This window comes from Triturus cristatus, chromosome 12 (genome assembly GCF_964204655.1).
Source record: "Triturus cristatus chromosome 12, aTriCri1.1, whole genome shotgun sequence".
Lineage (NCBI taxonomy): Eukaryota > Metazoa > Chordata > Amphibia > Caudata > Salamandridae > Triturus > Triturus cristatus.
Window position 1 is genome coordinate 481,474,906 of NC_140595.1, and position 72,089 is coordinate 481,546,994.

Below are 72,089 nucleotides of genomic sequence, written 5' to 3' on the forward strand. Positions count from 1 at the left end.
CCAAAAGGAACCTCTGCTCCGCCAACCTCGCCCTGGCAGAGACCCTCACATCTGCAGAAACAGAGCATGCGGAAGAGCTTTCACCTACATAGCAGCCAAAACCTGGAACGAGCTCCCAGCTAACATCAGACGCCCCACTACCCTGCGCACTACATTCCATGACAAGGTACTAACGCCCACCACACTGGTTGGGTATAGCCATAACAAACAAAAATCTCCAGTGCCTTTGTGCAGTAACAGAACTCATTTGTCTTGTAACTGATGCATAGCTGGAACATGAAGGTAGTTCAAATGTCACAATTGATGTTGATACACTCTGCTGCACTATCCTTCTACCGAGACATTGTGAAAGAGAAGAACGTGTTGCAACAGGGCACTCCTGCACATGGTGGTAATTAAGGTGAGTGATTCAGTTGTCATAGACTCTTGAGCTGAATTACACCATCACTGCGCATTACATTGAATACGCTCCCTCTTGATGACCATTGTCAGATGTAGTTTTGGCCCAGCTCACAAAGCTCTGAGTGCGATCACTTGTGGTGAGTGTGCTAATAGTTCTTTTTTATATAACATAATGTACAGTACAGTACAATTACATAACATAATGTGCAGCCCAGTCCTCGACAAATTATATGGCAACAATGTTAACAAAGCAATCAATACAACACCACCCAAAAACAAGTACATTTATTTCATGAAAACATGGGGGTATATGTACAAGCCCTTTTTGTGACGTTCCCATGGCGATAGGGGCCTTGCCTTATGTACAAGGCAGGGTTAAGCCACTTAACGTGGCTTAGCGTTGCCTTGTACAAAAGGCCCCCTTTCACGCTAACTTAGCGTGAAAGGGGCCTGCAGCGGGTGTTGTGCTGGGCGTTCCCCGCAACAGCCATTGTATTTGATGCTGTCCCCTATGTAGAAGGATGGCGTACAAAAGGAGGCAGCGCCAAAATTAAGACCAGGAAAATCCTGGTCTTAAGTTGGCCAAACGAGGAGAAATTAATTATTCCTCCTAGTTTTTGCTTTTTCCAAGTGTGCGGCCTTGTGAAGCACACATGGAAAAAGCAAAATGCCACGGTCTGTTTATGTACAGGAAGGCGTCCCTTCCTGTACAAGAACAAAGCTTTTAAAAAATGCCATTTTGTAACTTACATGTGTGCTGCACGAAGCAGCACACATGAAAGTTACAAAATGGCATTGTAGGATTGTTTATGTGCAGGAAGGGACACCTTCCTACACATAAACAATCCTCCCCTGCACACAGACACCCTTGCACTCTGGTGCAAGGGTGCCCGCGTTGGCGCTAAGTTGTTAAACTTAACGCCATCGCAAGGGAAAATGCAAGGCTGCACCTCATTCTTGTAAATATGTTGGGGCCTTGCGTTTCTGAAGTGGCAGAGCGTGTCGTTAAGCCAAGGAGGTTAACGACACGCTTCACCACTTCATTGAACATATCCCCCATGGTTTAACAGGCAATGTATCTCTGAATTTGAGACTGATTAACCCCATAATGTCAGCCCACGTACCGGTCCTACCAACTATGATTGTCCAGAAACAGTGTCTCTGTAACAGACTGGGGTAAAACTGCATAACATTGTTTAATTATAGATGTGATCATTGAATCGACACTTAATAGTATGGATATTAAAAATGTCTTTGTGAAAATAATCCTGATATGGTCAGACAGTTGCCATACTGTTATGCTCTGGCTTTGTTTGAAATTAGTTTATATTGATAACATTTAGCTATCCCTCTGATATGAGAAGCCAAAAGAAAGTGCTTTAGCTCTAAACCTCGCGCTGACATCTTTAGCCATGATTGGCTTACTGATGATTACTTTTATTCATTATTTAAACATGCAGTAATGAACGCCAACTCCTTAATCTGTCAAACAAAGCATTCTCTCAATACACTCATATTTCTTAATGGAAGTATTTAAAACTAGCATTTTTACAATGTATTCTGCCCAACAAATAGCATCTCGTTTCCTCATTCCTAAAACTCAGTACATCAAAATAAAGCTTTAACCCTGTCAGTCCCAGAGGGAGGTTTTGCAGAAAAAAGCATCCAGCAATAGGATTCGGCATGGAACAGTTTCATTAGGTGAGTGAACTGCCCGTCACAAGAACAAAGACTCGTATGTTTAAATTTTTACATCTCGGGTGAGCATTGTCATTTCTATTTTAGGTACTCATATACACTGGGTCCCAGAGCACCTATTTGGGTCAGTTTGCATTTCATTCTTTGCGGGTCGTTAGTGATAGATTAATCTTATTATATTTCTGGCTAAATTAGTCAGCATCAGATCCACAATACATTTAGGTAATAATCCGATATAATTTGAAGTATATACAAATCGAATTAATAATTACATATTTTTTATTCATTATAGGTATATTTTAAAGACCATATTCAGATCATCCATCTATAGACCCTCCCAGAGGCGAAGCTAGAGCTTGTGGCGCCCGGGGCTATCCCTCAGATTGCCGCCCCTGGAGAGGGGGATGAGGGGTGCTGGGGAAAAAGGACCGAGAGACACATAGTATAGCCGCTAAATAGTTACCTCGATCATGCAAGTCACATGCACATACATGACACCGTCCAAGGCTACACAGTTAAATACACTGGTGACCGGCAGTACAAAGGAGAACACACAGACTGCCACCCTGCAGGATTTCAGGAAGGGCCTAAAAACATGGTTATTCGATTAACGTCCCTAATCAACAGCACCGCCCCCACCCTCCAGCGCCTAGATACCCTCACAGGTGATAAGTAGCGCTATGCAAATCCTGTTTGTTTGGTTGATTGACACCCGATTTCCACACATCGTTTGTGCGCTACATTAGTTTTATCTGTAAAATTGTATGTCTTTGCAAGTTAAGTGATCACTTCAATGGAGAATGTGCTGTCTATAAATGACACTGCGCGAACACACCATGCTTTAATGATATATGTTCAACATTGTGAGTTCAGTGATGAAGCACTGATGGCAGCGACGCCACTCTGAAAATTGTTTGGGCACCACTGGGTGTTCCAAATCCTGTTTCTCTTGGTTATTACCTTCTCTGACTCAACGAAATTCTAGTCCCCCTCCCATATGAATGTGTCACAAGCCCTCTGGACATTATTAAGGCAGGTATTGGCCTGATAATGTGGTAACCAGATATTTTACTCATTTGCATTTTTAAAGAAGGGCGCATGTTGTGTGTGTTTTTAGTGTCTCACCAGAGTGACCAAAAAAAGAAGCCTGCTGTGGTAGGCCCTTTATAGTTTTCAGAGCCTGATACAGTCTCTGACAATTCTATGTTTATTTGTAAATTGCTGGCCTCTGTGCTAAGGCTGGGTGTTAAGCAGTCTGGATTTCTCCTTGCACAATTGTTGGCTCAATTACTTTAACTGTAACTCTAAACCTAGAACACAAACCCTAACCACAAACCTGCGGTAAGACCCAATCGAAACACTTGTGTTCATACAAACATTAAAACTAACCCGCAATCTAAGCATAATCATACATGTATCTCTAAACCTATAGTTAATCCAAGCGATACTAATAATTCCAGTCCTCGTTCCACCCCTATCCCATTCATCTAACCATCACCCTCATCCTAGTTGTAACCTAATTCTTTCTAACACTAATATTGACTGTCACTCCAACTCAAACACTAATACCAGCTTTAAGGCAACCCCTATCTCGTGCCCTAACTCGAGAATAGCAGATCTTGTTTCAGTGCAAGATTTGTGCATGCTGTGGTGCCTTATGTTAAAAACAAGATCTGCAAACTTTAGTCCATTCTCTAGATGTCACCAGGTAGGTATGTGAAACTGCCCTACTCACTGGCCTGTCGAGCCTGGCTTCCCCAACATTATTATTAATCTCAGCAGCAAGGCTTACTGCAAACATGGAAAAGGGCAGACCACAGCTCATCAGTTAGAGAATGTCTGAGCTCGCTCCCAGTAGAGAAACACTGCATGCTCAGGACAGTGTGCATAACCTTCAAAGCCCTTCACCAACCTACCTAGCATCAGCAATTACACGTCACTGGGCAAAACAGAAACCCCAGAAACAAAGAAGCACTGATGCTTGTAGCTCTGAAATTCAACATAAAAAAATCGTATGGCCTTATTTAGAGATTGGTGAATGGAATATTCTGCCACACAGTGGCACATATCCTGTGCTCTGTATACAAAGGCTATAGGCTACAATGCACCTGTAATACATTTGTGTCTGAGCATCCCATCGGCCAAACTCCAAAGTAGGCCCTTACTCCATCTCAATAACAGCACCCAGGATATGGATTTTTTATTTATCCAATAAAACTCCATATTCATGCCTCATAACACCTAACACTTACGTTTGTGACATTTAATTGCAGCTCTCTCCAGCACCTGCACCGCCACATATGCAGTGTCATTCTTAAATCAAATATTGTAGCGTGAAGAACAAACTGACTACTTAACGTTCACTATAAGACAACACGTCTTTGCTAACATGGATTTATATGACTTGGATGCATTTCTCAAAATATGTATCTACAAATTGCAAAATGCTCTGACATCATCCTGAACATTTCTTTGTAAATATGTATGTTTATTATTTGGAATCATTTCTCACATTTTTTTGTAAAAATAAAAAACTGTAGAGTACTTTAACATCGTCTGCGTGTGGTATAAAATTTCAAATAAAGAAATAAAAACTTAGAAATTACCAGCATTCGCAGGGTTCTATACTTTATGGAATGCTCTCCGACACCCCACTGTACAACCGGCGGCCATGTCTACGTTTCTACAGGGCAATGCCTGCAATGTTTAGCTCATGGTTTGTGCACGTGGAGGGGCGCAGCTGGCACCGGAAGTACAGCTAACAGCAGCAGGCCGGACATTAAGGAAGCATAGCTGCCAAGGTTTCAGATTGCTAAGTGTGACATTTTTATAATGTCAGCGTAATTATGAGTGACATTTCAACAACTATGAGTGACACTTTTTTCGCAAGGAAAGTCAAGCAATAAAAACAAAGGCAACATAAATATCAAAAATTACACCCATTTGAGCAACGAGAAACTGTAAGAAGATTTTAAAACGGCTGCACAGCACTGGAAATGGAAGGGTACACACGTAGCTTAGAGGTCACAACCTCTCTGCAGACTGTAATTTATCTCAGATGGACACACTGAACAATTTGATAAAAATCAATTCGTTGATAACAGCAGGGTGTGCATCATCGCCCGTTATTTATTAACAATCTGAAGCTACGTTGCATTGCTAGTCTAAGCAATTAACATTGAGACACAATTAAGCATGGGGGTGCATGCAAGCCTCAGGAAAAAAGTTTGATTAAAGTACACATAGCCTAGGGGTCACAATTCGGCTGTAGGCAGCTTTATTTCAAATATATACCTTTTGAGAGAGTGAGCATTAAAAAGCCTGCACTATCTAACAGTACTTGCACCAGTGCGTGTTATGCAGCAGGCTGTAAAAGTAGTCTAAAAAATACATATGGCACTGCACAGAAGTGTTTGCTTTAAAACATACCTGCACTCATACTGACTCCTGAAGATGAATGTCTTCTTGTGGCAGCTGTGCATCGGATCCCACGCGCAGGTGCCGACATGAGAAGCTTAGACAGCTCCTATACTTCTGCACAGGTTCGCCGGCGACTCAGAAGGCCTGCCTCACTCGAGTAAGCCATAGGTAGGCCTGAGGTCATGGGTCGAGTCGCCAGGCGGCATCTCATCATGCTGCTTTGAGCCGCTCTCAGCGGCCTTGCCCAGCACTTAGCAGGCTGTTGACCAACTTAATTTAGCCGCGGCCGGCGTTGCCTGGGCCCGCCTGTCCTGGATGGCGTGCGTCGGTGGTGGGAATCAATCCATTTAGGGGAGGGGATGTGGTCCGTCAGCTGCGCTGCTGAATTTGGTGCAGGAAACCAGGGTTCGAGCCTCGAGGTCGCGTCCACATCCTGTGATTCTGGGCAATCACTTAATCTGCCCGTGCCTGAATACAGAAGACATGCCAACCCTCCCGATTCAGGCGGGAGACTACCGATTTCAAGGCTAGTCCCCCGCCTCCTGATTCCTGCAAGCAAAAAACCCGATTCCTCGGGGTTTCACCTGACAGGGCTTGGTATTGTGTAAAGGTGCTAATTCTTCCAGCAATAGTCAGAGTGGCAGGGGCTCTAGGAGGGGTGAAAAACCAACAAAGCCTCATCCACATGCAAATGGTCTTTTAAACACATGTGAAGTACTCGGGGCGGCTGTGTGCGTGCCCGGGAAGCTGTTTCAGCCCGGCTGCCGGGGGGGGTGGGGGGTGTATGCACTGCCAGGGCACAAGGTTTGCATCACCCTCTCTTGTCCTGCCATTGCGCTCCATGCTTCTGCAAGGTAAGAAAAAAAAGTGCATTTGCGTTTCAAATGTTCGATCCTGCAGCAGCACACTTCCAAAGCCCATACATGACAGTAACCCGATTCAAGGCCCCATTCTCCCAATTCTTTTTATAAAATCTCCCATTTTGCGCTTCTGAAATGTTGGCATGTATGTGAATATGTAATGTAAATACAGTGCTCATGTACAGCGCTCCAATACCTTCGAGTCGAGTTCGCACTATATAAAAGATGCAACAAAAATAAAAATAAAAATCCCTACCAGGACAGGCTCGAGTAGGTCGAAGCTGGCTCCCGCGCTATCGCGTTGTGCAGAATTATGGCACCGCCTAAACTTGCAGCACAAATAAATGCCGCCTGCTCGATGTGCACCACGGGCGGCAGCTGAGCTCAGCATGACTGCGGGACCTGTTACTCGTCCCCGCCTTAGCCCGTGTCTGTGCGCTGGAGTTTGGCATTGCCCAGGAGAGACTGGTGACCCGGTCGCGACTCGGGCGCTCGCACGAACGCGCCACACCACCACCACTATGTGGTGCGTGCCGCGTGCGTGCGCTTGTGCAGGCAGTAGTTGCAAGCAGCTCACGTGAGCTTGCTTGCACTTCAAACAGGGCCGCGAGGCACTGGCGGCCCGTTGCGGCGGCCATTATTATTTATTTGGGGACTGGGGACACTGACTGACAAAGTGTTAGACAGTGAGTGTCCCCAAATAAATTATAAAGGCCGCCGCAACGGGCCGCCGTTGCAATGCGGCCGCCGCCTCCAAAACAGTGCCGCCTGGGGCGGTCCGCCCCCCTCACCCCCCCCCCCCCCAGCTACGCCACTGGACCCTCCTCTGGGAAGCAGCGGCGGCTCGAAGAGGGAGTGCTGTGGGGCGGTGGGGTGGGGCAGGGGAGGGGCAGGATGTGGGGGTAGTGGAGTTGGACGTACGACGCCAAGGAGTAAAGTAAGTAAATAAATCAATGAAACTATTTACCTTGCGCTCGCTGCATCGCCAACTCGGCGATGCAGCAAGCGCAAGTTAAAATCGTACATCCAACTCCACTACCGCCCCCCCCCCCCCCACCCTCGCAGAACTCCAGCTGCGAGCCGCCACTCTCTGGGAGCCAACATTTGGGTATAAATAGAAACTTTTTTTCATGTCACTTCTTTAGATCTTGTTATATGAAGTGCATATTAGTTTTTGCTATGCCACTTTTTGAGGGCTATGGTGCAATGTATGCATCATACAGCGAATCGGCGTAATACCTATTCATCTCTATATTCCTCTATCATAGATTTTCTGCACCAATTCTTGGGTACATTTGAGTCTCATCTATCTCTCTTTTCCTATTGTCTGTATGTTTTGGGGGGTATTTTCACCACCAGCAAGTCCATAGTCACAGAGCAATATAATCCTTGTTTTTACCCATTTAATCATTGTTCGTACTACAAATACAATTTCTATATTCACAGATACTATGCAAGTGTCCTTTGTAGCTTTTTCCTGCTGAAGGTACTTCCTGTGCCGAAACGCGCGTAGAATAGATGTTTCAGCCACCCATCGTTATTTCATCATCTCCTTTGTTTTCAATTTCTTATGATTTTAATGAAATGTCTCATATGTTAGAAAATAACGAAATACTACCAGTTTATCACAATTTATATATATTTTGTTGCCTTGTTTGTGTATCTTGTTTTAGTTTAGTATGTTTATAGAATAAATGAAGATATGTTTGAGGTGTGTATGGTTTTTACATAATTCAATATTTATAATATACTACTTGAATAAAATTTGTACTTGTTTGTAATACGGCATTGTGATCCCAATATGTGTTTGTATAGTTATACTATGTCAATTTTTGAATATATTTGAGTTGCCCTAGATGTTTGCAGTCAGTGTTGCAAGGTTATACCAGTCCACCATCCCCTCTAAATACTGTGGATGGTCGGATGGCTTACCTGCAATGTCTCTAAGGGGCATATCAACAAGGGCTTTATCTCTGCTTTTTTGGCTTTAAAAGCCAAAAAAGGAGAGATAAAACATGCGCCCTATCAACAACAGGGTGCTAACATGCAAATTTGCATGTTAGCACCCTTTTACTCTATGCTTCCCCTTGCATCTCTAATGAGATGCAAAGGGGGCGTTCCAGAGTAAAATAATAGGAGAAATGTCGCTAAGCGACATTTCTCCTATTATCAAGAATGTCGCTAACCCTGTTAGAGACAAAAAAAGCAGCGCTAACCGCGGTTAACGCTGCTTTTTTACGTCTGGTATTTTTCTGACTTAGCCATGATATCCTATGAAAGGAGGATATCATGGCTAAGTTTGCCTGTCCCTATCAACAAGGTAACGTGAGATTATCGCTGGCTTTCAAGTGATAATCTCACGTTAGCCTGTTAGTGTGAGGATTTTTATCGCTAATGAGATAAGCGTTGCTAATAGCACGCTATCTCAGCGATAAAAATTCACGCTAGCCGGCGATAATTATCCTGGCGCTAAGTGCGCTTAGAGATAATTATCGCCGGTTGTTGTTGATATGCCCCTTATTGCGGTAGGCAGACAAAGTTTTACACCGACAGAGAAAATGTTGCTCTGTCGGCATGAAACGTGCAGTCCATCCAACTCAAAATTGGGTGGATGGACCTGGAGATTGGCAGGTGGGGGCACTCTGTCTACATTGCAAATGAGTGTGCTCCTGCCAAACTCTAAATCAGCCCCATTACTGACCCTGCTCCTCATGGGAACTGTCCATCACAAACTTTGGCCATCTCACTCGTTCACCCTATGGACCACTGATTTTTTATTTGGGAAATGTGGGATTCACACCTTCCGAATCTCACTAACTATGCTACGCCCCTGGCAGTGAGAAATCAGTCAGCAGGCAGAGAGTCGACATCAGTGCTTACTACTACTACACTACTAACCATCACACTCCTAAACGTGTGACAATTCAAACTATTCCAAGCCCCCACAGCTATAGTAATTGCTAGGGTATCAGTAATTCTTAATATATATTTAATTAATAAACAAGCATAATAAATAAACCAAGTATTGCGAGCTCAACTCTGAATTACGCAAACAGCGCCACCATGTGGCAGGCTGTCATAAATGCTGTGTTGACAATTAATGAAGGTTGCGCAGGCACTAGGCCTGGGCAAAAATTTCGTTCCGTTCGCGGAAATTGCGATAATTTGACATTTTTGCGTTCCGCGGAGAGCGCGAAAATGTCAAAAATTCCGGTTTCCGCAGCTTGGCGATAATTTGTTTCTTGCTCGCGCTGTAAAATGATACATTCTCGCGCGCGCGCGATCGCCTTACCTGAATCCCTGCGTTCGCCGACAAGTTTTCTTGATCCGGTCGCGTTCTCCATGAGATGTTGTATTGTTTTTAGCCATTTGCGCTGTCTCGCGACAGTTCGCGCCCGCAGTGACGTCATGCGTCGCGCGATCACGTCTTTCTTCTCGCGATCATGCACCGCGAGAACAACTCAAAACAAGATGGCCGCGCCCGCAAGCAACCACATGGGTAAGTTGGCGACCCGCAACCATGCAGAAAATCTCGCGAACATGCCGGAAAAAAACTTCCGCATCTTTGCGATATTTCTGCTTGTTTGCGATAATTTTAAACATTCTCGCGATAATTTGCGAAGGTTAATTCCGCAAATTCCGCCCACCCCTAGCAGGCACTCAGCAGACAGTGAGGAGGGAGTGCGAGAACAGGGTGCAGTCAATGGTTGTTAACCAAGCAGTGACAGTGATGGTGGGTTCCACAGTGAGCAGACAGACTTTCACAAGACAGTGACCGAATGTCCATAGCCTTGTTAGATCAACGTGACAAAAGCTCTGTGTTAAAAGGTGTGGCTCGTGAAACAAGCAATTAAAAGCATTCCGTAGGATTCTAGGTAAGACCTAAGTGCTATAAGGTTGTAGCATTTCAAACACAATATTTCTGATGCACTATTCTACAGTTCACTTGTTTTCCTTTTCCCATTCTTCTAAAACGCATTTTCATATAGCTCGGGCCTTGCTGCCATGTTACTTCATTCCTCAATGCATAACATGGAAAATGGAGAGCAAAAGTATTTCTAGACAACGGCTTTGGTGCTGTGGAAATGTACATATAGATGCTCCTTTACAGAATCCATGCTACAGACATATTGATCTATGTAGTACCTATGTGAGAGTGCGCGTGTTTTTGTTTTAAAGAAAGCACTATTGGCTTCTTTTCAGTCTCTCAGCATTCATAATTTTCTGATTAGGGAAATAGAGCAGAGGAGATAAAGTGGTGTGCACACAGAAGCTGGAGTTAAAGCTGGAGTCCTGTAATCCAACAGACATCAATATAGCTCCCAGCTCGTATTTCAGCGCGAGGTAACTCCAAACTTGTGCGCCACATGCATTAATCCATGCTGCTTATCACGCATCCCATTACATAAGGCTGCTTGCCAGGGTCCCTCGCAAGACATCCCGGGCTGCTGTCTTGAAGACCATGCGCAGGAAGCGCCAACCGCCGCTGCCAATGTAGATGCCTAGGGTGGCAGCGAGGCTCCATGACCAGGGCAGTCCCATGCGGTGCATGAGACTAAGGGAGCCGAGGAAGGCTGTGCTGGCACCCATGCCCAGCATCCTGGAACCGAAGGGAGAGGTGGCAAAGTTTAGTGCCGTGTTTGTCGTGCCCTCGGAGCACCCTGATAGAGAGAGAGACTGCCACAGCCAATCACCAATGGGGGAGGGGTGATACTTCTGCCAAAAGTGCCCATCTCACAGAGCTCCAGTGATCACCGTCCTCCCTGGTTAGGCAGGAACTCTTACAACTAGTCACTCTCTGGGCTGTCTGAGGAGAACTGCTACCAGCACCAACAAGAAAGCGGAGCAGCACCCCAAGGTCTGAAAACAAGTAAAGGAAAGCTTGGGAGGAGCATTGGGCGGGAGAAGTCCAGAGAAGCGATAGGAGTAGGCATGAGGGTCTGTTGGCAAAGTAAGAAAGATAAAGGCACGCAAGCAGCGTCCGCGTCCCTGCTCGCTCCCACGGCAATACTCCATGGGATTGAAATTGCAAGGAAAGGTGGAACATGCAACAACCATTAGCCATTTACAGGCTACAATTTTTAAAGGACACCCATACCAGCCAATGCAAAGTGTGGGAGGAGTCAATCCCCACAAATTGCAGACAGCAGATCGCCTAACAGTGCAAGTACTGTTTAGGCTCAACCTAAAAAAGAAAGAACAAACAAGGAGCGACAGGCAGGTGGGGGGGGGGGGGGTGACACAGACAGGCTCCGAGCATAGACACAAGCGTGCAGCAATGCAATAAAAAAAAGTGTTCCCCCAAATAACAAATAAGCTGTCCAAGCGTAATGAAACTGGACTTGGCCGGTGATACACTGGAAGAAAACAAAGTGACGTATCACTGCCTAAACCAGATATTAGGCAGCAAAGAAGACCAACACTACTCTGAACAAATGGTAAGCAGCAGGGGGCCGCTACGTCCTTTACTGAATGCTACAGTTCTCGCAGACAGCGCATGCACACTGATGCTCCACCTAAAAAACAAGCAGCTTAAATGCAGTGTATACGGCCAATAGGAAAGTAGGCAATCATCCTCATAAGGGTCTCAAAATCGATGGACTTTTGCCAGCAAAAAGAACTTTTTAGGAAAGATCCCCTGGGGCAATAAACATCATGGACTGTGAAAAATGCTGTGAAATTAAATTTCAGGCTTATATTGGTATAAACCCCAGTTTTTAAGGATTGGAATTTAGGGGCACATCGATGAAAAAAGCATACAATGCAGCAAGTCACCTTGCTGCGCTGCGTGATAGGTAAAGGGCAGGAATGCACTGTTTTCCATGATACGGTGAATTCCTGTCTTTTCCCTGCGCTGGTGCTCAATATCGTGCCTAGCACCAATACAGATACCCTTGCTTCATGCACAAAAACAATCCTCTGAAGCAACTTCTTCCTTCTATGTGTGCTTTAGAATGCAGCACTCATAAAAAGAAGAAGTAACAAGGAGAAATAAAGATATTCTCCTTGTTGTGCCTTATTTAGGGGGGGGGTGCAGCATTTTGACGCATTCCCAGGTCTACCAGTATTGGTACATTTGGGAATGCACCAAAATCTATTGGTGGATGTGTAGGAACACCACACTACACCCATGGAACGCCTCCCTGGGGCAATGTAATGGAAGGCAGCGATTAGCGCTGCGTTGCTCTAGATGTATTAATTTTGTTGCACTTGCGCCCCATTGCGTGGTACAAGAGCAATGCAACTATGTGATAAATATGGCCCTAAGAATTTACGTCTGAAGGTTTGATAACAATTGCAAAAGAATAGAAAACGATCCAAGGGTTGAGGGGTAGATTAATCGCAGGGACAAAGTAAAAGAGACTTAGAGTCAAATTGGTCAGTAAGGAAGCAGATATAGCATCCTATGGTCCCCAGACGAAATTTCGTCAAAAGTGCCCTTTCCCATGCATTATGTACAAACTATAGATATGACAGTTTGGATACACACCAGCTGTCTGGTTTGGTTTCATAATCTCCCCACTCTCTCTCTGAACCGCTACTCTGTTCACATAGAGTTCCTTGATCTTCCCTCATTACCCTTTTAAGATGGCGTGGGTGTGGTAAACAGCTCTGGCGTACCCAAGGCTTCTGATGTTTTCTATATGCCGTTGAGGCATGGAATCCTAAGCCCATGCTCACATGTTTGGCAGTCATCAATAACTTCTTGGTTAAAAGTAGCTTCCTGGTTACTTTATATTGAGACCCAAAGAAGAAGTGGAACGAGCCAGACCAAATCAGCCATATAGGCCAAACCCAATTCCTCATGCAAAAAATGCTGAGAGCTGCCTAAGCATAACAAATATCTGCAAAAGCAGCTCTCTTCCCTCTGAAGGAAGGTACGTCTTGGAATGCACTTGTTCTAGCTCCATATGGAAGCACTGGTAGGCACTTACATTTGTGAATTTCCAGCAAGGACAGTATCGGTTTGCTACAGACTTTTCTGGATACACAAAACAGGGCCCTACTGGCATGGCTGAAGTGGAGACAGCGATTGGGAAGACAGGGCAAGAAACTGTTGTGGGCATCAAATGTTACTCCTAAGTAAGATCATTTTTTAACCTGGGTAATGTGTGGCCCTTGATGGAAGTAGGCCTACCTTTATTGTTCTGTGAGCCACACACAATGTAAAGAGTGTTGACGATATTGATGCCTAAGATTATCCATGAACGATACAAAATTCTCGACTGGAGCCCCTTAGGCCATTAGGTAAACACAAGAGCCGTCAGCATAAAGTAATGCAGGCACAGGGTTGAAATTGACGGTGGGTATATCTTTACATTCGGTGATAGGAAATAAATGTAAGTCCTTTATGTACAAGAGAAACAGGATCAAGGCCAGGAGACAACCTTGGTGAACGCCTCAGAGGAGGGGAAAAGATATACATTCCAATCATTTCCTAATAATTTCTGAGTCCAAATGATGCAGTGATCATAAGACATCCACCAAATTTTGGGACATGTCCATCTGATGAAGGATGAGCTATAATTTGGATCGGTTCATGCAATCGAATGCAGTGCTCAGGTCCATAAAGGCAAGATAAAGAGAACATTTCTTAGCAATGGTATATTTCCCCACCAACAGGCCAAGATTAAGGCACTGTTCCTGGGTCCCCAAGCTCTCCCTGAACTTATAGTGTACGCTACTTAAGGCCCTGGTCTGTTTGACCCAGGTCTCGATCTTTTGCAGGATGACCTGACACACCACTTTATATTAACCCGGGCGGAGACCTACGCTACACCCGTGGACTGTGCGGAGATTTGCCTTCTCTGCGTTCCACGGTGAATGCGGAGAAGGCAAATCTCCGCACACTCTGCAGCAGAGTTGGCCAGCCCCCGCCTCCACCCCCAATTATAAAAAGTAATTAAACATTATAAGAAAATAAATTAAAAACCACTTACCTGACATGCGGCGTCCCCTATCGGTATTCCTTGTGAAAACTGGGCATGCGCCCGCACGTGTGCATTTCTCACAAGAAACGCACAGGCACGCGCGCATGCGCAGTTCTCACAAGGTTTAGCGAGACGGCGGAGAAGAGGAGGAGGGCGGCCCGGGGATGCCGCATGCCAGGTAAGTGGTGTTTAATTTATTTTTCAATAATGTTTAATTGCTTTTTATAATTGGGGGGTGGAGGCGGGTGGTGTACCGAAACGGAGTGGAGTTCCACGGAGTTTGTTTTCAACTCCTTGGACCTCCTTGTAGCCCCACTATGCACACTACGCCCAGGGTTACTTTATATCAATCAAGAACACCCCACTTCCTTAATGAGATTTATAGTTACGCTATACGTCAAGGATAAGGCAGGAGAACTGTATAAACACGTCCCCCAAAGGCAAAAATACAGTGTGAAAACTGAAAAAAGCGGCAAACGATAAACAGCTAATGCCAAGAGACCATAGTTCTTGTGGCATATATATCAAATGTATTGCGCCAATTCTCAAGGTATAAAAATAGACAATTAATAAACATTCAATTAATATGCCGCAATATCAAATCAGAACATAATAATATATATCAATGAAACCCAGGCGCAACACACGTACACATAACCAACTCATACTCTCAGCAGAATCATACTCACTCACTCGTACACTCACAGTATTCAGAGAGGGTCCACTGCACCAAAACGATAGTCTCCACAAATAATTCATTAAGTATGTTACACATAGACTGAAACACAAAGTGCGTCATAATTCTTCCATCATGTCAAGCGATCACCATTTAGACATGTGTTTTCCATTAGGTAAAGTTCTATATTCTTGAAAGCTTCATGTGAACCTCAAAGGAGGCAAATGCATATTGGTATTGGAGGAGACGTATTGATCAGGAGACACCAGCGCCAACGCGCGTTTCGGTGCACGACCCCGAATGTCAGTCACACCTTCTTCAGGGCGCAATGAACATTAATGAAGGGGAAACTGAGGGTTCCTGGGAAACCTAAACTGGTACCAGTTGTACATAAACTGACTGGATAACCTGGGAGTCAGGGTCGGGTTTCGGATAAAGTAGGCCCCAAGGGGTAAAGGTTAATAACAGGGGGCCTGCAGGGCAACAATAAAAAGCAGGGATCTTATAATCCATGAACCAAATGCAAGGGATGTCCTGTCATTTGGGGTGGTGAAGTGACCAAGGGGAGAAGATTGATTGTCCCCAGTGTCTGGAAGAAGGTCGATCTGGCGGTGCAGTAAAATACTGGATAGTTAAGGATCCTGGGGGACTCCCTCACCGCGGATGGATCGACCCACCACTTTAACCAAGAGTCCAAAAGTGAAATTGACTTGTAGCAGCGGGGATCCTACCTGTTTTCTTTTTTAAAATTTGGGACAAGGATAGTCTGCTACCAAGAGGCAGGAATCCTGCAAGGTACCGCAGAGTTCAACGTGATGGTAATTTTGATTGGCCCCAGTGTCTGGAAGAAGGTCGATCTTGCGGTGCAGTAAAATACTGGATAGTTAGGTGTCCTGGGGGACTCCCTCACCACGGATGGATCGACCCACCACTTTAACCACAGAGTCCAAAAGTGAAATTGACTTGTAGCAGCGGGGATCCTACCTGTTTTCTTTTTTTAAACTTGGGACAATGATAGTCTGCTACCAAGAGGCAGGAATCCTGCATGGTACTGCAGAGTTCAACGTGATGGTAATTATTGGGACCCACAGGGCATTGTTCTCTTTATAGAGGTCCATGGGGACTCCATCCGGCGTGGGATCTTTTCTAGGGGGGCTGGAAGAAATAGCCATAATTACCTCTTTGAGGTTAAATCTAATAGCTATGGGGAAAAGAGGGGAGGCCTCGTCCAAGTACATGGGAGGGGAACTATCAAATGAACAGATACCTTTGAAATGACTGCCCCAACTATTAGCATTGATGTTAGTACCCACTCCAGCGCTCCTATTTTCAATTTGCCGTTTGCCATTTACTATGGCCCAAACGCTTTTAGTATCCTTTTTCTTGCACTATCTGGTAAGACAGATACAAGCATTTAATTTTTAATGACTGAAGCTTATACTGTAAGAACAACTGCATCATCATATTGTCAACATCATTTTTGTCTTAGACATACAAAATAAAGTCAACTTTTCCCAGACACAATTACAAAACAAAAAGCTAAATGAAGTGAATGTTAATCTTGCTAGATATGCCGCATTACTGTAAAGTAACAAGGGCTCAACACATTAAAAGTAATTATCGAAGTTGTTTGATAGAATGTCCATACTGGTAATTAATCTTTTGAAAACCAGTAAAATGAGATGGGGTTTTCGTTGCATAGCGAGATATTTAATTACATACTGGGGGTTCCAACTGCACACCACGCAAGCAGATGCTCAACAAAGAATAACAGTGGAGCACTTTGACGTATAGTAGTTGTTGGACCGTCTAATTTAATTACATGCCCTGTGATCCATATTTGTTCAGTTTCAGTGAAGGTTAATCACTCAAGTGATTTACTGTGATATCTTTGCAAACACAGGCAGGCACATTCACAGCAGGGTCTCGTTAACAAGCTTCAGAAATGATTAAAAAGGTATCTACATTTTAAAAACAAAGTCATTTTAGCATTTTGTTTGAAAGATTGCAGATGCGTTTAGGGCCTTATTACAAGTGGGTCGTTAAAGCGCATTACTTGCACAAGCTCTGTGTGCATGGAATGTAAATTCAAGATTTTCTGTAATTGCTAAGTGCAACAAAGATCACACCCTTTGTTAAATTTCAATATCTCAAACCTCCTCAAATTTAACAAGAAGAAAAGTGCAGATATTTACTGGGACATGCAGATTTTGGTGCGATGAGCAGCAAAAAAATGCGGGATAATTATAACATCTGATAAATTCAGGACACCTTTATAGCTTTTATTTATCTAATGCAAATTTGACCTGGCCTACTTATGATCAGAGCCTTAGAGCTAAATTTTCAAATTCCCAACCACAAAAATGCATTTTTGTATTTAACCCCAAAGTGCCATTCGGTTTCCAAATCTCAATTTGAAATTGTGTGTACATACGGATTTGGTATTTGCAAGAAGCTTGTTTAGGGGGTCCCTTCCAAATACCGAATCAGAATGGGATGTATGAATGTTTTGTGACCAAATGCGGTCACAAAACATTTGCACTTTACTTTGAGAATGTTTTAATAAAAACATTTTTAAGAGCAGGCAGTGGTCCCAAAGAATCACTGCCTACTATTGAAAAGTTAAATGAAACTTTTCATTTATTATTTTTAAACGCATCCCAATTTCCTTTAGGGAAAACAGGCTGCATTTATAAAAATAATTATTACTTTATATAAAAAGCAATCACAGACATTCATAGTCTGCTGTTTCCAGCACGCCAGCATCACTGTGATGGCAGTGAATCCTAGTGGGTCCCAAATTGCAACCTACCTGATTAATATTCATGAGGTAAGTCTATTTGAGTCCCACTTCGAAAACTAATGGGCCAGATTTTACTTTTGCACATTATAATGGCGATTACCAAATATGAATTTGCAAAAACTCACTAGCCATTAGTGCTTTAGTGCAAAAATGGGTGGTTCAACGACTGAAAAAACAGACGTGACATACTTTTATATAGTGCTTTTGACATGATCACATCCTTGCATGTTAGCAATTTACAAAAATAGACATGCACTGATACCCCTACAGTAGATACGGGTAATGAACGGTAGCTTGCGGTAACTATTGGGGTGGGACTGAGATGAGCAGGCCTATAAGAGCATATGTCTGCTGCCTATAAGGCCCATGCAGTATGATGAAAATTATGTATAAAAAATAACTAAATTCATTTTGGAATAAATGCACAAAAATGCACATGCAATAAACCTTTTGAAACCCAATTCACAACAAAATCTATAATTATTGACCCATAGGTTCACTTCCTTGCATGTGTGTAAATTTAGGACTGTATGGAAATTACATAGCATTCTAAATGTATGCCTGGAAAGTTGCAGCAGTTCCAGGTTTTCTGTCAAACTCTTGACCAACATCTGTGAATTCCCCTTTTCTCATGTTAGACTATACAACTGTATAGTCTTACCTGCAGTAAGAAGCATGGGTAAAGTCTAGAGCTTTGGCTTTTTTGTGAGGGGAGTGTTTCAGAAGAACTCAGAATCTTTGAGTGTGTTACACCCAGATGCCCTAGAAAGACCCACCCCCTTTATAAACCAACATCCTTGACTATAAAATTATGGAATCTGGGAGTAGTGCCCACTTACTGAGCAAACTATATAAGCAGAGTTATGCTGCATCTTCAAAGTAGAGTGTTATCAAAGGAATCAGAGGATGATATTTGTGTTGTAAATGGTGCACTTAAAAGGAATGCACAGCAAAATATTGCATAGTGGATACTTTTGATAAACATTTATTATTTTTGCTGTACTTTTACAAAAAGCCCATGTGTGCATATCTTTACTATGTGAACCCAAAAAGCTGTAAACCCTCAAGATTTAAACATGCATAAAGTGAACATAATGAGTGTACAGGGCAATCAAAGAAAATGCTGTTTCTCCATATGACAAGTAAAAGCATACAAACAGCAAGCAGTTTCTAAACAAAAACAAAACATAAATCAGCAAATTAAAATGTTGTTGTGTCAACAGTTCAACACATCGAGGAACACACACTTGGTCTCAATAAGAAGCTAAACATCACACACGTATTTTGACAAGGGAATCTTTGATGACCGATCGCCAGACCATAATGGGAACACCAATGAAACAAAGCTAGGGTCCTTGACATACCACAGCCTTAATCAAAAGCCAACCCAGGCAATGGCAAACTATGAAAACCATATGAAAGCTAATGGCTGAATAATGTTGATGCAAAGCCGACTTCCTCTCTGTACTTATTCTTAATATCTATTTTCAAAGAATTGGTGACCACAGGTAACCCTGAAATCTACATCTGTTTGTAAACAGACTTAAAATAAAGAGCCAATGCCCTGGCTCACTTTTTCATACATAACCCTCTAGGGATTTTGGCTGTGAAATAGACACTTTCCTTCCACAAGAGTATAGTTACTGAGGTGAAAAGGAATGTATGAGTAAATATAAAAGAAATGCAAAACCTACTCTTCTGAATTTAAAAAGTGATCTTGTTGCATGCATAAATTAGGTCCATGATATTGAGTTTTAAGTTTTAATTATTTTCTCCTACTTTAGGTGGTCCTTTTTGACATATTGGTGATATGAAAATCTTGAGAGGTATAGGTGAGTACTATAAAGACTTTCCTGATTCATTCTTAACATGTTGTTAAGTACATTTGTATCATGCAGATCCAGACTCATGCAGCCTTCCTCTATATGGATTTGAGCATAGAATTGTTCTGTCTTCATTTGTTTTTTTCTATTAAGTATCTCCGCCTCGGAGTGTTTATGTAGGACAATAGTGCCCAACTTGTTATCATTGAAAATTAAATTTCCACTTTCAAGTAAGAAAGTCAATATATCACAAAAAACTAAAATGCAAAACCACCCAAAACTATTCAGTGATAAAAAAGAACATACAGTAAATAAAAATTTGGAATTACGTGTAATGCAATTATAGGCGGCATACACAAAGAAATAAATTAGACATCACATAGTGATATGGTTGTATACCACAAAAGGTGAACGAACATTGCAGGTGATAAAGAATTGTAGCCTATTAAAGACATTTAACAGTGACTGTCCATAGCATTCAGGTTTTTTGATTAGATCAAATGGATTTCCTAAAATTTCTTTGTGGCGAGATGAGTTGAATATGTATCAACCCTCATACAATTGTATGAGTCACTATCAGAAAAAGGGATGAATCTAAGCACAATAAATGTCTTTTTTTAATATAAAGTAATTGTGTTAAGGTCAGTATAGAGAATAAAACAGTATTGGTCCAAATGTTACATGGTCAAAAATCTTATGACATTACTGATGACATTACCTTAGCTTTCAAAAGGGGTAATCAAAACCTAAGTAAGAAAGCCAAGAATATGAATAGAGATGTATGAGAGGAAAGCAGTGCTACTGAAAACACACATGTTCAAGGTTACACTTTTAAAGATACTTATGAAAACCTACTGAGTTGATGGAGAGGGCGAGCTCAGCAATCCCCATCCGTTCTACCTAAAGTGTGAGCGAAGATCTATAAGAAACATTTAAAAATAAAAAAAACCTAAAAACCACAAGCTGAGGTAAAAACTACTTACTGTTAAGAAAGTGGAGACGACTGCAAATGGAGATGTATATAATGGCCTTGAAAATACCAGCAACACTTGGGATATAATTATGAGCTACCTGGAGGAATAGTGGTGAATAAAGAAACTTCAGAGTGTATGGCATTGTATGATTGCGTTATACTGCTGAATTCTCCTAATATCCTCAGTGGGTTAAAATATCTTATTTTGTGAGATATGAAACTGCTTTCCATTGAGCCTTCTTGTGGCACTGAGTATATGTGTGGGTCTCTGAGATAATAAACTATTTCCAGACTCATTCGCTTCAAAATGATTTGTATACACTTAACTGGGTAGTTATAGTTAGGTCAGCGATTCCGTAGGAAAGGTGTGTTTTGTGTTAGCCAGGATTGGGAGACCTAGTCCCCTGTCCTGAAATAAAAAATAAAAAAGTAACATGGGGCATAAAAAAACACAAAATGGTGGCCCAGGGCTGCATTGTTTAATTTAGGAGAGGGGGCACGTGCCCCTGAGCCATATTTAGCACTGTAACTGTATTCTCTGGGGTCTGATGCAGGCCCCACTCCCTGGGTATTTAAAAGGGCCTAGGGACTCCACCCCCAGGGCCGTCATTGTACTTTAAAGGGAGAAGGCATTCGGCCCCCCTCCCTGAGCCTTTCTTAGACCAAGGGACCCCATCCCCATGGACAGTCCATTTGCTGTGTCCCGAGGAGTCTAACCCCGGACACAGCAGTTTCCCTGCCTGTACTGGCTTGGGGAGGAAAACTTGTGGTTGTTTTCACCTGATGGGAGCATTTTTTTTAAATTCCACATACTGGAAGCACACACAAAGTCTGCTCCTGGCTGGCAGAAGCTTTAAAAATGCTCCTGCTGGCTGGGAGCATACTTTTGATCTATTTCCCTGCCCTCACTAATGTGGACAGGGAAGCAGATCACGATATTGCTTCCGCCCAGAGGGAGCAGCATTAATAGCTGCTCCCTGTGGGTGGGTGCAATGCCGGCTCCTACAGCATGCAGGATGCCAGGTGGGATTTTAGGAGCCCTGGGGCTTCCCCTCGGCCCCCAACATCTGCATGGTGGGTGCCTAGGCTGTGCACTGGGACTCCCACCTTTTAGGTGTCCCTGAGGCCAAAATAGGATTGGGGATATATCAGTGAGAAGATGGACATTTCTCACAAATTGGGGGACTTTTCGATCATAAAGCTCCAACTTGCTAATCCAGCACCGACGCGCCTTTCGGTGTTAGACCCCTATGTAGGTCTCACCTTCTTCAGGGCGCATAGACCAACTGAATTAGTGGTGGGATGTGCCTGAAAGGACAGACTGATACGAGAATAGGTAATCCAGGAGAGCAAGTGAAAAATCCCCCAATTTTTGAGAAATGTCCATATTCTCACTGATATAAACTGTATCTGTCTTTTGATTGATTAGTCATTCCTCATGTTCTTAATACTTATTGCCTAATGTGTTTCATTATTCTCCATGTAAGGTGGATAATACCTCCTGTGCAATTCTTGAATCCTTGGGGGACCCGCTTATCTGTATATAAATACTTTATCGTTGGATGTCTGATATTGCTTGACGTGTGAGTATGTGTGTTTATGAACCGGGATGTATGATGTAGATGAGTGAATGTGTTGTGGGTTGTGCTTTGTGAATACTTTATTTATATATGGGTCTTAGTAAATCTTATTTTATATACTGATTATTAATATTAATAAACTTTTTGACAGTTTCTATCTATGTGTGTTTTGATCACTATTTTGGCCTGTGTTGTAAGTGTTCTAGTTATCAGTGACTACTTGCACCAATAGATATGTACAGGTAGAGAACTTGCTCTTTGATTGTATTTCTGATTTCCCCTGCTGTTCTCTACCTATATTTGATTCAGGGGCTCACTCTGTTTGAGTGGAAGCAAATGCAGGTGGGCCATGACCATGAGTGGATACATTGTGGGCCAGTGGGAAGTGTGTCCAGATGTCCGGCAGGAGGGAGATGTGATCACTGTGTATACCGTGCGTGTTGTGTCCTGATTGACTGTGTGTTCCCAACTCCATGTGGCAACTGACTTTATGTTGTTTTGGGAATGTGCGCACCCCTCTGGCCATATGCACTTTATAGGGGCCAATTTCCTTGGACCATTGTGGTGTTGCTGCGCTTAGCTTGGGAACGGACCCGAGTTTCCTGTCAGACTGCTACATGCCAACCCACCTGTGACCTGTTGATCAGTTACCACGGGCCTGGGTTGTAGAGCCAGCCTGATCACATATTTTCGAATTGGGGTTGATGGAGAGTTCATAACATGCAAATTTAACAACAGCAATGAGATTTCGTTTGTGTAGGCAAGTGTACTATTATAAGCATTAGCATAATTTTTATCAATATCAAAACAATTTTCAGTGAATATCCAGGGTTAAAGTAATATTTTATTACCATACGTAAAGCCAGTCCCACTGCACACAGCCTTTGGAAGTTGCAGAAGGTTGTCAGCAGGGACTGGCAAACCCAAAAGGAGGCGGCCGAGGCCCTTTCAGACAGCCAACCTCACACTGTGCCTGGTTTTTCCTCTCGTGTGGCATGTATTTGGTCGCAGGGCAGCCCTGTGTCTAACTCCCCGCAGGCAGTCACCCATAGGCAGCCAACCCTATGCCACGCATGGCCTTTGCTCGTGCATGGTTAGCTGCAGAGCCTGTGTTCCAGGCCCTGCTTTGAACTCCACGGAGGCAGCCAACCCCACGATGTGCACGTCTTTTGGCCGTGCACAGCTCGGGGTTGATCAAAGGGCTTGGCCAGCCTCCAGGCCTGTAGCCAAAATGCCAGCAGGCTGTCAGTCCCACATCATGCAGAGCTTTTCCTGTAGGTGACTGGCTGTTCCGCCCCTCTCAATCCGTATTAGGCTCTGGGCACCCTATCCCCAGTCACCAAATTTAATTACAAATAGGCGGGGGCCTCTCAGCTGCCTTTCCTGAGCCTTATCATGCCATGGGTATACCATACCCTGGGGCAAAATAATAATGTGGCCCCCCTATCCGAGACCCACTAGGCCCTGGGAACCCCCATCCCCCAGGGCCTTATGCAACTTAAAGGGGAGATGGAGCTCCCAGCCCCGCTACTTAACCTAAAAGGTCTTGAGGACCCCATCCCCAAGGGAAGGCTATCCTTTTAAAGGGGAGGGAGGCCAATCGGCCCCCCTCCCCAATCTGTTTCAGCCAAGGGACCTCTTCAACTAGACCAAAGTATATTTTGAGGGGAGACACGCTGCCCCCATCACCAATACTTCAAAAGGTCCTGGGGACCCATCCCTCAGGACCACAACTTAAGTTAAAGAAGAAGGGACCATGTGGTCTCCCTCCTTGGGATGTTTTTGGACATAGGGCTATCTTTTCCTGGGGCCTGCATTCATTAAAGGTAGTGGCCCTTCCAGGGCACCCACCATGCACAATGTTGGGGGGCATGGGGCCACAGAGGGAGCCTCAGGGTCCCGTGTCCCCAAGCTGATCCCTGCATCCTGCGTGAGCCGACATTGCTCCCGTATGCAACTGTGGGAGCCGTCATTGCTCCCACTTGCAGGAAGCATCTTTTTATGCTGACCTATTCAGGCTGGAACAATATGTTGATCTGTTTCCCTGTCCCCACCAGATCTCAAATCTGCTCCCAGCCGGTGGAAGTATTTTTAAAGCTCGCGCATGCTGGGAGCAGACTTTGGACCTCATTACGATGTCAGTCAAAGTTGCCTCCGACCGACATCATCTCGTTGTGCGGACCACCCGACCATAGGACGGCGGTTACGCAAACCAAATTAGGATGCGATCGCACATGGTGCGCGCCACATGGTGCAGGGATTTTCAGGGGGCAGGATAGGAGCCCCACAGGGCCACAACTATAGGCTGCGGAGGGATGGGGGCCCTGCTAGGGGACCCCAAAGACACTTTCTGACAGCATTTCCATATGGGAAAGGGTGACATGGAAAGGCTGTCGTAAACCGACATCACAATCCTGACGGTGGAAATGCCATCCTTAAGAGATTATGATTGGTTTCCGACTGGCGGACGGGCTCCTTGATCCTGCCAGAACCGATTTCCCAGACGATTTGGAGTCCGACCGCCATTACTGAAATACGGCGGTCTGAGTTCAAACCACTGATGTCAGTCGGAAAGCCTCCCACCAGTGGTCTAAGGCTTTCTGACCAACATCAAAATATAGCCCTAAGTGTTTGCTCCCATTTGGCAGGAGTTTTCAAAAATGCTCCCACCAGGCTGGATTAAACACAGGTTTTTCTGCATACACCGGTGTGGACAGGAAAACCACTGTGTCCTGGGGTGGGCTTCCTGGGAGACAGTATGTGAGCCTGCCGTGGGGGATGGGGTCCCTGGGGCCAGTGAAGGCTCAGGGAGGTGGGCCGGGTGGCCCCCTCCACTAAATAACCAGCCCCAGGGGATGGCATCACAAGGGCCTTTGAAGACTTGGGGCAGGGGCCACACACTCCTCCTAATCTTATGGAATGCAGCCCTGGGGCCTATAATTGGAGAATGCAACCCCAAATGACATTTGGATCACTGAATGGAACCTGTTTCAGCCTTTTCCTATGTGCGGTCCTGGGCTTTCGTCAGGGTGGGTAGCGGAGAAGTTACTTCTCCCGAAGAATAATGTGTGCATGCAAGTCGCATGTGAAAGGATTAAAAAAAGGTATATACTTGCCGCAGCATTGTGAGGGAATTACCCAGTTTTAAAGCAGGCATATGCTCCCACGGGGGCATGAGAAGGAGGCCTTGCAGTCACACATTCGTCAAAGATCCCGTCCCAGCATAAAACCTACTTCAGCTCAGCTCCCCTGCTTCGGGGGACGTGACTTCTTCACTACCCACCCTGATGAAAGCCCAGGACCTCACATAGGCCATTAGGAAAGAGCTGAAACATGTTGGTGTTTCAGGGTCATAGGACCATTACATCCTTTAGCCCTATATACTATTTTACTCTTCCCTCCCACTCCACTCATAAAGGATACTTTTGGAGTGGGTGAGGAATTTTATCTTTAAAGTTATGCCCCCATACGTGCTGCCTGGAATATGGTTGATCCCACCCCGACCTTTAGGAGATGGGGTGAACCGGATGATGAAGCAGGTCACTACTAGCGTGAGTGAGATGTATTAAAAGAAAAGGGTCTTTTTCCCTTCTCACCCACAATAGTGGCCGTGCTGTTACATGGCGTACTGATCACCCCCCTTTTCTTCACCTCTTCCTAAGGAACCATTCTGGTTCCAGAGGGGATACTTTTGTTTTCTGAAAATGTATTGTTACCAATTGCATATCTCTATGTTTGTGTCTTTCAAAATAAGCAAATGTGTAACACAGAAGACATTTTACAAAATGCCCTCTGAACACACATGGCAATATGAGTACACATAAATTCAAATATGTACAAACAACCACTTCTCCTAAACTCAGTATCATGTGTACATTTCATAAATACAGAGTTTTCCTTTTTCCATTCTTTACAATTTATCATATGAATTGCTATATAGTCAGTACACAATCGAAAACCATTGTAAGGTGCAATTTGGTTGTTGGCTCTGGGTACCTTGGGTTCTTAGAGAACCTATAAGCCCTATATATCCCCACAACCAGAAGGGCCCAGGGGACGTAATGGTATACTGCTTTTGAAAACCTGCCATAGTAAGAACTAGTTACAGATAAAAACATAGACACAAATGGCTTTTTTTTAACTCATTTGTAATCTTTTTTTTATTTCAACTGTTACTTTCTGTAGGAAAACATTGAAGGATCTACAACAAATAGCCCCTTGCTGAATTCAAAATTGTGTATAGTTTTCAGAAATGTATATCTGCCCTAGATTCACCATGGATTTCACACCCGTTTCCATCACAAACTGTAAAGAGGTTAAAACTCACAAATAGGAAAAATGGGCTATCTCCCAGGAAAATACCAAAACTGTGGTAAAAAATGTAGTTTTCTGAATCAAGTCTGCCTGTTCCTGAAAGATGGTGATTTTAGCACAGCAAACATTTCATTAATGCCATTCGCATGAAAAAATAGACCCTTTCTTCTGCAGCACTTGTTTCCCATTTGCCCCCAAAAAACAGAATGTAGGCATATTTTGACTCATTTCTCAGTCCCCTCCAGGGGAATCCACAAACCCTGGGTACCTTTAGAATCACCAGATCCACACACAGTTCCGGTGGCGCTAGTGAGCGTGAGCAGCAGTGTGAGCGGCAGCGGCGGCGAGAGGCGAGAGGCGAGTCTGAGCCTGAGCTTGAGTCTGAGCCCGCAGCCCCGCCTGCACCATCTTGTTAGTGCCTCGTTAGTGTGGCGGCGGCACTCAGCAGCTCTCATTGGCACCCGGTGGCAGCTTTCAACTGCTTCATTCATTGCCTGCCAGCCCGACCACTGTTCCAAGTTCAAAGGTCAAGGGAAACCAGTGCTGTAAGCACCCTTAAGTCTGCGGCGACGAGAGAGAGGTCCCGCTTCCTCCTTCCCCCGTAATCAGGCCCACGTGTTTACCAGTGAGCAGAGGTGCTTGCTCAAGTCCATCGGTGAGACCTCGCCCGCCTGCTGTTTTGAGCAGTACGGAGGGTTGCAGAGGACGCTCTGGACTAGGGACAAGACGCAGAGGTCGGGCGAGAACTGCGCTCGTCGTACAGCCCTGCCCCTCCCTTTACAGAGGCAGCAGCAGCAGGACTGCAGGACTCGAGTCACAAGCCTGAGTCACGGCGCAGGAACTTGGATCATCGACGCCACCTGCACACGGAGGTGAGGCGGAAAGAGGGCGAAAGGGGGGAGCAGAAGTGAGAGCTGGGCTATCTATTCGGCTTGGTCGTGGCCCCCTGTTCAGCTCCCACTTGTCTCCCCGCTTGTCTCCCTTCTGGCCCTTCAGAGAACGGATTGCAAGGACCTGGCCATCCACTGGCCAATCACCGTAATTGCCCCACAGTCTGAACTCTGTTATACGCCGCCAAAAAACTGTTGAGTTGAATTTTGGGTCAAGAGCGGGCCTGGAGTGGTGAAACAGCGAGGCAGCGAGGGAAAAGGCTGGTGGGTGGTGAGCCTAGAACACTGAACACTAGAACCGGAGGCGCTACATAAACAGAGGCTCCCTCGGTGGAGCGGGGGGCACTTCTTCCGGCCAAAAGGCAGCAGACTTACCAGCAGACCACCAGGCACTACACGGGACGCTGACGCTGTGTGTTCCCCTCGCCGCCACTTTCCATCGTTGGCTGCAGTAGGGGGGAACTACAGCTCCCGACATCCTCTGCTTCCAACCGGACTTCCTTACGGACAGCTGCGCGCCCGGAGGCGCTACATAAACAGAGGCTCCCTCCGCGTTGCGGGACGCGCGCGGGCGCCGCCGGGCTGAGCCCGGGCAGAGGGCGGGCCGTCTGTGGCCGTCAGGGGCCGAGGGAGGCCGGGCCGGGCCCATCCTCCAGGTCTCCTGTCCTTGCTCCAGGACGGTAATGTGACTATTTTGCTCCTGACCGTACTTATACTGGGTTCTCGAGCGTATAACATACTGTTAGCCTCACCTTACGTTCTATACTGTTCCCATACCACCTGCTAATGGCAATGTCGACCCGGTCGGGTAGGGGAGGCGCTTCAGGCGGGCCATCAGTGAGTGGCACTTTAGACCATTTTATAATTCGCGCTTATTCTGTACTTGAAAAAGAAATTGCCCTCACTGAACGCCGTCTGTCCCTTGACGCGCACAACGATAAACGCTCTTCAATTGGAAAGATTGCTTCCGCTATTTCTCCTGCCCCAGATAAAATTTTACCCGATGGAACGCCATTGGGGCACACACAACACATGTCACCCACTGTGGCTGTGCCTCTTGTGAGACCCATAGCCCATGGCTCACACTCACAGCTCAACCTATCATATTCTCCTCTTTTCCCTACCTCATTAGTTGTCTCTGAATCTATTAATAACACATCTCCTTCCCCCGAAATCTGTGTTTCCCCCGAACCACCTACCCCAGCAGGACCGAACCCCACTCTAAGTAAAAGTAAAAGAGTGGGCAGCGGTAATATTGAGGACCACACAAAAGTCCCCAAGAAAAGCAAAGGGAAATTGCGTAACACTCTCGAAAAGAAAGCAGGTCATACAGTTTCTTCTCAACCTCACCACCAGAGGTCTAGACCAACTCTCGTATAGACCCCTAATTTAGTTCCCACAAACTCTGCTGAGCAGCGCCCTTTACATTCTGATTCGCTAGAGGTTCCAGAATTCCAACACCTGCTTATCGATCAAATCAAGTCACTTATTAACTCCCTTCTATTACCTCTGATGGATAGAGTGAGAATACTGTCCGAGAGGCTTGAGAAGTTTGAACAGTCCTCCTTGGACAACTTCTTCTCCCTTAAATCTCTAATCAAGCTGCACTCAAAAATGGGCCAAGAAAATCGTGTAACCAATGACCCCCACCAAATTATACACGTTGACCCTGCTTCTAAAATTGCTCCACCACACCTAAATGCGGCCTCATGCCCAGGGGTAAAGAATGGAATTATTTTTCCTGGTACTAAGTCCCCGGCATCTACATCTCAATCGGGTACTTTATCCAAGGGGAAGAAACTATCCATTGCTTTAAGCGACAGCCCCGCTATTCTTGAAGCACCAGGTTGCGCGGCAAAACCCGCGCAGAACTCTTCCAAACTAGTTAGTAACGACCCAGCCCAAGACCACCTGAATGGCGTTGCCAGTAACCCTGTGGAAAAACTACCTCACATTAATCTTCCACCCGAGTGCCAGCCCTTTGTTGCTGTTTTAACAGGTGTTCCACACCTTAAAGCTGGCAAGTCAGAATCTTTTACCGAGCTAAAAAACAAGACGACATACTGGCTGAACATTAATAGGCCACTCCCTAGGCACCTGGATGGTCATGTTCTTCATGTTAGGAGGGTTTCTTGGGTGGGGAATAGACCAAAGCAAACGTCTGGTGATTGCGTCATTATAAATTTTAGGGATCCCCATGTAACCAAGCTAATTTGTAATAATGGACACCCAGGCTCTAATACCAACGGGATAGAATGTTTAGACTTAAGTCAATTTTATTCTGGCCCTGTGTATTCCTATCATTCACACCCCCCCCCCCCTCTTCAACTGCCTCAGGATGAATATCTCATGGGAAATTGGCCTCCTTGTGGAAATGTCCACCTTCCTTTTGTCCAAAATAGGTATTGTGCCCCTTATGGGCGCTATGGCTCCTATTGACATGAATCCTTTTTTTCTGGGGACAAAATTTATCCTCCTGCAGGAGCCCAAAAAATTAAAGATCCGATTGCGCTTACTGCTCTAACTGAGGAATTTCCCCAAAATATCCAGCAGTGTAGCCTGCAGTCTACCTCTTTTCATCAGGCTAGCAACTGTCCTTTGTCGTCCTTTCCATATAACTCTCTACAGGATTCTTCCAACTCTCCTGGTCCCATCACAACGCAAGATGTAGCAACTGATGCTTCCTCTCTTAAGGTTCTTAGTTGGAATGTAGCTGGTCTTTCCAGCAAACTTGACCTTCCAGATTGGAACTCCTTAATAATGCCTTACTCCATTTGTATCTTCCAGGAGACATGGAGTACAGTGCCCCATCACATGGTCGGTTATACCACTTTCTTTATACCGGCCATCTTACCATTAACAGGAAGAGGTCGCCCCTCGGGCGGTCTCCTGATTTGGGTTAACAACTCCATTGGGTGCTCTGTAAGGCAGGTTTGTGCTGTTTCCCCTGACATTCTAAAACTTACTTTAAAGGGTTCCCATGGAAGGAAGTCTCTTGTGATCTATAACGTCTACGCCAGGGGTCTTGGCGGTGGTGCATTATCCCCTGTATTTCCACTCCTTGAGGGTGAATTGCGCAAGTCCCACCATACATCCAATATACTAATAGCCGGCGACTTCAACTGTTCCTATGAGCCTCTCGCCTCATTGGATCTTCCCGATCTTTTTGAGGATGACTTCAAAAGAGGCATCCCATTGCTATCCTTAACCCCTATAAAGAGATGGACGAAAACAGCCATATTTTTAAATACTATGACTATCGAGTTTGGATTAAGGGCTACAAATGGCAGAACACCTTGTGACCTTCAAGGTACGCACACTTACAATAGGACCAATCATACATCTCGGATCGACTACATACTTCTTGATCTTAATCTCTGGGCATATGAGGTAGATATGGAAATAATCCCCTTACACGATAGCGACCACAATCAGCTATCTCTCATTATAAAATCACTATGGGAAGATATACATGGGTTTCTGCCCTTTCCAGTAATTAGCACTATGCAAACACATGAGGTATGTCCCGCCAACTGCAAGAGACGCCTTAAATGGCGTAACGTGAGCCTAGATGATGTAAAAGTTGATCTGATAAGATCAATACTGCAGGAAGTGCAAGTTGATCTGGCCTTACTAAGTACCCACGAGACTCCCTTTGATAAGGCTTCTTTGGTCTTTCAAGATACTATAAGCAAGCTGGGTAATTTATTCCGTATAGAGGGTAAAGGTGGCCCACCAAGCGGTGTGACCAAACGCACCCCCACCGATGGGTGGTATACACCAATTTGCAGGAAGAAAAAATCTGCCCTAATTGCGGCCATTAAAACTAGGATCACATCCAAGATCCAGTTGGCTAGGAAGGACTATAAGATTACTGTCTCTAATGCCAAAAAACTCTGGGAAGAACAGTATTGGCAGACACTAAGAGAGGCTTCTCTCAAACGAGATTCTGGCTCCTTCTGGGAAATAATTAGATCCAAAACCAGACCAGCCCATGTACTTTTAACATGTAACATCACGAGCATGGCCTGGTTCGAACATTTCTCTAAACTCTATTCTTCCCGGTCGGAAGATTTGGGGACACCCTCTATTGAAGACGTCCCCCCCTTGTGAAAGCTTCGAACATTACTCCTTTCACTGAAAAGGAAGTAGTCTTTGCCATTAAGTCTATTGTTCCCCTGAAGGCAGCTGGCCCAGACGGCATTCCTGGCGATGTTTTAAAACTTGACCCATCTAGATGGGGGAAGCTTCTTTCTACCTTAATCAATGCCATCGATAATGGTGCCCCGGTCCCCGAGTCTTGGAAGGGGGCGGAGGTTGTTCCCATATTTAAAAAGGGAGCCAGAGACGATCCAGCGGATTATCGCCCGATCAGTCTTATTGATTCATCTCAGAAGGTGACTGGGAAAGTGATTTTGGAGAGGATTTTATCTTGGGCAAATGACAACAATATCCTCTCAGACTACCAAGCAGGCTTTAGGGTCGGGACAGGCACCATAGAGCAGGCCTTTAGACTGTTTCTCCTTTATTGGAAGGTCGTATTTCTTGGAAAGGGTAGTCTCTATCTTGCCTTTATCGACCTGAAAACAGCTTTCGACCTTGTCCCCCGCGATACTTTGTGGCGTGTTTTGGCCAACATGAATATTCCTCCTTACTTGTTGGCCTTACTAATGAAATTACATGATGGAAATTATGCCCAAGTGCGATGGGGGCCTCAGGGCCAGAAAACGGAGAGAATCCCAGTGAACAGGGGCGTCCACCAGGGATGTGTTCTTGCCCCTACCCTATTTTCACTTTATGTGAATGGTGTAGTGGATCATCTGAAAAAAGTCCCTTCTGATGCACCATCCCTGGCGGGCGACCGTATTCCAACTCTCCTGTTCGCGGATGACACTCTCCTGCTATCCAAATCACCAAAGGGATTACAAATCCTGCTTGATAGCTTTCAAGCTTTCTGTAGTGCTAGAGGCCTCATTATAAACACTACCAAAACCAAGTACCTAATCTTAAATCCACCTAGAAAGTTAGGGCGGCCCCCAGTTTTGAATTCGGTTACTCTTGAGCGGGTAAAAGAATTCGATTACTTGGGTATTCGCATTACAGACACTATGTCCTGGTCATCCCATTTACGAAAAATGTTACTAACCCACAAGAGGGTTACGGGCGCCCTCCTCAGGGAGCATCGATCCTCCATGTCCCGGCCAATAGCTCCAGCTTTGGACACATATAAAGCAAAAGGTGTGAGCTCGGCACTTTATGGTGCCGAACTATGGGGCCTAACTAACATTGACGAGCTTGCCAAGTCTGAATCTAGCTTTTATAAAGAACTGTTGGCACTTCCGCAGAGCACCCCTCTAGTTCCGTTACTAATGGACCTAGGGTGCCATTCAATGAAAGACCTTGCAAAAGTACGCCCCCTACTCCTATGGGCCCAGATTTGGCGGACCCCTGAGTTAGCTAAATACGCGGAGGGTTTATCTGATATATTATCCATCCCTTCTTGGCATAAAATTAAATGGTTGAAAGATGTCAAAGCTCTACTTCTTGATCTCGGCCTTAGAGATGCATGGGATAATAAAACTTCTCCCCCAAAAGCAGAGCTCAAGAAACTTTACTGGAGTTGGGTCATTGCAAAAAGAAGTCCTAGCTCTCTTGGTGGCAGTAGAACTATTGAATTCCTCATGATTAAAGATGTAGTGTGCTACGAGCCTTACCTCGATATAATTCAAAAGCCGTATGACCGATCCCTCTATCTTAAGTTTAGGATTGGCACTCTCCCGGTTCGTGAGCTGACTGCACGCTGGAAACCACCCTCCCAGACATCACCATACTGCCCTTTTTGTGAGTCCATAATTGAATCAATTGCACATGTTTTATTCGCATGCCCGAAATACAAAATCCCAAGATCTTATTGGCTTAATCCCCTATGCAAAACTCTGGGAACACGTGACCACCGCATAGCCCTGCGCATTCTGAAATCAGATGCTCGACCTCTCCATGTCTGCGCTCTGTCGAAATTCTTGAGGTGGTCCTGGCTGTTAAGAACTAAAGCCCTTGTAGCCCTTAGTTAAGCTTAGTTAAGCTGGATGATTGATTCTCCCCTCTGTATATATTCCCCTTTTATATTGTCTTATTTATTATGTCTATATGTACTTTTTAAACTTTTCCTGCATATCTTGGGTTGCATGATTGTTACCGCATTTTTTACGGTTTGTGCTCACTTTGTATGTTACATTTGTATGTGATTTTTAAGATATGTTTTATCGAAATAAAGCTTATTTCAATTCAATTCAGAATCACCAGGATGCTGGAAAAAAGGATGCACATTTGTTGTTGATAACTTATGTGGACAAAAAGTTATGGGGACCTAAGTGTGAACCCCAAATAGCCAAAAAAAAGGCTTAGCACTAGTGGGTGGAGGCTCGCAGCAAAGGGGTTAATTTCTAAAAAACACTACTGAATGGATTTACACCAGATCACACAAAATCACAATCTGTGGACCAAGATCTAGCTTCCTGCCAAATTTCTGTAATTTGGTTCAGCAGCTTTTGCGGTAGTGCTTCTTAAAGAAGTCTGTGGAAATTGCACAGGGATCTTACATTTTGGGACCGCCCTTTTTTCTTGGAGTCTGCTTAACAGATTACCTGAAACTTTCCATGCACAAATTAGGCGAAAAAGAGCACTTTTTGGGAAAGTTTTGTTGAGATTCATCAGATCGAGCCAAAGTTATTTACAACACAAAAACACTTTTCCTATGGAACAGCTGACTTAAGTATAATTGCCCAGTGGCGACTGCCGCCGGTTAATATATAAATAAACCCAAGAGGTGGCATCAGAGAGAAGAGGCTAAGATCTGAGAAGCGGAGTACATCATTCTTCTCAATAGTTAATCTCCTTAAGGTCTGAATGTGGACGAGGATCTATTTGTACACAATGGATGAGTACATGAATTCTGTATTCAGAGACTGAGAGTTGATAATTTTTTCCATGTTACTTTCTCATTGTTATCTATAGTTTCCCAATGATATTTCTTTACATGGTGTTGTGTATTTCCTACTAATCCATAAGATCTGTGCATTGTTTGGACAAAATAAACTAGGGGCTTGGTGCCAAGACCGATTGCGGACACACCCGCGAGATATAATGGCCTACAGACCAGCTAGCTCACAGTGCCACTGTAAGCCCTCCTGTCCTTATCAGAGAGCGAATGGTTTCTGGCAACCACTGAACATGACAACTCTGGCCCCTCGGGGATCATGGAAACACTACAGAACCTTTTGCTCAGTCACTCCTGTTCATTTATTCTCAGAGAAGTATAAAGAGAATACACAGTGGGAAGTTTTCAATAGGTTTATTGAGCCAATGTTATTCTTGTACGAAAAACATTTGCTTCATAAATAGTAGATATACTTCTACCATAGTGCTAAAACAGTGTATATATGCAGGCATATAAAACAAGGCAGTAATCGAGCGTACTCCTACAATGCAAACCCTACTCTAAGTGTACCTAGAGTGTCTGCAGGTGTAAAGCCAAGAATCCCCCCAAGGGATGATCCAACCCCATTACCTGATGGCAGAGAATGAAAGACCTCATCTTGGTCACGAACTTGAAACCCCTCACAAGATGTCAGGCTGCTGCATGGTGAATTCCCAGCATGCAAGGACCGTCAGTGTCAGCTGAAGTGCCTCCTCTACTAATCTATTGGAATGTTCATCCTTTATAATAGAAAGTACCTTTGCGATGTGTGTATAGATTAGTTATGTTATGGATATGTAGAGAGCCCTGTCGCCCCTTGGATGAAAATAGAGATGACATTTGTACATCGTGCAAAAAGAGACCTTGTACATGCTGTTAACGGCATTGTGATAATGTTGTGCAAAACTAGATGTGTAAATAAGTTTAGTTTCAGGGAAACTAATCCAACATTGTCGTGCACTCAATTATGTGCAAAAGGTCACAGCTGAAAATGTTTTTGGGATTACAATGTAAGGAATAGGCTGCTCTGCTACATGGGCCTAACCCGGGAATGTACCAATGGATACTTTGGATGACTCCCTCCTCCCTGTCTTCTCTTCTGCCCTCTGAGCCAAAATGATTTTTTGAGATGTATTAAATGTGTATACATCTTGCTATGGAACTAAGATGTAATGCAACTCCCAAAATTAATTTATGTTGCATGGGATTTTTAATAGGATATTTTTAGGACTTTTTTAGGATTTATTTGCACTTGTGTTTTTTTGCACATAGATTACTGACATAGATATCAGAAAAAATATTGGGATACAAAAATATAGTGTTAAAAATATTGGGATGTCAAAACTATAATCAACAGAAATATCAAAGGTGTGTGTGTTTTAGACAATATTTTATTGTGTTTTATAGTTAAAAAATTGCAATTGCAGTACACCTCAGACTTTTATAGAGGAAGAAAAGAGAATGATCACCAGGTTTAAGGTCGGAGTGTACCCCCCAAAGGTACTCAGCACTGCTAGTGAGAAGGTGGCCAAGCTTCCTCATAAAGAATTGTAATAAAAAAAGTGAACTTAATAAGGTGAGATTAATCACCACTCATAACAGCAAATCAACTGTTATCAAATGAATGGTTAAGAAGCATTGGGATTTGATAAAGTCATACCCTGTGATAAGTAGTCAGATGACACCCCACCCTCCTGTCACTTATAGCAAATCTAGGTCAGTTAAAGATATACTTGTACACAGTTGCATGGGAAAACAGAGGAAAAAGGAAGGATGATTGCAGGAACAGCGTGATGTTTATAAGTATGGGAGATGCAAAGCATGTATAGGAAGTACAAATAGAAGAACATACAAGTGACTGACAGGAAAAACTGTTAACATAAGTGCATTTTTTACCTGTAACAGTGATTACTGTATATATATCTCGACTTGCCCATGTGGTCACCAGTATGTTTTCCCAGTGATAAAAACGATACTTGAACATCTTAGGGCTATAAAAAATGGTGATCCAAATTATCCTACAGCCAGACATTGGTGCCACCTTTAAAAACAAGTCTCTAACAATGGACATAGAAAAACACCATGCAGGCATTCACACTACAATCAAGTGAAACAACCCCAAATGGGGTTAGAAGACAGACTCCTGTTCACATGTGTTTGCAGGAGAATAAAAATCCTTCATTAATTCATATTGTCAACATATAAATCAAATCTATTCTGCAGACTTTGTTGATTACTAACATAAATCTGATATTTTAGCATTTCAGCATTTCTAACACATAATCATGGCCAAGTGGCCTGTCGATTACAGATCAAACCCTAAATCAACTGTCTAGCATAGACATTTTACATTATTGCCAGAAAATGGTAACAAGCTATTGAAAATTAAAACTTGAACATTAAATCTCCCTGTGTATTAAAATGGAGAATCACATTTTTGGGACCCTCTCCCCTTTTCTTTTTCTGCTTGATTAATTGACTTGAAACTTTCTGTGAAGTAAACAAAGCTGGTGAACTTTTTTTGGGTAAAGTTTAATGCAGATTTTTTGTTACAGAAAGAAAAAAAGAGTTTCCATTGAACTCTCTATCAATCAATCAAACAATGCTTATAGTGTGCTGCTTGTCACCCAAGGGGGTATCCAGGTGCTGTGGAGTCAGTCGAAGAGCCAGGTCTTGAGTCCCTTCCTGAAGTGGGTTGGCGAGGGTGAAGTGAAGAGGTGGAGCAGAAGGGTGTTGCAGCAAATGGTGGCGAGGAGGGAGAAGGGATGTTTGGTACCTGTGAGGTGAGCAGAGTGGAGTTTCTTGGGAGGTAAGTGGCAGTTCAGGCGATGGTTCATGTAGGCAGGTCCTTGCTCATGGAAGGCTTTGTAGGCGTGGGTCAGGGGCTTGAATTGGCATCTTTTCTGGATGGGGAGCCAGTGACGGTCTTTCAGTTACTGTGTGATGCTTTGACAGGATGAGGAGTAGTCTAGCTGCTGCGTTCTGGATCTATAATCTAATCTTAACTACATTGGCAATTATCACTGACAGTGAAATATACATTTGAAAAGTCATACAAAGTGGACATCTACAAATTTGAAAAATCTGCTTGAATTTGTGCATGATCAATCCGAATTTCTCTTCATTTTATATTTCATTCATCTACAAGCCTTTTCAGCCAAATCAATGTCAACCTAAAATATCGCACCAGCAAACAGTATTAATGAGTACTTGGTAGAGGCTGTGAATATGCCATACCACATGGAAAGCGGTAGGGCTTACCTGGTACTGAGTCCAGCATGTCTTGGAGGAGTACACGGCTAAGCCTGGCCTCTTGGATCTTTGCCATTGCTGGGAAGTGAAGATGTCTCCTTAGTCCATTTCACATATAATGGTGGTAATGAAGACTGGTGTACCACCCTGATTTCCTGAAACACTATGGGCTACTGTGAATATGAAAAGGTCTGCTTTCCACCTTTTTCTGGTGCAAAAACGAAAATGCCAACCATGGTGTTTAGGAGGTGGTAAAACTGACAGTAGCATCCCTCTGAGTCTGGTACTTCACACAGTGCTAGTGGTGCAAAGGTGTAAACAAATGTAGGAAGGGATAAGGAAGATGCAATAATCTCGTGCCAGATAGAGGTTGAAGCAGCACTTTGAAAGCAACCCAGAGGCATATTCTCAAGGATCTATCACCGGCACTATATCGCAGCCAAAGGCGCGATAAATGTATTGCCCCATTCACAAGCTGGTGCAAACAGCCGATATCACCAGTTTTCCGGCGACAGCATCCTCAAAAAACATCGCCACCGATGACCCCGGCAACTATCGCTAATGAGATGCAGAGTAGGTGTTCCCGAATAAAAATCCGTGACAACACCACACCTCAACATTCTCAACGACTAGTCTGATCGGTGATAAGATCACAAAACATGCGAAAAGGCGCGTTAGCAGCAGGAATTTAACACCTGCTCTGACCTGGTGCAAAGTTGGACCACAACCGGAACCAGACAAGGGGGCCCAGACCACAGCCACACCTGAAGACCAACAGATGCCATGGAGCCACTTATCATGCAGCTCAGATCCCCAACAGGACCACAACACCCACCGCCACCACCCCCAGGACCACCCCCTCCCTGACCACCACAGAGGCAGCGTGGACAAAGACAGCGGACCCTCAGAAACGCACCAGTCTCACAGACCTAACACCAGACAATGTCATTGCCCAATACAGGCTCAAAAGGACAACTGTGCTTTGCATCCTGACCATCATTGCCCAACAGGCTGACGGCACTAACACAGCGGACAACCAACATCCCACCTCTGACAAAGCTTCTGGCTGTGCTGCACCTGTCTACCCCTGGTACCTCCCAACCAACAACCACCAGAGTTGGAGGAGTCTCACAGCCAGCCCCATCCAAGTCCCTCACACCTGTCCTGGATGCCATCATCAGCCTGGTACCCCAGTACCTATATGTCCACCACAATGCGCAGGAACAGCTGGCGACCAAGCAAGGACTATACGCCATAGCTGGATTCACGCATATTTTAGGGGCAATCAACAGCACACATGTCCTACTAGTGCCCCCTGGTGACACTGCACACAATCACCTCAACGGAAAGCACACAAATTCCAGCAATCTGCAGGCAACAGTTGACCACCGGGGAATCGCCACCAATGTCGTCACCAACTTCCCAGGCAGTGTGCATGATTCCACTTCTACCAACAGTCCATCATCAACCAGCGCTACCAGGATGGCACCCATGGAAATGTACTGCTCGTTAGGAAGTACCAAATGAACACATCACACACCTCAACTCCACAACCATGCAACTCACAACACTGGGAATACACACATTACATACTCACATACAACATGCCCACCCACCAGATACGACAGCACAACTTACTGTGGCAACCTGGGCTAGCCATGTACATGAGCCTTCAACGGCATGACACAACAGCCACACAATAGCAGATTGTGGGGAGAGGTGGGAACCAGGCATGTGCAAAGGAGGCAAGTGACCCATGAATGAGAATGTACACAATGCCAAGTGTGGCATGGATATGATGGCTAGACTGCAGTTTGCAGACCACACCCATATCGACATACACCGGTAGTGTACAACGGACGCAACCATGTCCCCGGTGGCAGGGGTAAGACCTTGGACATGTAGCTTTGACGTCACCCACTCAACACGTAAGAGGAGTGGACTGGGCCGTCATACGGAGGTCTGGAGTGGGTGTGTGAATGATATTTCCAGGGCTCTGAGCGTGGTTCATTTCAGGACATGTGCAAATGCATGTGTCTCTGTCGCAGTGTGGGTTTCCTTTGTGTGGTGTAGGTGGTCCCTGATGGGACTTAGAAACCCACGTATGTGGTCCAGTTCGGCTTCCATGGGCTCTGACCCCACCCGCACCTGTTCGGCCACCTCCTTTTGACATTCTGACACTTGGCATTGGAATGCGATGTGTGCCTCAGTGGCGTGTTGAGAGCCAGCCGTGGTGGCGGGTGCTTCCTGCTGTGTGGTCTGTGCAGGGGCTGGGGTCTCCTCTATGTAGTTTGACTGCCCTGTTCCCTGGGGTGGGTTGCCTGAGATGTCCATGAGCTGTTGTAGGGTGCCGGTGTCGGAGGTGTGGTGGTCCTCTCCAGCATCATTGATGAGTAGTCTGGTCTGCTCTGCTGGAGGTGTTGTTTGTTCCTCTGCAATGTGAAGGGGCGATGCATGTTGACATTGTGTTGACATGTATGTTGGTGCATTGTTCTTGTTTACATGCAGACTGTATGACAATGTACATTGTGACTGTTTGGGAGGTGCTGTATATTTGATGCGGGACAGGGGACATTGGGCCAACATGGCGGATGTGTGGTTGTACACGTACATTTCCATCTCACAGTTTCCTGCTATGTTACATGTGATTGACCTGTTTCTGCGCATGAGCGGACCCAGTTGTGTCCTCTGTTCTGCAGTGTCAGTGTTGCACTTTGTGCCACATAGTCGTTGGATGTGCTGTTATTGCTATATGTGTGTGCTGCAGTGTGCCACTGGGATCGGGGACATGATCCAGGGTCATTGTTGTGGGTGTGCAGTGTGCTACACATCGTTGTGCATGTGTGCCATTGTGCCCATCTCCCCCATCCCCCCAGGCCCTGGTCATTACTCACCATGTTGATGTTGTGTCAGGTTCTATCGAGCTGTGTCCGGACTCCCAACTCCTTGTGCCTTCTCCACCCTGATGACTGTGGCCTCCATTTCCTCCAACTCCTCCTGTGGCGCAGGACTCCCACCTCCTGTCGCCGTTGCTTCCTTCCTGTTGGCAGCAGGTTTGTGCTTGGTTTGGCTTTTCACACCATGCCAGCGCCTCTTGGCCTCCTCCATAGACCTCCTCGAGACTCCGACTGCATTCATGTTTGTCATATTGACGCTCAGTGGATGGTAGTGTTCTGTCACCTCTGAGAGGCTGATCTGGGTTCCCTGCCGACTGTACCCCGTCTGCGTCTGCCTCTTCCTCTTCTCCTTGGCCTTCCCCGACCACGAGGTTCCTTGCTGGTGGTTTGTGGGGCATGTGAGGTTCGCGTTGGCCTCTGCACTCGGTCCGGGTGCATCCATGGTGCTACGCAGTTCCTTTTTTTCTCCCTTTTTTTTTGGTTGCTTTTATAGTGCATTTTCCCGCATGACGTGTGGGAATTGCAGGCATGTCGCTGATTTTCGCAGATTTTTGTATCGCTATTGGCCTCATCGCAGCTTTTTTTGCGTTCGTGTTTCGCATTTTTGCGGCGTCGCGTTGACTTTATCGCGGACACTTGCCGCATTATTGTGAGCCTATCGCATGGTACCGCCGGCTTGAGAATACCACGTTTCCACGGTGTTATTTTCCCACGATAGGCTGCGATGTGCAAAATTGCGTCAAGCTCATTTTGCGATGATTATCACACGTTACTGAGAATATCCCCCCCAGAGTGTTATGGTGGGCCGTAATGGGTGGCCATTTCGTGTAAAATAATATCACCCTCTTACTAGAGATCTCGCGCACTTACTAGAGATCTCCTGTGCATGTGACATGGCTGGATGCACCAGGGAAACAAATTGGAAATGTATAGGGACATTTAACAACGTAGAGGAGAAAAAGCAGGAAAACAGTAGTGGTTATTTTGGAACAGTGTGAAAAGGACATGAAAGAATTCAACAGAGGAACAATGAAGTTATTTGCGCCCAGTTTAACTTAGGGATAAAATAATAGCGGAGAGCATACAAATGGTCCATGTATCCATTTTAATTGTTATTGGACCTAGCACTCTGCTTGCTTTGGCAAATAGCAGCATACAGGACATGAAAACTGGACTAAACTTGTATTGACTAGTCCTTAATGACCCGGTGAATATGTTTCTAACCTTAGGAGTGGATGGAGATTAGTATGTCGGCTATGTAAAAATATACTTGATCTGCAGCTTACACTATACAATTGGGATTGATGCCTCAAAATGTTTGAACCATGAAAGTTTTTTTCAAATGATTGAGGTGAAGAATCTCTGTAGAGGAAGATCTCGACAAAGCACTCTAGCATTCATAAGTGCTGAGTGCGTTGTTTCATACTCTGTGCGATTAAAGTTTTATTGAGCTGAAAAATAAAATCCCCATCATTACTGACAGCACTCTAACCCTTTGTTTCTTCTCTCTTTACATTCAGAAATTAGAGCACACTCCAAAGAGAAATCGAGTGACAATAACGTTCTTTATTTCAAAAGAGCTTTAGAGTTCAATTTACGTGGCTAGTAAACTTAGTCCACTCACCTGTGTGCGACATATGTTAATGTATGCTTGTAAAGTAGTCTGAATGGACTTCACCCAGGGCACAATCTAAAAATAACACGTTAGTGAAGCCGGAGTCAGGAGCTGTGAATTTAAGTGCCCTACAGTCTATTTAATGAGGGTTTTAAATTATTGTAAAATAGGCATTTGTATGGCATTTAGCAGAGGAGTAGACGCAGAATATATGTAGAATATATCAGTGCTTTAAATGGGATGACAAAAGTGGGGGAGTACTAAAAGTGGCAAGACGTATATAACTTATAACTAAGGGCTTGGCTTAGACACGTATATTACATTTCTACAATTCCCATAGTGTGGTACACAACCTGTGTACTGTCTCCTCTCTGAGCTTTCTGTTATTGTGCCCAATAATATAACACAACAACTGACACACACCTAAAACCAGTTACAACTGTTGACTGTCAATGGTTGTTAGCTGTTTAAGATAAATGAAATACAACAATAATTTTGTTATAATTAATGTTGGAACTTTTTTTATTCTGAAATTGTGAGACTGTGAATTCAACATTACTGAGGCCTATGAAAAGGGTGGTCTTTTCTGAGGGTCTCAATCACTCCCATTTTGTTTACTCTGCGTTAGATAAGTGCGCCATGTTCTCTGCACATCTCGTCAATCAGCATATATTACACTTCATTTATCTCGTCTTCTGCATCCTCTTTCCACTCGCTCCTGAATGAACTTTCTCACATCTCCTTGGAATCCTCAAACACAATGACTCACTCACCTGTATGCGCAGCCTTTTCTTTTACTTTCGCTTTGGTAATATTTTGACAACTGTGTACCCTCCTTCACACACATTTCCACAGAATCACAATTGCAACTGAAATATGTGACCATTGCTCTCTCTGATCTGAAGAGAGGCCAAGGATTAGATGACCATGAATTCTGAATACCTTTTTGACCCACTGACAAGCAGTGAGAAACTGGCACTGCCTTCAGACTCAACTCCAGGAAGCTCAATTTTGACTTGTTATTGTAAGAAATTGGGTTGTTGGTTGGGTGGGGTGTGAGCCATTTTCAAGCAACAGCCACAATCCTTGTCAGGGTAAACCACGAAAAGTCACTAAATTAATGTGGCTCAATCCTCTGGTAACTTGGAACAAAAGAAGTCGGTCGTAACCTACAGGCAATGTGTAAAGTACTTAAGCAGCACTCAAGCAGTAATAAAGTAATAACACAGCACAAGAAAAATCTCACATCAACAGAGAAAAATAGAGTACATTTTAATAAATTATTTGACACCAAAAATCAAATCAATATAAGTTTTAAGTATAATAGCTCCTAAAAGATCTAAGAGCCAACTGCAGTCTTCTAGAGGCAAGAGACCACAATGTAGCGAAGTTCATATACATGAAGTAGATTGGGCCAGGGCTCCACTTAACTTCAGACTTAGAAGAATTTTTAAAGAAAAATGTCTGAGAAGGTAAAGTTCAGCAGTGCAAGGCAGCCGGCGGTGTTGGAGAAGGAGGTGTCATCGCCAGGAATCTGCTGGACGAAATTGCAGTCACTATATCTACTTTTGGACCATTTTTATAGAAGTCCAAAATCTCCAGTGGACTGAAGTTGCAGGCAATAGCCGACGAGCCTCCACGAGGCCAGATACCCTTGCTGTGAGAAGCCACTGAACAGAATTTGCAACTGCTGAAATTTAACATAGCGGAAGCTGCCGCAAAGTCAGGCCAACCAGTGATGCACCTGGGGCGGAACGGCAAGCCAGTAGGTCCTAGTCTCCTCTCAGTTCTCAGAGCACTTTTTGGCAGAAAGCTTTCCAAGTCCCAAGTCTTGCATTCAAGATATCTGAGTACCTTTAGCACCACTTCCAAGGGTCACCACTTGGAGGGTCAAGACTCACTTAGGCTGTATCCAGGTGCAGGTTTAAGATGGTTGGAGACTTTTCTGTCCCTGAGACTCTGATCAGCAGGTGAGCTTAATAGCCCTTGCTGTCACTCTGAAAGTCTTGTTCAAGCAGAAAAGCAGGTCACGAGTAGCAGGGAGGTGCTCTGAGTGCACAGGGTAGGTGTCAGGCAATAGGGCAGTGCTCTTGCTGCATCAGGGCAGTCATCTGAAGTACACAGCAGGCCACAGGCAGCAGGGCAGTCCTCAGAGAGCCCTTGACAAGTCCAGAAGTGAACCGAAGAGCGGGTCTGTGGGACCTATTTTTATACCTGATGCTGGCTTTAAGAAGAAACCTCTGATGTTTTCCCCCACAGAAGTGTCTATATTTTCTTTCCTCCCTGTCTGGTCTCAGTTTGTCTGCAGGCACAACAGGCTACTGGGAAGTTCTTTGTGTTTGAGCTGAGGCAGTGTCTTTGAAGCCCAAGTAGACCTGTGCACAGCTCTGAGCTCCCTTCCTGGTTTGGATAGCCCATCCTGCCAACTCTGAGACCTTCTATTGTGTAGGTTGTCTAGAGGAACACACAAAGGCCAACTGCCTGCTACACCTAGTCATGTGACCCGGAAAACAGGCTGCAGGCACCAGATGGCTAGGAAAAGAAAGTGCCAACTATCTAAAAGTGGCATTTTCAGAACTGCGACATAAAATTCGTCTTACCATTAAAAAGGATGTTAAATTATTATTACATAGACACCAAACATGTTATTTCTACCTACTCCCAAACAAATATTATCACTTATTCAATATAATATGGTAACCCAATGTTATTCTATAGGAAGGATATGTCTCACAATAGTGAAAAATGAATTCAGGAGTTTTTCAGTACCGGAAGATGTAAAACTTAAAAGTACATGTCTTAGGGGTCAATTAGGAGTTTGGCGGTCCGACTGCCCGAATGCCACATTGCGTCATCTACGATACTGCTGCGCCGGCAATCTACCGCCCACTGTATTACAAGTTATGCTATATGAAACGCCGGCCATAGCGGTCTACCCGGCAGAACCACGGTGGTCTGTAACGTTGGCGCTGCATCCACCAATGCCATAAGGTCCGCGGTCCACCCGCTGAGCATATCACAACTACACAGTTGTACTTTTGTTGTCCCATCAGTGATTACTAAACAGTGGTTACCCAACAGCGGTTGACTTTCAAGGTACACATGAAAGGAAACACCACAACAGTGACCATTGGATGGATTTAAAAACTACCCACCTGATGTGCTTTGGCAAGTGGACACACCGGAAAATCACACTATAAGCACACCCAAACCCTGACCAGCATACATTGCTTCACAACTGTAGCACAGCAAGACAGACAGACATTTTCTCTGCTTCCTTTTTTCATCTTCCCATTTAGCACTCTCCACCACCTGTAATTTTTGTTTCGCACCTTTTTACCTCTATCACTAGTTTCGTTGTCATTCATATACTCACTCACATTTAGTTTTGTCACCACGCCTGGAAAAAAAATACACGCTTCACTGAGAAAATTTTGACACTCATGGTAGATGAAATTATTAGAGTAGAGTCACACATTTTTGGATTCCAAGTATAGCATGCTCCTCTCAATAGGAAAACTGAAATGTAGGACAGGTTAGTCAACCAAGTGAAGGCTGTTGCTACCACCCTGAGCACATAGTCCAACATTCAGAAGAGGTGGAATGACCTCAGTCTGAGGGTGCATACCAGGTATAACAACTACTTCCTGGAGGCTCAGAGGACTGATAGTGGCCCTCCCAGTGCACCATTACAACTCTTTCCGTGGGAGGAGAAGGTTTTGGCCAACCTGCATTCTGAGGGCTTGACATGAATAGAGAGCGTAATGGATTCTGGTAAGTTACACTTCAATAGCTGCCACAATGTCACGATGTCCTGTTTGCTGTCAACTCTGCTTTTGCCATTGTGTTATTTATCTACTTTCCTAACCTGCAATGCTCAAAGTATCTGAGATATTAGTTTGTCTGTGGCAATGTGCAATGCTGCATATAAGAGCACATGTATCCAACTCCATGACATGCCACATGTTGCGATGCTGCCTGTAAGTGCATTGCCATCAAAATATCAATCCAGTACCCATGGTATGTGTCAAAATGTAAAAGTATGGTCCATCCCGAATGTATGTTGCCAACAGGTATGGTACACTAACCATTTGTCAAGTTTTGGTAAAGTGAGATTGAAGTGACTACAACCACCATGAAGCCCTCTCACTCCAACTCTAGCCAAGATACTAGACTCCCTTTGCCCCGTCTCACTTGTCTGCCATGTTTTAACTGACCTACACTAGTCATGCAGCTTACCTTTTCTCAAGTGTTAGTGAAGTGAGATTGAAGTGACTTCAAATACCATGAGGCTCTGTGACTGCAACTCTAACCAAAATTCCAGACTCCTTTTGCCTCTTCTCACTTGTCTGCATGTTACAACTGATCTACAGCTTTCATGCAGCTTACCGTTTCTTAAGTATTGATAAAGTGAGATTGAAGTGACTACAACTACCATGAAGCACTCTCACTGCAAATCTAACCAAGATGCTAGACTCTTTTGCTCCTTCTCACTTCATAGCCATGTTAATACTGATCTATACTAGTCATGCAGCTTACCATTTGTCAAGTTTTGGTAAAGTGACATTGAAAAGCTGCTAGACTCCTACTGCCCCTCCTCACCAGTCTGCCATGTTACAACTGTCCCACACTTAAAATGCAGCATTCCTTTGTCAAGTGTTGGTAAAGTGAGATTCAAATGGCCACAACTACCATGAGGCCCTCTCACTCTAACTCTAACCAAGCTGCTAGACTCCTTCTGTCCCTTCTCTTTTGACTGCCATGTCACAACTGACCTTCATTCATCTTGCAGGGTGCCATTTGTCAAGTCTTGCTAAGTTCAGATACAAAAGCTACAACTACTACCATGAGTCCCTGTGACTGCAACTCTAACCAATATACTAGACTCCTATTGCTCCTTCTCACTTGTCTGCCATGTTACTACTGACCTTCACTCATCATGAACTGGGCGATGCATAGGCAAAGGTTTACTCAGATATACATCTGAATATTTTGCTTGATGGTGTCATGGACCCATCAACTAAAACTATTGATGGCATGAGTGACACCATAACAATGATGTAACTCTAATATATGTGAGCCATGAAGGAAATCCTGCTCATTAGCTGAACCAGGTGACCCCATGACTCTGCACTTCTCACATGATCCGCTACTGCACCTGCACAGAGGTTAGAAGTCAAACAGAGATCCTCTCCACCCCAGGGCGAAGTTCTCAGTGATGACAACGCTCCTAAAGAGGTGGACGTAGATGACGGTCTTGGCCCATCTGGTCAGCCCGGGCAGACGGCAACAGTGGGGCTTACTTTGCCCACAACAACACCTACCACCCCACTACAGCTGTAGCAACATATCAAACCATTGCACCCCGAACCTAGCACAGTCAGTCCAATCCTGGGCCCCCCAGTCCAGGATTCTGAGATAGCTAACACTACCCAGTCTCAGAGGAACCAGAACCTAGTGGGAGGGTGCAGTCTGTGCCAGGGCACAGGGCCGTGGTCTTAGATGTATCGGAAGTGGGACTGTAGTCCTGCAGAGTGAGATGCTTGAGGCCATGGACACCCAGTCAGCCATCACCCAAGTCCTTGGAGTCTACCAGGTCTCCCAAAGTGTCATCGTCCAGGTATTGACAGAAACCTGGGAAATGAAGGAGCTGCAGAGGGACAAATACCAGGAGGTTGCCCCCATTCACACCGAGGTAGCCTCCCTGGTTGTGGTGCTGGGGGAAATCAACACCTCCCTCTTCAGGGCTTTTCCACCTGGCAGATGTCAGAAGAGGACATGCCTGCATGTACCCCTCCACAGCTGCTCCAGATCCCCCCTCTGACAAAACGAGGGGGCGTCCACACAAAAAACCAGGATGGCAAGACACCCAACACCATCAGAAAGACACCTTGCCCCAATGTCTTCCTGTGTGTTGTACTATTCCTGACCACTTTTCCATATCTGATAGGAGTATGTTGGACTTTGGACTCTTGACAATTTGGGCTCTACTACATTCGTTTCAACCACCATGACTGAAGACTTCACTTTTTGCTTGCACTGTGTAATTTTAATTTAATTTCTTGATCTTACCCTTGTTCACTTCATTAAGCCCTTGCGCGCTGCGATAATGTTCCCGCTGTGCAGGTGAAATAAAGAGTGGGCGGGGTTCGGACGGCCCCCAGCTGTCCTCCGCCTATGCCCACTATGACTTCGGATGACCGGGGGCCGTTCGAGCATTGAACGGGTTAAAACACACGTCACCAAAGCATTGTTTCCTTTTGTAATTCTCATATACAACAGCGTGAATGTACTACCATGTGAGCTTTGCAATGTCAAAACTAGGGACTTCTGGAAGCATGGATAAATTGTATGTAAACAACATTCAACTCAGGATCACTATCATGTCACAACAACACACACATATTAATGTCTGGGCTGAGAACATCTTTATTCTATTGTTCAAATCATAGATGTCAGACACCTAGCAAATAAGAGATGACTGAGTTATTCTGTGTCAGTGATCACATAATCACTTGCAGACTTTCAATACATGGAAGGAGTGGATACCTCTGACAATATCCTACACAATACGCAACAATACATTCGGTCTACATCATCAGCTGGAGCCATACTGCCTATCTCACAAAAGGAGTCCTACATCAAATAAAGAAATAAATAGACACATGACAGTACAACAGGGTAATTTAAATCCCTTGTCGCTTGCATATGGTGGAATGTCACAAATGTCAGTGATGTGCTTCAAGCACTTTGGCTTACAATGAGCAGATACATCAACAGCTACATACAGTTCATAGACAATGAGGAATTAACCAATGTAAAGGCAGGATATGAGGAATTGGGCATAACACAACTTTGTGTTGGCTCATATGATGTCACATATTGCATTAGGACCAACACACCCCAAAGTCCAATGGCAGCCAGGTAACTTCCATTCTATCCCTGTGCAAGCTGTCTTGGTACAGGCTTTGTACACCCAAACTCTGTGCCTGACATTCCCAGGACCAATCCATGTCCACTTCGTATGTCTGAACAGCATCATATCTATTACTTGATACCTAGCAGAGTTTGACCACTTTGAGGATGTTATGGCTGTATTTCGAACCCTAGTGAGTGCTGATAAGGATCTATAAATTGGACCTAGTTTGATTATATTTTGAGGATTGAGTGGCCTTTGCTTGAGCAGATGCCTCCCAGAATTCTCATTTAGCTTTCTTGCGACTGTGCAGGCACTTTGATGTTCAACCCTCTCGCACAGAGATACACGATCAGTCTGCTATTTTCCCTCTCCTACCCAATTGTAAGCCCTGGTGAAGTGAAGAATATCAGATTTTATGCCTTGAAGAAGGTGTTACCGAAACGCGCCTCAGCGCTGACTACAGCAGGAACACTAGCAGACTATGATTAGATTATCTAAGAAAATTCTTCTTACGATATATAATGGTGGAAAGCAAGATATGTTGACAGCTATTTAGTAGCTTAGCATTATCTATTGCATTTGAATGCGATGTGACTTCCATTTTGCACATATATGGAAGAACTTGCTTTTCTGATTATAGAATATGTATAATCTGGCATTTGAACTGTTTTGATCACGTAAAGGCAAAAGTTTCTGAATTGAAAAAATCCGAAACATTTCTCGGGTGGAATGCTGTTTCAATTTCGATAGAAGTCCCTAAACCAGTAGACACTGATGTAATGTGTCCCTTTTAAGTTACAGGCAACCCATCTCCCTAGACCTTGATAAGTCTTGTCTCTGTGTTTCCACGTATATTCTCTGTTAACGACGATCGGCACTTCTGCGTACAGCTTTTGCCTTTACGTGATCAAAACAGTATTCTCATAATTGAGCCTTGAAAAAGCCCAGGGGTGGCAAAACGTACGTCGGCTGCTGTTGCTTTTCAGTCTATTGTGAACTGAAAATAAAGCATAAAAAAGAACCTGATTCAAGACTTTCCTTCTTTCTCCTCAACTGAAAGGACATTTTGACTTGCGGCCTATTGGATTAACATTTTTCTTGAGTGTCATCAATCTCCAATCTCACTTTGTGACAGTTTTCTTCTTGGATTATGGATACAGTGATTTGGTGTGCCCTGATGTCTTTGTGATTTCATATTGCTATAGATTTTTTGAATCTTAGCATTTCTATACCCTGGTGGGTGGGTATTTTAACATCACAGGAGCACCCGTAATACATGTTCTTTATAGTACAGTTTAGAGTTTACTAATTTAAATGGATGTGCAGGTCATTTAGCATACCCATGATCCTTTTGAAATGAATCTATAGATAGTAAATGAGTTGCCTTCAAAATAAATTTGTCATTTTTCTCGAGTCGCCCAGAGGGCAATATCGCTGTCTCGGTAATTTAGAAACCGAGCGATGATGGGCCGCGGAGTACTTCCCAGCGGGTCCGAACAAATGATGCGCCCGTTCAACAATGAATTCGAAAGAAAAGGATTCAGCGCCGATTGTTGCCAGCAGCTGTCGTTCTACATTTTCTTCCATCTTCCCAGTGTTGGTATTCTCTTGGATGCTAAGGACACGTATGTTATTTCTTCTACTTCTCGCTTCAAGATCTTCATTTTTTGCGTCAATGATCTTCAGAAGTTTGTCCATTTGCACCACATTTGTCTGGATATGGGACGTAGCGGCTTCAACATCCGAGATATGGCGTTCTGTTTCTTTAATACGCTCTTCGCGGCCATCTAATTTGTGTACTATGGCATCCATCCTGGTGGTCATGGCATCCATTTTATCAGCGATGGTGGTGAGCCCGTGCCTGACCTCCAATAGAATACCTTTCATATCTTCATCCGGTGTAGGGGATGGCTCCTGCGATGGTTCGCCATTGGTCCCGTAAGGAGCCTCTTGGTGCAGGCGGCTGCTTTTCTTAGTTTCAAATGTCAGCCGTGGCTGTTTTGCATCCGTTTTCCCCATATTCGAGATGTTGCAGCTTCGAGGTTACTGTCAGCCCGAAAGTACGCGGCATCTGGTCAACCCACGTGAACCTCAAGGAGCCCCAGCCACCTCCGGGCCTCTCCAGGTCATAAGGGCAAATGATGGTGTCAGGCCTCGTATAGGCCGGTCAGCCACGTGTATTCTGCCACGGGGATTTCACTGCCGACCAGTCCACCAACACGCAAGACTCTGTAGGTTTCAATTAGGGGCAGTCCGCCATACCCAGGAGGGGAGAACACACCCACCAGGAAGCCAAGGACAGTCTCAATTAAGTGACACCAATAGGGGGCGGTCTCGAGGCGGTGCCGCTAACAGTGTTAATGCAGATTGCGGCCTTGCAGAGAGGACAGCCACAACCACGTGTGGTCTCTTGCTGGAGGCTGGTGCACAAAAGGGACCGCTCCCCTGTTGGGGGATGATGCCGCAGTGCCCTGGACAGTAGTTCAGCATGCGAGCACATATTACCCCGGATGAAAGCCTCGTGATGACAACTGAATTCCTCTCACATTGCAGGTATTTCATTGTTGCAACGTAGCCCGGCAGCGGCTCCGGTGTCAGGGAGGCGCAGGGCAGTGATGATGCAAGGAGCAGGCAGATGGGGCTGTCAGCACAGCGGGGTCCTCCTAGCACCAGGAGCACCAGCCCCTCCACGCGCGACGCAAGGGCAGGCCAGACACCGCGGTTGCAGGACAAGCACTGCGTGTTGCTGTATCCTCGAGTGGTGAGCAAGGAGGCAGGTCTGTAAGTCCACCCTCGCAGTTACGCCTGACGCCTGGGGACCGGGAGGAATGTCGGCGGCCCGCGCGCTAAGGGGGCCGGAAAAAGGCCGCTCAGAGGAGGCTGTTAGCTTATGCGGCTTTGGTCTCAGCAGGGAAGCGGGGGGACGTATTTGCTTGTCTTCACTTTGGGGCAGGACACCGCTCACTCACCCTCCTTTCTCTCAATGCTGAAGCCGCTGGCAACACCAGATCCAAGGCCCAGTCACCTCGTGGGCACAGCTGTGATCTCGTGATGCGCCCCACAGGGCAGTAGCTCCAGGCAGATCAGGCCTTCTCAGTGGCGGTGTCAGGATGCATTTGTAGCGGCAGTTTGGAGCCCACTGCATGCACCCAATTCACAGCACCAGTGTGTGGGGTGGTAGTCACCTTATTTCAGTGCTTGTTGAAAGGTTAGGAACATCTGGGCAGGATAATTTAACAGATAAGTGCGCCGAACTGCAGGAGCCTTACTTCAGTGCGGCCATCTTTTACTGGGAACTCCATTTGGGACATGGTCAGGCAAACACAGAAAGAAGGAAATCTGTTTTGCATGTTATAAACTTGGTGTTTGCTTGTCCTAACCCTGGATGTGGAGGCATTATACACTAACATTCCCCAGGACGCTACAATTGAAGTAGTAGAACAACTGCTGCATGAGACAAACCTTCCGACCAACACTCCAGCGGAATTTATCACGGAACTCATCACGCTAGCCCTTAAGAATATTTTCTTCATGTATAAAACTACCATCTACCACCAGATACAAGGGACCAGCATGGGGAGCACATTCGCGCCGAGTCTGGCAGGATTGTATATGGCACACTTTAAGGCCAGGAACATCTTCACGGATAACAATCCCTACAAAGGAAATATGGTTACCTGGAAACGATACATCGACGACATGCTCATCCTGTGGAAAGGGAATACTGATACCTGGCAAGAATTTTATGAGTGGATAAATAATCTGAACCCCCACTTACGCTTCAGCAAAACAGAGAGTGAAAAAGAAATTCCTTTTCTGGATCTCCTGATCACTTTGGAGGAAGGAAAACTCCACACTACCATCTGTAAAAAGGCAACTCTCCGCAACAGCCTGTTGAATTTCCATAGCCATCATCCTAAAGCACTGAGGGAAAACTTACCCTTCGGACAGTTTCTGAGAATCCGCCGGAACTGTAGTAACATCCACGAATATGACACCCAGGCCAATACCCTGACGAGGAACCTTAAACAGAGAAACTACCCGGAAACGATTGTGAAACAAGCACGCAAACGAGCCAGGAATAATAATCACCAGGCATTGCTGGAGGACAGGACCAAGGAAGCTGATAACATCTTCACATGCGTGACTACCTTCACCCCACTTTTGAACAAAATCAAAAACATTGTGAATCGCAACTGGAGAATTCTCAACACGGGGAGTCTCAAGATAGAAAGCCCGAGATTTGCGTTCAGGAGAACCACCAACCTACGTGACCAATTGATCAACACCAGGCCACGACCCAAGACTAACCGACAGGAACCTACTCTATGGGCTCTCCCTGCTGTGAAAGGCCACTATCCGTGCGGGATGTGCAGTCTGTGCCCTTTGACCAAACACACCACATCCGTCGATCTTGATGGAGTCATATGGGATCAACGGAAACATACGAACTGTAACACCAAGAATTGTGTTTACCTCATTACCTGCGCGTGTGCACTCCGTTATATAGGGATGACCACACAACAGGTCAAATTGAGGATCAGTGAACACAGAAGCACTATCAGACGGGGCAGAACAGCCACGAGACTTACTAATCATTACATCGAAAAAGGCCACTCATGTGATGACATCAGATGGACAATACTGGAAAGCAACCAACTGTGGAGTAGTAATGCCTTACGACGCCGAGAACAACGATGGGTACATCATCTCCGAACAAATGAACAAGGTCTCAATGATGAGATACCATGGACTGAACTGTAAATAACCTTTAGACATCATTCAGCTGATTTGCCAGTTAGATCTGTCTCTGACTACAGACATATAATTCACATCTCCCCCTCTAGCAACACACCAGGTCTCCACTTACACCTGCTCTGACACACCCTTGGTTGTGAGCGCTGATAATGATATACTCAAAAATACTAGTCTGGGTATATGCATGTCTGTTGGAGTACCTACCATTTATGATCATGGTTTTGTGTACAGTGGTATTATTGGGGAAGATAACGCCATTTCCCAGTGGAGTTCACACACAAGCCTAGCACCAGACAGAGCACATCACTAGACGAGACGACCATCTCATCGTGACGATCAATCTGATGATCATGTACCCACACAGACCATCCTTACAGTCTGACCCTACTCGAGGCCATCTATATTTACTATCATTAGATGTCCGATAACATTGCACACAATCGGGTACTTTCTTTCAGACCTCTAAACATTTTTTTGACCCTCTCTCACATCCTCCTCCCCCTCCTCGCATCGTTCTCCACATACCCTCCCTCACTGGGACCTGGGGACTTTAATATGCTACCTTGATTCTTAGCATGTGAGGGCACACACACACGTGCATCCACTGCGCATGTGCCTATCAGTTACCGTGGGACTACACATGCGCAGAATCGAGAGATTTCTTTAGATTCAGATAAGATGTCTTCAAGGGACATCTACTTAGGAACCACTCACTTAGTGGTTTTCCTGTCATTGTATTATATCTTAATTCAATATATAACCCATACGTTCTGGAATTAGCAGACCGAAGAAAATGTAGCCTTGTCTCCGCGCATGCGCACCGTCCATAAGAGCCTCTAACACACTCTGTAGACGTAGTCTCTCTCCGCCCACGCATGCGCGAAGACCGCATGTCTGGTCTTCGCGCATGCGCATCATTTTTTAGACACTCAAACACACACCTGTTACAAACTTTGACCGGATACAGGTACCGCATCCACGATGCTTGCCGGGACTACAAATGGAGCTCTCATTATTTGGCGGTTCCATTCCAGACAGGAGGACGGTCGGGGTAGGTTCGTCAGAGGCCACACCGAAGCTAAACTGTAAGTAAATACCTTAGGCGCATCTAGGGTACTAGTCGCTGACTTTACCCCGATTTAGACCACAGGGTCTAAAACTTATTTGCATGCCACTACTTACTGGGAGATCCCTTCTGTTCCCTTTTTTAGCACAAGAAGGTGTGAACGCTCGTCCCCTAGTCTTTGGAGCAACTTTCTCCTCATACTTAGGTGAGTGGTGTGAGATGTAATTTAGGGGTGCATACTCGCTGGCTCAGACACCATTGGGAGATGAGCTGTCACTATCCCACACTGAATAAATTACCTGCACATTAATGTTGAAGTTCACCAGACCCTCCACGGAAAGTGTATGGGACTAGTGGGTGACTCCGATCGGCGACGGGAGGCCCCCTACTCCTGGATATTTATCCTGGTTCAGGCCATCCTTTTGCTTATCGTCGAGACCCCCTTTTTTCCGATCACTCGTGAGTGGAGTTTGTGTTCCCTGTAACACCGTACCCATGTACTCAGTTTTTTTCTATTCGCGTCCAGTCTATGGACAGTTGTGGGACATATTTTCCCTAAAACTTTGACATATTGTTTTTCCCTTCTCTTTTCTTTTGTCATTTATGTTCACCTAGGCTCATATCCAGGAGCGACTCTCAATCTGACATTACAGATAGCAGGGCCATTGAGTCCCTGGACGCCCGGATATATACTGCGGGTATTATCCCCCAGATCACTTTTACACTAACTGCACTTCATAATTGGTCCTGAGGAAGTGCCACGGACCCGGTTGGACCGCAGGGGTGCGAAACATGTCGACCACATTGACCACATTTTAGTTATCTGATGGGACATTAACCCCATTAGGGTAACACCTAACCTACGGGTTTTTTAGTGTGTCAAGGGTGCCATTCCTTTGTCTTTATTAAACAATATTTTTCAAGCAAGCCTTAGACATTTTTAATTTATCACATCACACACACAACTGCACCACTACCCTTTTTTTAGGACCCAAACCACACACCCGCATGCACCTAACGGCGTTTTCTCTTAAAAGATCTCCGCTAAAGTGACCCTTCGGGGGACCCGTAGGGCGTTGCAGCGACGGCCCGACGAGGAGCAAAACGCCCGATGATGAAGCATGACACCTTTCGGGGTGTGTGAGGGCAACAAGAGAAATTAAGCTCTGATTCCCCTTCCAACACATGGGTCTCATAAAGCCTAGGACCCCCTCTTCTTATGCTTTTTTAAGTCTTCTTTGATTTCTCTTCTCTTTGGAACAGTGTCTCCTTTTTTGATTGATATATTCTCATGACCACCTTTATTGGATTTTTGTGATTCACAGTACGTTATATTTTTTATCTACTGTTGTGTTTCATTTTTTTTAAGTCATAGTTATAGCAATAGTATGGTTATTCTTTTGTACGAATGTGTTGTTATTGTGGTCTCCTTTGCTGTGTGTGTGTGGTTATTCCATTTACCTTAGATTTCTCTTTATCTTTCTTTCCTTTGGCATGGTAGAACCCCTGAATGGGGTTGGGTGAATTAGAAATGTTGCAGATAGACATACTATGCAAACAGACACATAGGCATTGCACAGGATGGAGGTGTTTTTCTTCTCCTAGTGACCTTGCAAAAAGGCAGAAGTTCAGGTTGAAAAACAACCCCAAAAATGATTTACATTTGTAAATGGATGACAATAAAAACAATGACAGTACCCTCAAAATAATTGAAAGTCTAGGGTTAATAGGATTGCTTTTGGGTGAATATTTAATCTAAATAAAATAAACATCTGTTTATTCATTGCCATGAGACCTACAGGTGAACGTGCGCTTCACTAGTACACGTTATGTTATTTTGGAATATAATTTATACTGTGATGTGGATGGGTTAGGTCTTTTGGACTGCATCCATTTTGCTCTCAGCCTGTTGGAGACGATCCTCCTAATAATCCTTAGGTTAAACTCCCTTGTTTAATTTGTCTTATTACAAGATCATAATTAAGATCTCAAATCAAAAACGGGGGTAGCTGTTCCAAGGCTGGTTGCAAAAAAAGTCACCTACCAACATTCAGGCAGGCGTGTTTGGATGGTAGGCAATGAGCATCGCCGCCACCTATGGATAACTCCCGTAACGGTGCGGGCATCCACATGCACTAGCCTATGGAGCATATCTCCACCTGTAATTAGGTTACGACAGGAGCAACATAGCTATTTTGATTGAGCTACCTTATTTACACACAGGTGTGGCCCGCCCTAATTTAGTAAGATTCTTGACCCAACCACTTCTCTTCAATTTTTTATTCACACCATTTGGTCCTGATGAAGCGCCATGGTACTCTTTGACCGATCAGGAGCGAAACATGTTGACCTGCAGTTACGAAGGCACCTTACATCCTTCTCAGTAACTCACGACCTTTGCGGTCTTTTAATCTGACAAGGGAACCCACACAATAATTTCCATTGACTTTCGGTATCCCTCAGTCGGTGTTATCATTCAAGCATCCACTTACAACTCACAAAGGACCCTCCCTTTTTTCACACCCGCACTCATCTGACGACAGTCTAAACAAAAGATTTCCGCCAAAGCCACCTTTCGGGGGACCCATAGGGCATTGCAGCGCCAGCCCGACGAGGAGCAAACGCCTGATGATGAAGCATGACATCCTTCAGGGTGTGTGAGGGCATCATGAGACAAGACTAGTGCTTGCCTCTAGTCAGTGAGTCCTAGACCTAGGATTGTCCCCTTTCTCTTCTCTTTTTGTCGGTAGGCGACCTTTTTTGTGCCCAGCCTTGGAACAGCTACCCCCGTTTTTGATTTGTGTCTAGCACAAGAAGGACAGGTACTGGACCACAACTCGCTCCTAGTCCCCCCTCTCTTGATATATACATAATTAAGATCTACCTTTTTTTCTAGCTGACCATATTATTCAAATTAAACTAATTTGATTGATTGTTGGATTAGTACACGTACATGACTGATCCACAGGAAGAATTCTTCAAGACACTCCTTTTCTCCAAATCCTCTCTCTAGCGAGCAATCATACGGTTCTTTATATGCAAACCCCATTTCTATGTAATAATGTTTCCAGAGGTATGTAATTTAGCCTTCATGGCAAGTATGTAACTCCACTCTATTGTTTATTCAGTTCACATGCCTGACAAGGGAGACCAGAATTTGACAGCATTTCTTATTTTGACTATACTTTTTCAAGGGTCCTGGATTTGCCATAGTTGTCATCAGCAGCTGGTGACGTGCTGATACCTAGCCTCGCTCGGCTGAAACGCTAGGAGCGGAAGCGTGTAACTTGCACATGCACTTTGGAATTAGGGATTTAAAAAAAAAAATTTACTCTTTGCACCTGGAATCCTGTTTTACATATTGTTTTACCTCTTTTACTACGTGCCTTATTCATTTTAAGTGTTAACATGTGATCGCAGTTCCCGTATATAAGAGTGGGCCCACCAGGACAGGTCAGCGCTCTAGTTGTTTGCCACTACACTGCTTATAACACACAATGCTGCGACAGCGAGTGGGTGCACGCAGAGGGCGGGCGTGCCAAAGGCAAGCCCGACTGTGCCCGTCGGTGCCCGGAGAGCGTCCAGTGCCAGAACCTCTGCCCATTTTACTCCACAAAGTTATACCCAAGACAAACATATCAACCTTCGGTGAGTGCCACAGTCCCACATTGTTGATTGATCATGGTAACAACAGCCAAAATATATGTAATTTGTGTAGCCTGGTGGCCTTGCATCAGCCCATTAAGAATAGATGTGGCAACTTGAGCTGGGGCAGGGCACCGCTACCTTTGACCAAGGAGAGCAACGATTGCACCCTATGGATGGGGGGGTCTCAAGCACCACCAAGGTGTACGCCCTGAGTCTACTCACTTTTGTCCTAACGGTTCTCTGGGTCCCAGTACAAACATAATCAGGTGCATCCTACTGAACACGAGATCGATGAGAAAACATAAATATGAATTAGATTGTCTGATTCAACATTCAACCACAGATCTCGTTTTCCTAACAGAGACTTGGGCGAATAATGCATCGGAACCTGACTGGAATGTGGCATTACCAGCGGATTACAAGGTAGCATGTGCAGACAGGGTGGGGGAAAAAGGGGGTAGCCATAATTTATCGATCCCATTACAAGGTGAGAATAGAGTCTGCACAATCATTGGAAGCTGAGGCGTTGACATTCAGCATTAAAGATAATAACTCTATGCTCTTCCCAGGGCTACTCATCTACAGGCCACCTGGGGTAAGGTCCACCTTCACCAATTTACTTCAGACTTTTCTTGAATCATGCCTAGATACTCCCACTTTCACAGTATTAGGGGATTCGTCAAATCCCACAAGTGGAAATCTATCCAAAAATGCGAATTGGAAGAAGTCCTGGCAGGGAATCCCTCTAACACAGTTGCAGACTCTAATCTGGCAGCCTGGTATTTCGATGACTGGATAAGGACATCAGTAGATAGGCTCGCTCCTGAAGTAACCAAGAACCCCCAGAGAAGGCAAGCGTCTTCACCTTGGTATACAGCAGAGCTTAGATCCATTGAAGCCAAATGCAGGCGCATTGAACGCCTCTGAAGAATGGATTGCAGTGAAGAACACAAAAGGGACTACAATCTAGCCCTTGATGAATGCAAAGCAGCAATAAAAACTGAAAAACTGTATATTTTACAACAAAAATTCAAGCGGCCAAAAACTGCTCGATGGAGCACTTAAGAACAGTGACAGCCTTATCAAAGCATCCGCAGGATAGCCAATTCACTCCTGACTTTGTGGATACGATTGCCTCCTTCTTCCAAAATAAAGTACAGACGGACTATAATGAACTTCATGAGACAGCACTTAATACTACGGGGAACAGGGAAGAATCATTAGAGGACAATCCCACGCATAGCAGTCTGGTACGGTTCTCAGTTTTTAGCGGCAGAGAGAGTAAAAGAACTGCTACTACAGACTAAGTCCGGTTTGCCTATGGACCCCTGCCCCCGTATATTATGCACCTGGTTCCTGGGGAATTAGTGTTCATTTGACTCCCCTCCTAAACGATGTCATTAGCTCGGAGGTCATTCCACAGTATTGGAAAAAGGCCTGCATCAGGCCTATCCTTAAGGAAGCCACTTTGGACCCCACAGATGTGAAACAATACCACCCAATATCATGTCTTCCATTTCCAACTAAAACTTTAGAAAAAGCCATGAACACGGAACTTACTGACTATCTAGATTGTAACAACATTCTAGATCCCACCCAACATGGCTTTAGATCTCGACATTCCCCCGAGTTGGCCCTGATCATGGCTAAAGAAGAGATCTGGGAAGTGATGGATGGGGGGGAAGAACCGTCCTCATCCTGCTTGACCTATCAGCAGCATTTGATACCATGAACCATGCGGTATTGTTGCGACGGCTGAAGGCAGTAGGTATTAGAGAGATGGCTCTAACCCTACTAACATCCTTTTTGGCATCTAGGGATTAGTTGATGCACTGGGAGGGTCTCAAGTCGGGAAACATATGCCTCCTGTGTGGTGTCCCACAGGGGTCAGTTTTGTCACCGACGCTGTTTAACATATATGTCACCCCTCTGGCAAGATTGATCAAAGATCATGGTCTCACCTTAGTCTCTTATGCTGACTATACCCAGATAGTGGTATTGGTCATGCGAAGGGTGGACATCACTGCTGTCAGTTTGCATAACTTTCTAAATGCAGTCATGGCCTGGATGAACTCAAATTTTCTAAAACTCAATACCGAAAGACTGAGGTAATCGAGTTTGGGCAGAGTCCTTCTGTAAGTAGAAAATTATGGTGGCCCTCCGAGGTTGGGTACTGTCCTGTTCCTGTGACTAAGGCCAGAAGCCTCGGATTCATGTTCGACAACAAACTCAAGTTTGCAAAACAAATCAATCAGGTATCTTCGCCTGCTTCTTCACTCTGAAAGTGTTGCGCAAAATCCTGCCATTTATCCCACTAACCCTTAGGAAAACGGTTGTTGGAGCTCTTGTCCTTTCAAGAATTGATTATGGCAACGCCTTATACCTGGGAACAGATAAAGACCAGATTGCCACACTGCAGTCCTTACAGAATGCGGAAGCTCGCGTGCTGCTAGATCTCCCCAAATATCATCCCACGTCTGCCAGTATCAAACAGCTTCATTGGCTCCCAGTCCAGCAGCGAGTGGACTTCAAAGCCCTTTGTCTGGTACATAAGGCTCTATATGGAGGTGAACTATGGACATTCAATACTTATTTTTCTGGTATACACCGCTACACAGTCTTAGTCAGCCAACACAGGACTGCTACTGGTCCCTAAGATAAAAAAAGCCAGACGGGTGGCAAGAGCTTCTCCCACCGAGCAGCCAAACTCTGGAATTCCCTCCTGACCACAACTAGACTACAACAGAATAGGTCTCTTTTTTAGGAAACTGGTAAAGACCTGGCTTTTCCCCTAAGCTATTAGGTTAGTGAGCCTGGACATTGGTATCTACTCAACTCAGCGCCAAGACGCCTCGGTAATCGTGCGCTTTACAAGCATATCAGTCAGTCAGTCAGTCATTAGAAATCCAAAGGCTTCAATGGGAAATTGAGATCTGAGCATGCTTTTATGTAATTGCATTTGTACATTGTAAACATTTAACTCAGAACTTCTCTGACCGAATGGCTGAGAAACAATGAGCAGCAGTGCTGGCCGGTCTCTATTGCTGAACTTGTAGAAATTTCGAGTTAAACATAGAACGTAAAATCTCATAAAAATAGGTACACAGCTGTGGCGTGCGTTATTGACCGCCTTAATAAAAGAAATTACAAAACAGTATGGTTTGAATTCAGGGATTACAATGTAATGTAAAATGACCACACTACTATCTCTTCCAGTTTGCAGGATTTGTTTCTCTTTGAGGTTTCCACCAATTTTTCACAGATCGCATGTTCTTGTCCTCTACACCACCACCAACTATGCTTCTAAAAATTAGGCCTGGGCTAAATTTCCGTTCCGCTCGCGGAAATTGCGATAATTTGACATTTTCGCGTTCCGCGGAGAGCGCGAAAATGTCAAAATTTCCGCATTCCGCAGCTTAGCGATAATTTGTTTCTTGCTCGTGCTGTAAAAAATTCATGCTCTCGCGCGCGCGATCGCCTTACCTGAATCCCCAAGTTCGCCGACAAGTTTTCCCGATCCGGTCGCGTTCTCCACGAGATGTTGGATTGTTGGTAGCCATTTGTGCTGTCTCGCGACAGTTCGCGCCTGCAGTAATGTCATTGGTCGCGCGATCACGTCTTTCTTCTCGCGATCATGCACCGCGAGAAGATTGAAAACAAGATGGCCGTGCCCGCGAGCAACCGCATGGGTAAGTTGGCGAGCCGCGACCATGCAGAAAATACCGCGAACGGGCGGGAAAAAAACTTCTGCATCTTCGCGATATTTCCGCGTGTTTGCGGAGATTTTTAACATTTTCGCGATAATTTGCGAAAGTCACTTTCGCAAATTCCGCCCACCCCTACTAAAAATGTCACTTACAAGATAAAAAGAAGATTAAGAAAGTAAATAAAGATTAATAAAATGTGGAGAACCTACACGGAGAAATTCAAAGGCAGAACAGATGCAGTTGCCTGTAGTTAAACAGATTGTTACCATGAAATGAGGACACTAAAGTGGCAAGAGCAACCTGGATTCAGGCTCAGTCATCCTCGCTTCCAATGTTTTCTTTCTTGTAAAATGGAAGATAGCGTGAACCTGACAAACCGAAATAGAGAGCCTGCGAAACCTTGGCACGGACGCAGATACAGTGATCTACCACCAAATATCTAGGACACGTTCTCCTTGATTTTATTGTCCAATCACTATGACAAGTACAAACGAACGAGCGTAGCGTGCATGCAAAAACATAAAAAAAATACTCTACAAGGCTTGTTTGTATTAAAGCTTTGATGTCACAGTATCTACCACAGACATATCCCGCTGCAAGTAAAAAGATCGACAACCAAAGCATGGCGCTAAGTATATATTGGTAAGTATAGATTTACTACTCAACTCCACATATACGTACCTTGCAGACCTGTATAAACGGAAGGTACGTATATGTGGAATTAAGATAGTAAACCAATACCTATCTATATATACTTACATTGTCCATGTTTTGGTAATCAAAATTATTGCTAGAATATTTTAGCACAATACTTAAAACTAAATATTCTGGTATCATACTGGAACTAAAAATGCAAAAAGGCTGGTTACAAATTGGGGATGGTACTTTTTGTTCACAGTAAGAATTTTAAGAGGTTTCTTATTTTAGTGATTTGTGAAGTTTGAAAAGTGTTCTTGTTTACCGTTTTCCTGAACAACCTTTTACACATAACGAGTTAATTTGCAACATAAATTAAGGACTTATTCACTCTAATTAAACATACCTAAGCTGGAAAAATATACTGAATCTGTAAGTATAACTTCTCTGTACAGTTGTAAATCTTTGGATATTTGGTTTTCCTCTGCACACATTTCGACAGTTGAAAGTGCCAAAAGGGTTTGTTGGTTAAACTGCAACACTGTGTTACTGTGTTATGCCCCATTGTGAGGGGAGTAATTTACTATGGGGAGGCGGTACTGTGCCTGGTAATACCACCACCTGAGGTATCTATCTATACAGTATTATCACACCAAATACCTGCAGTAAACCCACTTCTCAAGGTGTTTTTTTTCAGTATGGCTGTCACTCGCCCAGTTGGCTGAAGAAAATGGATTCTAGGAAACCACAGATATACATCTAGTTACTCAAGTACCATATAGATGTACCATCAAAGGCAACTGCACACTCATAAGATAATTGATCCATTTTTACCTGAATTAGGTCAAGTTCTAATTTTAGCGACAACAACAAGCAAACTTCAGAAAATGTGAATGAATCCCTATGGGAAACAGCCTTCACAACGAAGCCGGAACCCTGCATGTCCTTACAATGCAGGCTTTACCAAGCAGGCGACACTACCATGCATGCCATTGCCACGCAAGTCTTTACAACGAATGTGCCTTTCCCACACATGACATTAGAATCAATTTCGTTGTTTTAAAGGTAATTACAGGCAAGTATTAAGGGCCTAAGAACAAGTTTGGCAGTCTGACCAAACGAACGACCACATCTGCCAGAAGACCACAGCCCTGGCGGTCTTCAGACCACCGTATTACGAGTTTACTATGGTACCGGTGATACAGCTGCAGAGAACGTACGGCGGTGATGATTAGATTTCCATATGTATCGATGCCTGTGTGACCAATTCGACTACCTATGTGTCGAATGCACCCATATGCATGATATGATACATGTGGAAAAATACCACCTACCCATTACTGGAGTCTGGCCGTATATGGGTAGTCCAGACAATGGGTATATGGTAGAAAAAAGACCCACCTGTATATTGCCACAAACAGGGTTGAAATCCTCGGAGAGAAGACACTGCTGTGAAGGGGGCCCTGAAATAAGTGATGGATTCACGTCAAACTCTGACCGAAATAACAGGAACGGGGTGACTATCCACTTAAAAACTTGGTTTCTGCTAACTTGATGCTGGCAGTCCCACTGCTGCAGACGGCTCGACGGAAAGCCAACCCGTAATATGGATGGCGATGAAACTCTGTACCACCCTATGGCAGCTGCTTTTCCCTGACCATGACCCCGATGGTCTGTGGTGTGCTGGCAGTGTTGGCAGTTCAGCTGCGGTCTTTTCAATAACAATCCACCCATCTCATAATACGGTGGTCGGACCACCAAGCTCACGGCAGTTGGAGGAGCACTACTGAAGATATGGCAGTTCATGTACCACCAAACTCATAATAAGGTCCTAAGTATTGAGGGGCAGATTTACAAGCCCCTCGCAACACTTTTACACCACCGTTGCATCACTTTTGTCACGCAGCGGCGTCATAAACAATGGGCCATGTTGCAACACATTTACAACGTAATGCATCTAGGGAGATGCGTCACTTTGTAAAGCCCTGCATCACCTTATACCTGCTTCAGGTATAATGTATGCAGGGTGGACGTTCCCACGCAAGAAAGCCTTGTAAAAGTGACGCAGTGAAATCTACAAGATTTCACTAAGCTACTTTTACGACGCCACTGCATCAAAACCTTACGCCTGCTTGGCCCGGTGTAAGGAGTGATGCAGCACAATAAGTATGGGCCGCCCCTGAGCATTGCTGGAGTTGCGTCGTGCTTGTGACACCACTCCAGCAATGCGTTACCATTACGGCGGCAGATGAGTCACGCATCTGTCAATCCTTGCGCCGCGGTGCACCGCATTGTGAATGCGACGTAACCATGGTGGCACAAGTCCGTTTTTAGCATGACGCAAATTAACAGACACATCTCTGCTGATATGCAGAGATGCATCAGTTCTTGTAAATCTGCCCCTAGCATTATATATATGTGCCATGGTTCGGCGCTCAGATGGGGAATGGATGCCTGAGCATGTTCCTCACCAGGTAGTGTTATGCAGCTTGTTGGGGAACCTGCAAAGTGCTCATGCACACTTAGAGTGCGTCCACCACTCCTCCATCTGTGACACCAGGCCCGCCCCACCCTAATTCAGCCCCATAGCTACTAAAAATAAAATGATGACAATGAAGCTATTATCATTTTATTTTAATTTTTTCACTACTTTGAAAGTAGTGAGGCGATGCTTCTCCACCTTAGCAGAGTAGCAGAGGAGCCTCCTCTGAGATATATACATATATATATATATATATATATATATATATATAGCGGTCGCCAGTAGGTAGTTATAGTTAGGACCAAGTTTCCATAGGAAGAGCATTTTTTGTTTTGCTTATAACTTTGGCGTTGTTTGATAAATCTTCATGACATTTTCCAAACTAATTCTTTGTTCATATCAGCTCCCATGTTGAAAGTTTGTAGGTGATTCGTCAAGGGGGGCCAAGAAAAAAGGGGGATCCCAAAACATGTTTTCTCCATGCAATTTCCATAGGAAACTTTAGACAAGGCTACAGGTCGAACGGGTGAACGGAATTACCCCAAATTTGGCAGGGAGAAGGGTCTTGGTCTAGAAAGCACGCTTTTGTTTATTTGGTGTAAATCCATTCAGTAGTTTTGGAAAGATATCAAAATTTACAGATATCGATATTTGGGAATTCTGCCATCTGATTGGCTGAGGCGTTACGAGCACTAGCATTGGCTGCGAACGGTTGCAACTAGGAAGTGTTGGCAGCCATTTTGTGATTCCGTTGAAGCGAGTAAGGAGAAAAAAGGGTGAAAAAAGTAGGAAAGAGGAGCGTAGGAGCGTTGTGAGCTCTGTGGGATGGTTAGGGTGTACTATACAGGGAGTGTGAAGCAAAGTATTCACCCCTACCAGTGTGAAAGTGCTGTTTTGCCCAGAGTGAGATGGTGCTGAGGTGAGGTGCCGGTACACTCGGGGATGAAACTGTGTGCCTTAACCGTTAGCTGATTGCTGTAAACTGATGTGCTCTGGGCGCTGTAGCATAGCTGTGCAAGTGGTGTTAGTATGCGTTTAGACTATAGCGGGAGTGGGAAGCAAACTACTCGCTCCTACCAGTCTGGAGACTCGATGATCAAACCGTGAGCCTCAGCCATGAGCTGACTGCTGTAAAGTGATGTGCTGTGGGCGCTGTAGGATACTGGCCGCTGTAGCATACTTGTGTAAGTAGTGTTAGTATGCGTTTATACTATACATGGAGTGGGAAGCGAACTAGTCACCCCTACTGGTGTGAAGACTCAAATGCAGTGTTTAGCAAGCAGGAATAAATAAATAATCGTGAAGAATATAATGCAGAATGTTTCAATGCCACAGAAGACAAATGGTGAAATCAGGTGTGTCTAAGAAAGTGGCTGTGTGTAATAAAGCGATGGAGTCTGAAAGTTATATAAAAAGTGTCTTTATTTAAGTGCCATAAATGGACACACTGGTGCAAGAGCTAAGGCATCCAGCTGAGGCAAACTCCAACCGCTTCTGCTGTATTCAAACCTAAGCTGCAGCATCAGTGAATTGCATATTACATGTTATAGTTCCATGTGACATAAACAATAGCTATTAGACATGAATGAGTAAATTCTATGATGAAAACAAAGGTAGGATACGATTACCAGACTGTGCCAACTAGTTCCTAAACAATGTTGTGTTTTTTGATCTTGATCGCCAGTTTGTGAGCAGAGGCTGAGGATGAGCTAATTTGTGTGAAAGGGCTTTGTAGATAACAGGCAGGCAGAGAGACGTGTGTACAAAGAATAGACATGGTTTCAAAATGGATGTCGGCCTTAGGCTCATTTAGCAAGTAAATAGCGTATTTGCATAGGCCATACATCACCCATCCCTGGTTAGGCTGTAGACGTAAGGGTCAATAATGAAAACAGAGTTCAAATGCCTGAGTATACTTAGAAAGTTATTATATGAAAATAGTTCAATAGAAGTGTATTAAAAAAATGTATAGGAAAAAGTAAAAAAAGTTGGAAAAAATCAATCCAAGGATAACGTGAATTTCTTACAAGTGTTGGAGATTGCAGTCTGGAAGTTCTTCAGCGGCTTGAGATGCATAATAATCCAAGAGGCGATTGTTGCCATCGTGTGAGAAAAGCAAAGGGATCCAATTCATATCCTCGAAGGGACAGTAATGTTCCTCGAATGTTGGAGCGGCAATTTGAATTGGCAGGCAATCTGCGATGTTGTCAAAGGTCGCAAATTGCAGGAGATCTTTCGCGGCTGCGCAGAAATCCCATTCCGCCAGGATACCTTTTTGCGTTACATCCGCCTTTGCTCCACTGCCCGAACAATCAAGTTCATGGTTTTTAAGCTACTCCATTACCTGCTGGATATCAGGAGCGATTGTTGGGATGTTGGCCAGGCATAGATCCATTTGTCAGTCGAATGGGCAAGTTTTGCAATAAAAAGATGGTTGCACGCAGATTGCATATGTGTAAATAAATGTCATGTTGTAGCTGGCTCCGATAATAGATAGAGGCAGGCAGCCGAAAAGTTGTTCCATTTTTTCATGGTATTGATGTAGCTTCGCGTAGAGGCGTATTCTGTCGGACATGATTGTTACCACAGGGAGCGCAGCCATTTTTTACAAGCAAAAATAGTAGTAGGATGGCCGCAAACAGAGTGAGAATTATGGGCACTGTTCCTGTTATTCCAGAGATGATTGAATGAATGAAGTCTGGTATTATACTAAAAACAGTTTGAAAGCCTGTGACAAGGCCGGAAGAGACAGTGTAAAGTCCTTGAGTGTCAGATGTGTTGACAATTGTGTAACAATTCACAACGTGTACTGGGAGGTTCGTATTTAAAAGGGATTGTATTTTACTTGAAGTTTGTGCTATCTGCAGTTGATAAATTTCTTTTGCAGAAGTGAGGGACACTTTCGTTTGAAACAAAAGCGCTTTCAGTTTGCTCAGTTTAATGAAATCTGTTTTCAAAGTAGGTATTGAAGGCCAAGTTGAACTGTGGGAGTTACTTTGTGTGGGTGAGAATAGACATTGCCACAGGAAGTTACTCGGTTTGAAACACTAAGGACATACGGTATGCCAGCTCACATTCCGTCGCAGTCCATGTTATTAAGAACCAGATAACTGCTGTTAGAAAGGTGTGTGAATGTTGGTCTGATTGTGGGAGTTGGCGTGCTTTTAAGAAAGCACGCAAGATTTGGGGCTGAAGCTTAGAAGCGTCGTGCAGTTGGACATTCTTGCATAGTAATGAATGACTGCCATTGTGGTCGCACTTTTCACCTGTGAGAAAAACTTCTGTATCCTCTTTAAGACAGTGATATGTAAATGGGAGAAATTACTGCTCGTGAATAAACCTCGCTACCTTATATAATCACACAAAACATGACAAACAACATGTAAACCTAGCAGACACAACGACACTACGTACTGTGGGAACCGTGGCTAGCCATGTACACAAACCAAATATGGCATGGCACTTCTGCCACACAATGCAGAATGCGGGGAGATATGGGAGCAACGTATGTGTGAAGGTGGCAAGTGATTCTCGATTATAAAAGTATACAATACAAAGTGTTGATGGGATGTGCCAGAGAGACTTGAGTATGCAGAGAACAGACATGTACATGTCAGCACACACTGATGGTCTATTGAGTGAAGCGGACATTGGATGTAACCATGGTAGTACAGTCAGTAGGGAAGATTACGAAAACATAGCGCGTACGTGCCCCCTCCCCCCCCCAAAATCTTTAGCGTTGTGGGCTGGCTCGGCATACCCAAGGCTAGCGTAGGGGTATGAATTATAGGCACGTTTCTCTGGGTGTGGTTCTCTTCCGGAATGGTGAACGTGTCTGCCAGGTCTGCGCAGCCTACACCGCCACGAGGCTGATGCCGTGAGCGAAGGTGGGTGAGTGAATGATGCTCTCAGCCTGCTGGTATCCAGAAACCGTCATGGCTGCTGCGACGTACATATGCCCCACAGTTCACCTTTTGACACCGTTGTATGTGAAAGATAGCCCACCACGTGCCGGCGGAAGCTCCTGGGCCGAGGTCTGCGAGCTGGGAAAGCTTCTGAGATCAACACTGGCTACCGCGACACAGGCACAAAGCACCCAGCCTGAGTTCCAGCACTGTGGAGTGCTCTGTATACTACTAACACAGTAATCCAACAGGTAACAACAGTGGAACAGTGTCTTGATCCCACAATGGACGATGTTAGAACTGCATCTGAGAGTGGAGATGAAGGTACTGCCTTCGACCAGGTGTAACGAACTCAGAGTCCCAACAGTGGAGTGGTGTCTTGATCCCACAATGGGCGATGTTAGAACTGCAACTGAGAGTGAAGATGAAGGTACTCCCTTTGACCAGGTGCAACCAACTCTAGGTCCCAACAGTGGAACAGTGTCTTGATCCCACAATGGACGATGTCCGATCTTACCTGCTGCTTGGTTTTCACAGAACTCCCTCCGTTGAGGTGCATCACACTCTGTGCTTCCGTAGATAACTGCTGCACATGATTATTGGGCTTGGAGTACACCGCGGTACAGCAGGTCCGAACAGTGAAATGGGGTCTTGATTCTATGATTGAGGATGTCAGAAGTTAAAGTCTGTGATGATTTCTGTGTACCCCCTCCGATCAGGTGCAACCAACTCCGTGCTTCCGAATCCAACGGCACGTGGCTGTGAGGCGTTAATGACCACTGCCTCTGGCCTACACTGCGGTCAGCAGGGCTCACAATTCAGATCGTGTGGTGATTGTTAAATTATGGAATCCAGTAGGCAACTAACTACAACGTCTACTGAAATATACATTATATCCTTTTAGTATACTTGCTTGAAGAACTTTTTTTAGATGAGTTATAGGTTTAGTACAATGACCAAATTCTTCTTGGTAGTGGAAAAGAACACTGAATAACTGTCTACACTGTGGACAGCAGAGATTGCAATTCAAATTGTTTTGATTTATTTATTGCAGAGTTTTTAGTAAGTTATGTTGTTGTATTTCGTGAAGAGGAAGTGAGAAAAGGTATTCATGGATGTCTGTGCTGACTATTGCCTTCAATTTACACTGCAGACAGCAGTGTACACAATACAGATCGAGTCGCTATTGTAGATGACGCAGTCCTGTAGGCAAAATACATTGCCCCAGTGCGCTCTGTCCGCACTACGCATACGCATCATCGCAGGCTCTGCATACGCTTTTTGTTGCTTCGTGTACTGCAAACAGGACAGCTCGAGTCAACGCCACATGGCTGTGGGCCCTTGCTGACCACTCTCTCTGGCCTACACTGTAGACAGCAGTGTTCACAATTCAGATCGAGTTGCTATTGCAGATGATGCAGTCCTGTAGGCAACAGACATTGCTCCTAGTACGGCCCGCCCGCAGCACGGATCATCGCTGGTTGTGCACATGCTGAATGCTTTTGATGTGGCTATCTGAGTGCACTAGAACTGATGGACCCTTTATGATACAATCTATACCACAAGTTATGGTTCTTTTACAATAGAATCTTTTGTGTATTATTTCACATCTACTTTCCCTACCTTACTGCAGCACAAACTATTGACCCTTTTATTATTGAATCTCTGTGTGTGATCCAATGATTACTGTTATAGTTGATGCTAGCAGCAACCATTCCCTGAGGGCTGGTTTACACCCACCCCACACGCATTCAGCACAGACGTCACTGGATATGTGACCCTGGTAATAAAAAGGAGTTGAGCGCACGTGCCCGTACCCACTTCCACTATCTATCTGTGTCCGTGTGTTCATTATGTATGCATGATATTGCCCCTAGGCCGTACTACATTACATTGTGCTGTGGACAGCGTATGCAACCATGTTACTTCTGGCAGTGGGAAAAACTTCGGTTATGTAACTTTTAGGTGCATGGCTATCACAGGTGGAAGGCTACTTTACAGACCATGAATATTGATGAAGATGATGGTTGCATGTGGTGAGTAGTGTAAGATATGTGTACATAGCAAAATGTTATCAAAAATGCTCACTAAGCAGAAGAGGTGTGTCTCATCAAATGCTGTAGAGAGAATGACTAAAATGAGTGGCGTTCACCAACTGCTACAATGCGAAATGTTATGAACTAATCAAATGCTTTTTTTTAAGGTCACATGGCAATCGCGCGCCCAGCGCGCAAGGAGACTGCACCCGACGCGATTTTGAGAAAATATATTTACCATAATATTTATTTATAGTTTATTACAGTTAGAAAAACATAAATGTTTAAAATATTTTAGATTATCGCTTCCTCTCATATACACTTTAAAGTTATTTAGATATAGTTTTGAGACATAAAGAAACTAGCACACTGTCAGCGTTTAGGACGTATTTCTTAAAAGAAAGGCAAAACTGATTTCAACTGCATTAGGAGCGTGTTTACAGCAATCAATAAATGGTTGACTGACTGTGTTTAAGAGTGCGTCGTACTGCGCTATGAAGCCCCGCTGGGTGGAGACGATGCTACATAAGATATTACATAAATAAATATAAGGGGGCTGTTAACTTTGTTATTCTGTTCAGAGGTGGGGGTCTGTTCTTTAACTGAAGACCCAATAAGAGATGGAAGCTAACACTTGTTTGAAGAGGCGACCCCTTTCGCTGGACCTATTTACCTCTCTTATCACAAGAGCCGGGCCTCGCTGTCCCCATACTAACCCCTCCAGCCACCTTTTCAGATCTCTTATCCATCACCAGCAGCCTCCACCCATGCGAGAGACATTAAGCCTCTGTTTGCACAGTCGGGCAGAGTGTCTGGTGTCAA